General features: G+C 40.8%; 3 protein-coding genes and 1 long non-coding RNA gene across 6 annotated transcripts; 1 reads left to right on the forward strand and 3 right to left on the reverse strand.

Moving 5' to 3' along the window:
* Positions 1 to 8,444: 8,444 nt before the first annotated feature.
* Positions 8,445 to 12,758, reverse strand: LOC118240360 (uncharacterized). The gene is made up of 3 exons (XR_004775364.2): positions 12,629 to 12,758; positions 10,344 to 10,493; positions 8,445 to 9,012 (listed from the first exon to the last, which is right to left on the reverse strand). It is a non-coding gene; the product is annotated as an uncharacterized LOC118240360 (long non-coding RNA).
* Positions 12,759 to 12,779: 21 nt separating this feature from the next.
* mapkapk2a (MAPK activated protein kinase 2a) lies at positions 12,780 to 41,330 on the forward strand. 3 transcript variants are annotated; one of them, XM_081705171.1, is made up of 11 exons: positions 13,326 to 13,464; positions 28,377 to 28,518; positions 32,006 to 32,145; positions 37,229 to 37,293; positions 37,422 to 37,501; positions 37,583 to 37,709; positions 37,831 to 37,906; positions 38,109 to 38,233; positions 38,383 to 38,468; positions 38,580 to 38,660; positions 39,160 to 41,330. In XM_081705171.1, exons 2-11 carry the CDS (start codon positions 28,471 to 28,473, stop codon positions 39,304 to 39,306), a joined length of 975 nt encoding a protein of 324 aa, XP_081561297.1. In that variant the 5' UTR covers positions 13,326 to 13,464; positions 28,377 to 28,470; the 3' UTR covers positions 39,307 to 41,330. The 3 variants fall into 3 exon arrangements, with proteins under 3 accessions (XP_035376221.1, XP_081561297.1, XP_081561298.1); XM_035520328.2 differs by lacking the exon at positions 28,377 to 28,518 and having other exon boundaries at positions 12,780 to 13,464; XM_081705172.1 differs by lacking the exons at positions 13,326 to 13,464; positions 28,377 to 28,518 and adding an exon at positions 24,471 to 24,664.
* Positions 41,331 to 41,467: 137 nt separating this feature from the next.
* On the reverse strand, positions 41,468 to 50,784 carry il10 (interleukin 10). Its single transcript, XM_027012909.3, has 6 exons — positions 50,696 to 50,784; positions 47,969 to 50,405; positions 47,618 to 47,677; positions 47,182 to 47,337; positions 46,684 to 46,746; positions 41,468 to 46,578 (listed from the first exon to the last, which is right to left on the reverse strand). Exons 2-6 carry the CDS (start codon positions 48,134 to 48,136, stop codon positions 46,483 to 46,485), a joined length of 543 nt encoding a protein of 180 aa, XP_026868710.1. The 5' UTR covers positions 48,137 to 50,405; positions 50,696 to 50,784; the 3' UTR covers positions 41,468 to 46,482.
* A 6,195-nt stretch (positions 50,785 to 56,979) lies between these two features.
* Positions 56,980 to 59,150, reverse strand: il19l (interleukin 19 like). Its single transcript, XM_027012935.3, has 5 exons — positions 58,922 to 59,150; positions 58,241 to 58,303; positions 58,001 to 58,153; positions 57,753 to 57,827; positions 56,980 to 57,588 (listed from the first exon to the last, which is right to left on the reverse strand). Exons 1-5 carry the CDS (start codon positions 59,078 to 59,080, stop codon positions 57,508 to 57,510), a joined length of 531 nt encoding a protein of 176 aa, XP_026868736.1. The 5' UTR covers positions 59,081 to 59,150; the 3' UTR covers positions 56,980 to 57,507.
* Positions 59,151 to 60,948: the final 1,798 nt, after the last annotated feature.

Genomic DNA, 60,948 nt, shown 5'->3' on the forward strand with positions numbered 1-60,948 from the left:
AGTAAATTCTTCTAAAACGCATTTACATGGAGAACGGGTTGGTTTAGATCAACCTGAGGGAAGAGGTTCATCACAAACTTGTCCTACCACTGTCCGAGTGGGATCGCAGGTTGATTTATGAACACCAGACTTAGTCCTCATAAATTGGCTTAAAGAGAACCTTATATGAGAGTAAATCATGTATTTTATTTTATTTATATTAGTGGGTTCAATATTCGTGTGATCCAACATGTGAAGGTGAGCTACAAATTGGTGTTAAAATAATGGAAAAATTGATGGGAAAACGTTCAGTTCTGAGAGAGGGAGCAGAGTGAGCAAGCTTTTTTGGTAATTGAACTCTGAATCATTTTGTTATTTCAAAATAAGGTGATGGTAACATATGTACATGTATTTGTGTACCAGGTCTCTGGCACATGAGAGGAGTAGGTATGGTAGGTACAGAAGCCTAGCAGGGACACTCTTACCCAGTACCTCATTAGTCACTGTATCTAAGCAAGCTCTGAAAAGCAGTCTGTGAAGGTGCTGCCCTGTACCATCTAACCTCATTCAATTCTCTGGTATAGGGCGCTGTGTTCATAAGAGAACCCTCTTAAAGGTGAGCGGATTAAGGTAATCCCATTATGGGTCCAGCACACTGAATGCACAGTCCATATGGGCTGCTTCATGACCAAGCACAGCTTGTAGAGGTCCTGGGCTGTCCACTCCTCCTTACCCAACCCCCTTGCAGCCTGAGGGTTTTTACTAACACTTACTCTTGAGGCCATATGGACCCTTCAGCTGGGATTGTGGGCCACCCATTGTGATCTTTGTGTGTTATATGAGCGACCGCTCGTCAAGCATATGATAAGGAGATGACGAGGATGCCAAAAAGCAAGCGATTGAGTGTGACTTATTCCGAAATGCCAAGTGGCTACCATTTACTTATGTTCGCAGACTCGAAAAATGGCACAGAAATTCAGTGGAAGAGCTCATCTATTCTGAATCATTAGTAGGCGGTGCAATTTTGTGCTAAAACATGTCTTCTATGTTAAAAACAAATGTTTGTAATTTATATGTAACGAAGCCTTCTTAGTGCAGATTTTAAATGTCGTATGTTGTGCAGTGACTGTGGACGCCCTTGCTGTGCTAGGGAACACGACACATTGTTTCCTGACACTTCAGAGTTGAAGAACAAGGATCTGCTATAGATTTGGAGAAAAGCAAGAAAGAAGGCCAGACGCAAAACAACACGTGGGAGTTGCTCTGCAGTGCCAGTTTTGCTTCGGTTTGTATTTTTATGTTTATGCAATGCATTTCTGATGTTATTAGCTATAGTAAGGCATGTTTAATGTCAACTCTCGATGTGTTCTGTCTGCCTAATGATGGGGAACGAGAGTGTGTTAATGGGATTGGTTTTAGATATTTAGATATTAGACATTTACTCCCATCCAAATAAATAAAGGTTAACGTTCCGGTAACTCAAAGATGTATGTGCGTAACTTTACTTTGAAAAGTGCCAGGGACATGAATGCAGCCCGGGTGTTGCATTCAGCTCAGCTGCCCCTCAAATTTACTTTCCTTTTAAGAAATCTGGTCCTATGTCACATGGGTTTACTGGGAAAAACCTCCCAAAAAACAAAAAACTCTGGGCCTGAGGGAAAGAGGAAAACAAACGGTCTTATGGCTGCATTTTCAAGCCTGTTGGCACTGAATAACACAATAGCACTATGATTGTACTAAAATACATATTAGTACAATTGCTTTCTATTTACTTTGATTAAAAACAATTTGTTCCGTTTCACGCAACGTCAGTTGTGCCGCGTTTATCTTGCCACAGAGTGACAAAATAAGTACGAACATTTTATGATTCTTTCATTGGGAAAGTATGTTCCGTGTTGTTGACTAAAACAGGAATATTATTACTCTAACTATTATTGCATAAATGCAGCAAACACAGCTTGTAGAGGAAACACTACCCACATGAAACAGGTGCAAATCTAGTTCTCCTACTGTAGTACACTTTCAAAAATGAGCCATTTAATTGGAATGTCCCATGACAGTGTGGCTGCCATACGCGTGTGTGTGGCTGGAACACATTTTTAAGTAGCTTGTTGCCTGGAGGAGAGCAGTGTCTCGTATCTGCTGCCGCTTTTCAGGACATCAGGTCCATTGCAAATTGCTATTGTTTATTTTTCCTGCATTGGTGTGCGTGTGGTGAGTCTAGACTTACAGCAACTATTGTGGCATGTGCATAATATTATAGGAAGAACTGTAGAGATCAAAGATAATTTTGCTCTTGTATGTAACAGCTAAATGATGACTGATTTCACATTAAGGTTACTGATCTAGGATCAGGTTTTGGTTTTTTGGGGGGTTTTTTTGCCTCATGCATCCTAATGAATACACTTCAATAAAGAAGACCTGATCCTAATCATGAATTGTACTCAACAGAAACTGACATTCATTTAGCATCGTCAGTGCAAAAGCAGAAGTTCCCATATAGTCAAGCGTAGTTTTATCTCAATGTTGGTGATGCTTTGGGGATTTTTCACGGGGTGAGGGCATTCCTTTTAACTCCAACGCCTCACCCAACCCTGTAAAGGCCTTTCCGCACCAAACAAGCATGCACACGCACAAGCAGCGGGAATGGCATCAAGTAGGCATCTGCTGCACGGAGATGCACAGGACTGTGTCCAAACATCTTTGGGAGGCGAGGTCGCATTTTCTACAGCTTTGTCCCACCAGCCCTCGCATTCCAAATTCCAGGGTGACGCCCAGAGTCCTGAGTGGCAGCAGAGGCCTGGAGTCTGCAGGCAGCTCCTCAGACGAGACGGACACACACAGACTGCAGATAAGCACTCGAGTGTCATCACAGTCTCAGCCAGCTATAGAAAACTTTCCCAGCCCTAACGACAGATAATTTGTTCTTTAAAAAAACACAAACCCCCCACCTCTTCTCACTTTCCTCATTTTCTTTTTTTTTGTTTCTGTGGTATGTTTATTCCTGAGTTTCACGTGTCTCACACAGCTCTGAAATAACACGTGACTGCTCTGTTTCGCCAGACAGCAAGAGAATGAGCACATGCTCCATTCTGGCCATTGGAAGGTCTGTCTAGGAAAGTTCCAGGCAACAGCGTCTTGGACAAAAGAATGTTTTTAGCCCTGTGTTTTTCTGGTGGTAGCCTCACATCCTGTTTGTGGAAATTCATTTTTTTTTTAAATTAATTTTTTTTTTTTTTTTATTGTTAGTTTCTGCAATGATCCTCATAAATAATTGTACTAATGATATACTTTTGCATTTTCTTTGGGGATCTTCATAAATAAATCCTACAATCTGCTGGTATCTTTTGCTCTTAATGGTTCTATGACGTATTCCCCCACGCCCAACCAAATAAAGAAAAGGACATGTGGCCCTGCTACATGTCGAAACTCAACCGCAGTGGAGAAGCCAGAATGAAGGGAAAATGGAAAAGGTCTTCAATTCTGGCTCCCTGGAGAGCACTCTGTGAAGAGGAATGGATTCTGTTTCCCCTTGTTTTATTTCTTTTTTTTTGTCATGAGTGGCAGAATGCAGAACTGCATGTGTAAATAAATTGGGCTTTTCCTCCCGTGCAAAAACAGGCACAAGTTTTCCTTTTCTCTTCTTTTATTTTGTTTATGGTCAAGCTGACCCTGCGCCATGTCTGTTAGCACAACCGTGTGTAAGGTTATGAACGAATAATACAAAACCTTTCGGATGTTGGCTATGTTAAAACAGTAAGACTGGAAACTTTGTGTCAGTGCAAGGTTGTCTTCCTATGGCATCATACCTTGTAGCCATGGAAACAGTTTAGTATGACCAGTCTGAGCTGTTGTAACAGATGTCTGTCATGTCCCATTGCACAATGCTCATATTCTCACATGCTGAGTCACCACTTTCTCTGCAGACATCTTATACATTTTAACATCTCATAAGCTTGGGAAATATAGGAACAATGTTTCATTTAGGCTGGTGAGAAGGGGATTTTAGATCAGTGGGCTAATAAGACAAATCGCAGCATGCTTTCTTGGTGACAGAGAACAGATCGGAATGAAGTAGCAACACAGACACGGAGAAGGAGGAATGACTGACTTGATCACGCCCCGAAGCCAGAGCAAGGGTCGGCTGAAGCCCTTTGTACAGAAGTGCTTCCATCGGGAGCTGCATGCTTTTATTTGTCTTCTTCAGTAATTCAGTTGAACAGAAGCAGCACCTCTGAGCCATTTTAAGATAATAGCGTCACTACTAATGTCATTTAGGCCAAATGGTTTTATATGACACACTCACTGCAGTATAAATGTATTACTGTATGAGATATTTCAGTGCACATTCCCCTTCTTTCACATGTATTACTCAAATATTCAAAGTGGGGAGTGACTCTAAGAGTCAGAAGCTATCACCGTATATTTGAGGGATGAGGCCAAATAGATGCTCTTTTAAGTTCTGCTTCAACTCGAAGCTACCATAAGCTCAACCAGTCAAGCCACTAAAAAAAATCCTGGAAAAAAATCCTAGAATCCCTGCACTGGAATTCCTGCTTGATACTGCACTCAAGATATTGAGTTTGACATTAGCCCAAGAATTACTCTCTTCTGAATGACACATGGTAAATGACTTTTCATTTCAAGTTCTACCAGTGGAAACTGTGCTGTAAATTGTGTGGTGTTTTTACAATGATATACCCATAGTTTTACTCAAAGGCACACAAAGGCATATTGAGGTACCCCTGTGCTTTACCTAGAGGGGCTTTTTTTTTCTCAGAGATTGCACTATTAGTCACTGGGCAAAGGGGCATCACTGTTGCTAGGTAAACAGGTTATTTCTGGCTTGTGTCAAGTTTCGCTAGGGAAGCAATGCAAGAAAACCATCCTGGACCAGATTACAGGTGACGTTGTGCCCTGCTCATCTCCAGAGAAATCTACTTTTCTCTCTCTCTCTCTCTCTCTCTGTCTCTCTCTCTCTCTCTCTCTCTCTCTCTCAGAGGTATGACCTGTTCTGAAGCACCACTATCAACATGTTATAAACCCAAACACAGACTTTATTTCTGCTGTCAACACAACAGTTTAGAACTATATGGTGTTTGTTTAGTAAAGAAGTGATTGAAGATGTTCCCAATTAAGGCTTATGACCTTTTTAATCATCTGACTGGGCTTTCTGGCTTACTGCTTGCACTATGTTTTAGTTGGGTGATCCAATTACTTACATTAGAAAGTAACACGTTAACTAGCACTTTGGATGCTGTTCCCTAATTTTACTGTCGTTACTGATCTAAAAAACAAAACAAAACATGTAAAGTGCAATCAATAGGGTTTATGTGAATGATGCATACTGGTTCATCAGAACATGATCTTGACCCTTTCAGTAGTAGAGGGAAAGTGTCCAGAAGACCTCTTCAGGTTAAAAATACACAAGACACCTATCTGAAAAGTTGCTTACCAAACCACTTTGGTCTATCAGGGGAATGTATGTGTGTATATCTACATGTATTCTGCAGCTTTCTTTAAAGTTTGTGTGTGTGTGTGTGTGTGTGTGTGTGTGTGTGTGTGTGTGTGTGTGTGTGTGTGTGTGTGTGTGTGTGTGTGTGTGTGTGTGTGTGTGTGTGATAGGCTGGGAGACAGGTGGGCCACAGAGAGAGCCAGGCCTCCTCTTGAGCAGCTAAGGCCTACGGTGGATCCTGTCTCAGCTTTGTTCTCTTCCCTCACTGACCACGGAGTACTTTTCTATGTCAGATGGAGCAGCAGACCCTGAGAGCCCTGCATGCATCTACACATGACAGGGAGTGCTGAGAGATTCTGCCCTATGCATTTTATGTACATTTTTAATTTTTTAATTTTATTTTAATTTTAATATTATATATTTAATATAACATAATATAATATAATATAATATAATATAATATAATATATTTAATAATTAATATAATATTATGTTTAATATTATATTATAAACAATTGTGTGTGGTGTGTTTGGATTATCTCCACAGTTAGATGTTACCAAATCCCACGTATGGGATAATCTCACCTATCCTACGCCACCAAAAAATCTGAATAAATGCAAACTCATGCTTCCTTCAGCACATGCGAAACCAGCCACCATTTCTTCTGAGCTGCCACTCACACAGCACTGTATGTGCGCAGGACACGCTCGGAGGGGAGTGCTCATGGCCCAGCTCTGTGTGCATGAGCTGGCAGATGTCCCGGTTTGGGAAGCACTACTGAAGTTTGAAGGAGAGCCGTGCAAACAGTTTTCTCAAAGTCCCACTCATGAACGGCTATGGCTCTTCAGAGCACGTCTCTGCAATTAGGACCCAAACTGCTTAGTGCCTCACCTTTCAGCAGACCCCCCCGCATAGCATTTCTCTGCGGGGAAACTGATCCTAGAACAGGTCAAATGGGCACCAGGCTACAGTGAATGTGTGTGCCCTACTAAACTCTTGCCTGTGGTAGGGCAGCCACAGACACCTGATCAGGGATTAAACACCCATCAGAAGAGGATTAGCATGAAATGAAACACCAAGCAGCCATGACTCAGAACCTGGAACAAAATCACGGAAATCAGTCTTGGATCAAACATAACTTTGATATTACACTCATATACATTTCAGTACATTTGCTTATATAAGAGTGGAAATTCAGTCATAAATCTGTCTCACCCTGAAAAACATCCTACAAGCATTTGTGTGTATATATAGAGCCCATAAAAATGATGAGAGGTTGTTTTTACTATGCTTTTGGTTGATTTAAGTAAAAGTGGATCTAAGGACACAGCTGAGTCAACTCAATTTGATGGTCAGTGTTTCTCTACAATGTGAAAATTTAAAAAACACGTAAAAAGACTGCAATACAACAGAACGAGACAGGCCCTGAGCTCTGTCCATCTATAGTCTAGTAGTTGGTATTCAAACAAACAGCTATGTTGTTGTTTTTTAATTCTTTATTTATTCACTTGTTTGTTTGTTTTATACAGCACTGAGTGCATTCTGATATAAGCTTAGACTAAACTAAGGGTGGACTGTCCCCAAAATGAGGTTTGGGAAGGCTTGGGAAACATCTGCACATGCTACTTCAGATTAACTCTAATTAGTCAAGAGGTCTTGATAGGGCAATTCAGCTAATTATATTAGACACTGACGCGTACGCCGGACACGTGGGGAACAATATCAGAAAGCAACGGCGATGCTTTACTTTCTCTCCTCTGGAAAGGCAGGAAGAATAATTGTCCTTGTCTCTCCACGTCCCGCACACCGCTCCACAACGGAGATGGCAGGGGAACGGGCCAGATGGCCTTTGGGGCAGATGTCCCAACATGGTCAGGGACGAGCGCAAAGCTTGCGAGGGGAGCTACGTGCGTCTAGCGAGCGAAGCTGGTGGGGGGGGGGGGCGCCGGGAAACCTGTGTCAGCTGGATGGGCTAAAAATAGCTCTGGAGGCAGACCGTGCAAAATGCACTTGCTTAAAAAAAATCGTCCACATCAAAGCTAGAATTCCCCTGCCGAAGGGCCTGCGTTTGGATCGTACGCAGCTCCACCGTTAACAGCGGCTAATGCGCTTTTGGATTTGCGCTCCTTATTAGACCAGATTAGCGTCGAGCTCACGCTGTGAATAAAAATGCACGTTGTTGTCAGTTTGAAGACGTGTGCGTGCTCAAAATGCGCTTCTTGCGTTATGGGTCATCAGGCTATGTTGTGTCAGCGACTTGGATCAGACAGTTCAATGAATTAGCGATGTAGCCTCTTGGTACACAGACCTACCGTGCGTAATATCTGACCTAAAGTTAATGCTGACCTAAAACCCTCTTCCACTACCTAACCCATGGTCAAAACAATTAACCGATCGTAGATCAGCACATTTCTTTACTTCTCCTATACAAGATCGGCCATATCCATGCCCGGGTTGAATCCAACATGGCTTAACCCACCAGAGCAATATGAAAGTGACTTATGTTTCCTGGTTAAGATTCTTCACAAAGTGGTCTTTTCACCTCCACTAATCTGAATGCAAGATCAGAGGGTTTATGGGGACTTAACGTCTGTGCCCAGACGCCCAGAGGCCGATCGCGGAGACGGTCACAGAGCAAGCAGCTCATGAAGGCTTCCCCCGCACCTGGCCAGACCCAGGGGGTGGGAGAAAAACATCAGCAGGCATGCGGGTCTGCAGCATGTCTGTCCTGAGACATCACTCACCATGCAGACAGGAGGCAGTGCCAACAAGCCTGCTAGTTACATATAGAGTTGCCTTCGTTAGAACTCCTGGACGACACGCATGACAGTCATCAGATAGAGGCATCTCTCATGAGCTCAATGTATTTTACCGTTTGAGCCCAATAACTTCTATAACTGCTCAGTGACCAGACACAAGTCTGATCTTGTTTGTATAGCCGGGGCCTGTTTTGCAGTTGCCGGAATTGTTGCTGCCCGTCTGGAGTGTTGGGTTGCAGGATGTGTGTACGTGTGTGTGTGTGTGTGGGGGTTGAGAGCTGGAGACGGTCCATTGGGAGGCAGAGTTTACACCGGTTCCCAAAATCGCTCATAATCAGTCGTATATGACAACTGAGGCGTTCCAGCTATGTGGTCGGTGTGCTACTGCATGCCTCAGCTGTGCCTGTCTGAAGCAGAAAGACTTTTCCACCTCAAGCGGGACCCAGCGAGACCTGGCACAGAGAAGCAGGCTGTACCACCATCCCGCCGACGTCCCGCCATGAAGCTCTTCATTGTTTATGGGAACGGCTGAGCAGATGGATTGCAGGAATATCCACGTGACTCAAATGTGCAATTGCTATTGCCTCGAGAGCCATGCCAGCATGGCCCTGCTAACCTTGCTGTTCTCCAGAGTGGTTTGTCACCATGTACACTGTATCCTGGCAGACGCTCTGTGGAACACAGGCTTGCCCACCACGAACCCAGTAGAAATCACTGGTTCCTTCACTGCTGTGGGCAGGGATGTTATACTGACAAACTCATAACAGCAGTAAAATGTAACTTGTTTTGATCATAAAGGACACCACGTTATCTCAGATCTGGAGGGAGAAACAGATAAGCAAACGTTAGCTTTGGTATTTCTAAGAGTCATAAAATCACAATCCAGACCTTGTTGCTTCTGACTCATTTATGTGAGTGGAATCATCAGATTCTTTAATTAACTAAAATACTTATCTTTAGTATACTAATCAAATTACCTGCACTTGCATATTTTTTTAAATAAAAATGAGTGTGTCCATCCTAATATAGTACATTTGATTTATAGGAACTTCTGGTCCTGCGTTGTTCCTTAGTATTATAAGCTAATAAAAGCGGTTCAAAGCTATGTCACTGGAGGAAATAAAAATGATAGCGCACATGACTGCACCTGCACGATTTATTTATTTGTACACAATGCCTTTCTTCTTCCTCAACAACCAGAAATACTGCTGCCCTGGGAAATTCCAGTGATACATGACTAACCAGATTGGCAGTTTTATGGATAAAGAACCTCCAGAGAATTTCCTTATTGCGATGTTAGTATCGTTCGTGTAGCACTGTCATTGATCAATGCTTCCAAAGGCACACAAACAGAACTCTTTCTACCCTGACGATGACATTGTATGACACTGGTTTTGCACTGGGAGTCAACCCAGTGCTTTTAAAAGATAGGCTCCAGTGGAAACACACAAAACAATACCTGACCTTTCAGAAAAAAGCAAGCGCAAAATGAATAAGTGATTGCAGAGAGCTGCTTTGCACTTTCCATGCAGCCAATGCATCGCCAATGAAACCTTCAGATGGCAGATGAGACAGCGTCTCATGCAGCTGCAGAGAAATGGGGCTGTTGTATATCATGCGCATTTTACATGGTTTGGACATTTTGTTCTGTTTATTGCTGGCAATGATATAAAGGTTTTATGACTTCGATGCTGCTTTTGTTGATTTATTCCCTTTCCCGCCCTATCAGCTTGTCTTTACTGTTAACATAACTGTCTCTGGAAAAACTAAAACATGCTTACCCTGCTTCTGCACCGGGGGAGCCTCTGTTGACTCTAATAATTCCAACAACTAATAACTCAAAAATAAGGCCGTCTCCTGCACTACCTATAGGTGGAGCCGGCGTGGCTGAGGCATGCAGACAGGCAACCTTGCTGCACAAACAAGGCCAGCCATGCTGCAGTGCATAAATAATCACCATGGATATAGACAAAGCATCTATATAAGTCTTACTTCAATAAATCATTGATCCCTTTTTGCCCTGGAGCAGCCTCGAGAGGGGATATCGTATTGTCGCGCTTGGGTGACTGGGTGCAATGGGTTCACAATGGTCTCCTCACACAAGTAAGTCTGCTCCCAGCATAGACTACACATGAAATCAGAGCCTCACCTCGGTATAGAAGCATGCGCCGGCCAAGGATGTTTTGAGCGTTTGGGAGGCAAACAGGACTGGCGGAGCTCACCACAAATAGATACTGTGGAATTGGCTGGGAGAGCAAAGGACACAGGAGAGTTCCTCACACGTGCCAAGGGACTATATCTGAGAAACAGACAGAGCATGGCACTCTTAGAAGCCTTTGTCTTCGAAGAAACTGTTAATGTTTCTGGCACATGTCAAAATGGCATGTGTCCAGCACAGATGACACTGCCTCGTTGTGTGGTGTTGAGGGTCCTGTAGATAAATGGAAACTAGCACATTGGTATTAAGCTAAGTTAGAGAAGGTATTAGTATTAGTTCCAAATTAATAGGCTTTCATTTAATTACAAAATTATGAGTTGCATTAAAATTGTAATTAATTTTCTGCAATTTCATTTGCTGAAGACATTTTCAGAGAACACAGGATTTGATGCTATGGGAAAAATACATCAGTCATAAAAGAACAATTTCCAATGACAATGTCTTGTAGCTGTCCCATGAAAGTATTCTTGCAAAAAATATCGAAAACTTCTTAAAATATCTCCAGTAAAACCAGGGATTATAAGCAAGTTGATGGTCTTATTCTCAACTCAAGTAAAATATACATTTGTAATTTACTAAGTAGAAATAATATTGCATTACATTTTTTGCTGGTTGATGAGGAGGAAATAACTGAAATTTGGCATCAGTTAACAGTAAAATAAATAAATAATAATTTTAAAAATACATCTGGAAAACCTGAACTCGACTTATATAAAAATGTACTCCAGTCATTAAAATGCATCTGCATACTGGCTTTTAAATCTACATATCACAGAGCACACCTACACTAAGTTAGAGATGAAGTATTTTTGTGAAATATAGAAAATTGTACCTATAATCTTATTAGATGAAAATGTAAAGCATTCTAAGATAACTTGCCCACCTGCCAAAGTACAAGCCACTTCCTGTATCAATTAATTGTTATGTCAGTGCATAGAGTGATCCTGAATAAGGGGAATATCCATTTTTATATCAATTTAATCGAGCCAAAAGAGGGTACACAGTGATGTTATTGATTTCAGTGGATTCAGCTAAATCACCCTAAGTTGGAATTAAACATAATAATAATAATAATAATAATAATAATAATAATAATAATAATAAATGTGAAATTGTTTTAGCCTTTTAAATTAGTTATTTTGCACTATAGACAACTCGAAATACACATTTGATTGTTTACTAATTGATAGTTGCAATGAACAGTTTCTCATCTGATGTAGCATTAGTTAAAACTAAATCTTATAGGCTGTTCTGTTTAAGGTAGTTGATTGGGGTTTAAAAATATTTAGAATGCTCCTCCTTCTTGGACCTACGCTTCTCCTCCTCTGATCTAAGCTCCTCCTCTTTTGACCTAAGATGATTCCTTTCTCATGTCAGACTTTTCAGAAACACAGAGGGACATAAATTGCATACCAAACCAAACATTGACTTGGACAATACTAAGAAATGTTCTGAAACAGATGAAGTAACACTTTTCAGTGTTTTGTCAATACACAACAAAAACCCATTTGACCACGCAAACATCTATTCTGATTGGCTTTAAGATGCACACAATACAATGTTAACCTGCACCCTGATTCTGGCTGTCTGATAACATAAGTGTAAAAATACAATTTAAACAGGTTAAAAAGTCTTAAAGGTGCACTCAGTTCCTAATCACGTAAGGCTAAGATAAGGTTAAATGCGCCCTCTTGTGTCTGACAATGGGAATGCGTAGCACTTGAGAGAATCACACATCCCAGAAATTTACATTAGTCCAGATCTTTTTACTAAGTAAGCATCTAAAAATATCTCCGAGATTTAAAAAATAATTTATGTAAAACTTGATTTGACTGTGAATTCATGGCAGAGAGCAAATTATTTTACAATATAATGTTTTATGGTATATTGTTATTGTGTTATCGTGTTATGGAGAGTATTACTGTACTATATTTCACAGCCTAACAAGCGAAAGAATTAATTAAAAATATTTAAAACCTGACAGCCTCGATTGAATTGGAGGAATACATATGGTGCGAAGATAAATATTTGCAGGTAGTGCCATCGTGTGAGTTAATCGCTTTCCTGCAGTCATGGTCACAGAAAATAAGATCACCTGTTGAAATACGCTGTTAACCAACTAGATTTAAATACACATATTTAAACTTACAAGCACGCAAAATTGATTTAACGTCTACATTTTCATATTTGAAAAAGCAGAATATATAGTGGCAAACCTTGTTTTTCTCTTTTAATGAGTTATTGTTTGTTGGAAGAAGACACGGGATCAGTTTCGCGCGCGTCGCGTCACCTTTAAGACTCCACTAGAGTGACGTCACGAGTCCGGCCGAGGCCACGAGACGCTGGTAGCTTGCGACGTCGGGGCAGTGCGTGCGCTTGAGAGCGAGTTAGCTGGCTAGGCTAGGCTAGGCTAGGCCAAGCTAGCTACCGTTCGCCATTGTCGTCCTGTTAACGCTAGAGCGTGTTTAATGCGGTTCAGCTGTTGTTTTGAACGCAGGGTCGGGCCTCGGTGATACCGAGCTACAAATATTTCGTGCTGTTTGTTAGTTATTTTTCCCCCAAGCGGGAATTGGCGGGCTGAGTTTGGACATGGATTTTAGATAGCCATTTAGCTGTTAGCTGACAAGCTAACCCACCTAAAGTCAAGTTGGCCAAAGTAACCGAAGAGTCTGTTTCAGCGCTCGGTGCTTTTCAAACTTCTGTGTGAGGGTTACGAGGCGCCACAGAGTCGGGTTTCTTCTTGCTCTTTCTTTTTGGCCTCCGCCTGGACTAAACTTGAGGAAGACGCGCTAGCCTCGGAACCGTGTCCTCCTCCGTCTCTCTGGACACGATGTTGTCCAACTCCCAGACCCAGCCGCTGTTCCCCAACCAGCCGCCTCAGCAGCAGCAGAACCCAGCGCAGTTCCCCCAGTTCTCCAAGCCCACGCTTCAAATCAAGAAGAATGCCATAACGGACGACTACAAGATCACCGGGCAGGTCCTCGGGCTGGGTATCAACGGGAAGGTGTTGGAGATCTATGAGAAGAAGCACGGGGCGAAGTACGCGCTGAAGGTAAGAGGAGGGGGAATCCTGGGTCCTGACCAAACCACAAACTTAAAGATTACTACTACATTAACACGCGTTTAATATCGGACCTTGTCGGGTGTTATTTGTAATGTCCATAGTGAAAGGCGTGTTTGGTTATTTCGTTTTCCGTTAAGGTTTATAATGTGGTGTTTAACAGGTAAACAACTTGACGACGTTTTTAGGTTTCCCCTCTCATGTTGTCTTTATTAAAGGTCGTTTACACAGTCTGGGTTAATCAGTCATTTAAAGATTACTACCTCCATTCTGAAGCCTAAACCCAGTACCCATGTCCAGTCACCAGTTTGCCACGCAGTAGACTGCAATACGTAGTGTTCCGTGAGAGAGACGCTTGTTTGTTTTAATATTGACGCAAATGTACTTAGTTACGCAATTGGAAAATAAATCTTTTTACTGGCACACTGACCAAAGGTAAATTTTGGCAGCGGGGCCAGTCTGAGATTACAATATTTTAAGATAGTGCATACATAAACCTACAAAGCATGAATGAGGTGCTTAGACGAACGCAGTGTAGTTTATTTTGCGGTCCAGCCACTTTGCATGCCTTTCAGATGTGTGCTTTAGAAATCTGATCACTCCATGGAATAGACACTCATTAATCATGCATAGAATTAAACATAGTAGCAGTCTTTGGGAGTATAACCTGGTGCTTCCACCTGTGGGTGTTTTTAATGAATCAGATCAGTTAACAGGATTGCGAGCACACATTGTTTATTTGTCCCAAAGGTCAAAGCACTTGCACCTTTGCGGTTTCCCTCCACCCACTTGCTGTCTGACGCAGAGGGAAGACGCATTTATACATTCACTCCTTTGCTACTGAATGACATGCACTGTTGGCTGCTCACTTATGTGTAGTGTCTTATGGCAGCAGGAAAGGCATGTTTAATCTAAAGATGTACAACTCAAAGCATCAGGTGCGACTGTGGCTATTACAGGGCCCAAAATAGACACTTAATTGAGTTTCTCTCCATCAACAGATGTTTGAATGCTGAATTCGGTATTCCTGGTGTAATGTTTGGCAATTTAACAAGCTCCAATTGTGATCAAATCAGTTGGGAAGTACATTTAGTCCAAAACTGGCCCTTGCTGCTCTTTGGCAGGGCATCCTGTACTGTCACTAAAGCTGTAACAGTAATGGTGATGTCAGTGCCCTGGCTTGGTTTCCATCACTGTGTTGGAGCTCTGCACTCCCTGGTGTCAAATCGCACACCACTTCGCATTCATCACCTCCTCTTGGCCTGACTGATTTTTAGCTGCAGACGAGCATTGCATGCGTGTGTGTCTGTGTGCATGTCTGTGTGAGAGCAAGCGAAAGAAATATTAGCAGGATAATGGTGAGAGAAGCTCACAGACAGCGGGGCTCTTGGAGAACACATGATCGATCACAGTCAAGGAGGAAGATTTAGCTTTCCCATTCCAAAATGAGTCAGTAATTCTTTGATCAATACATTAGGGGAAACATGAATCACCACTGACCTGCCTCATCCATTAAGGAAATTTGTTTGTTTATTAGTCTACTATACACATGAATGAGCAAGATATTATTCTGCCTTTTCTCATTTTATTTGTTTTGAGTAAGAGTGCAGTAATGATTTAGCCAATATGGAGATTTAAATTCTTGTGCAATGTACCAGAATCATAGGCAGATAGTTTCTTAGTTTCTGTGATCTACAGGAGGGCAGTTTATGTAAACTCCATCTGTAGATGGATTTATCTTGACTTCTACATACTGTGGTGGGGGGGGACAATGCTATGGGGAAAGGACACTGCATTGATTATCATCTTTGGACTTCGCTTCATTATTCTCTGGCAAAAAATTTAAAAAGTCAATTGTCCTCTTTGCTTTGAAATGTTTGAATGGATTCTTTATCAGCAGGTAATTTGCAATTGTTAGATTTTTGATTTCATATTGAAATCGAATTATATTTTATGTCCATTTTTGTAGGTACTACATGGGAATTTAAAACCTGGTCTGTCCTAGATGTTGTAGTCACTGGTAGTTACTGGTCCAATTACTGTTACTTGATGAACTGGGATCACTGAACTAGGCAATGCGGTTACAGTGAATTAATATGATGCATCAGGCATTCGACTCCAGTAATCATGCTTATTATTTAAATATGAAAATGTTAAACTGCGTGTAATACTGTAGTGCTCATACCCAAATTTCAGCTAGGCTAAGAAACCGATATCTGGACATCTGCGAAGCAATGCAAGGCTGTTTCTGTGGTATCCTTCTGATCCTGCTTGTGTATTTGTTCTTTCCTGGTGTACCTCCATTGTTGGGGACCTGGCCCTGGCTGGGAGCATGACAGTCTGGTCCCATGCACTGATGCAGCTCTGTCTCAGCTAGGCAGAACCCGCCTTCCTGTAATAATCGAACCATTAAAATTATGCAGTCAAAATGGGGTCTTTAATAAGGACGAGGGAGGAAAAATATCGCAAAAAAGGTGAAGCCCCAGTCAGTTGCAAAAAAAAAGATTTAAGTTGCAAATAAAACTGAAGAAGTGTTTTAAAACTTGCAGCAGTTTTGCCAACTTTGAGTTTAAAATTCTTTGCTTACAACTTTTTTTGCTGTGCTACTTTTTTACCATTTGCACTTCTCTTTTAAAAAAAAAAAATTGCACTGCTGTTTTGACCCCTTTTTGCTGTAGTGGCCAGGAAAGAGGGGTGAGGTGTGGTGAGTGCGGAAGGCATGTTGCATTAGCAAGTCATCAGTGGCCTTATTTTTATTTAAAGAACATATGTATATTTTTAGGGCTTTATCACAATGGTAATAGCCGCCTTCCATCCTACACACTTAAGGAGTGGCCAAACTGAAGCTAATGTTACAGAGAGAGTGACGAGTAAGCTCTGCAGATGTTTAGAATAAAAAACTCGACGGACTTGAATATAATTGCTGTGTGTAAACTCACCTCTGAGCTTGTCATCTTGTAAACTCCAGTTTAGGTTGTGGCTCATGGGTATACCGCACTGGATAAAATGTCTTGTTTTGGAAGGTGCAAGTGTCTTGCAAAAGGTTGAATGGCAATAAGTTTGGCATGCTTGCAGATATCCTACTCCCATGCACAGCTCCTGTCTGGTTAAGTCTTTAATCCTTTTTTTGATCTTCCCTGTTATTTCCATTGTAATATATACTGATACTGAGCACTTCATGAGCCGGGTCATGAGTCCTGCTCCTTTGGACGTTTGGACCACCGGGCTGGGAAGATGAGTGAAAAGCTGCTCTGATGCTCTGGGTGTTCACTGTCCTGAACTTTGATCCAAGATCAGCCTGTATGCTGTCTTCTGGAAATCTGCTTTGCAACAGTGTGTGCTGTAAAAAGATGGCAGGCAAACAGAAGTGAGCAATCGGTTCAGTATGACAGCAGTGGAAAGGTTTTGAGCTAGGTTAGAAAGTATCGCAGCCCTTTAACTTGATGAGAAACGTGTTTACAAAGCACCTCTGTTTTTTGGTTAAGGTGATCTAATAATACCTGAGTCCATTTGTTTTGTCCATTTGTTTGGTTTTGTCAAGTTACGTTCAGGCTTCTGCTTAGTCATAGTTGCTCCAACAGCCCTGTATGGTCATGACACTGTAGCATCCTTCATCGCTCACTCTGGCGAAGGTTCCCCACCTATGTGAGCCTGTTGTGTTGCTGGCTGCTTCCGGTTTAACCGCAAGTCTTTCAAATTTAGGTTAACTCAAAAGATGCACTCAAGTTTTGTGAATATTGTTTTCACCACAATACTAACACCTCTTGCACAGGTTTTTGATTCACAGATGAAGAACTTTGTATTCGGTATTTCTCTCCCCAAAATCATAATTGTTATGATCGTAATAAACGAGAGAGTGTTCAGCGTAGTGCTCGCTCTACTGTTTTTAAAATTACCTTTGTGTTTCAAACCCAGCCCAGAATTCTCCTCCACCTGGTTGAACATGTGATCAACAGTCCAAATGTGGGCAATATCTGCTTGCAAGTTGACTTCATCTTAAGGAAATCATTATTGTGATCATTGTAGAGGGCTTTGGGTACAGGAGTGCCCTTGGCTATTGGCAGTTCTCCTTTGATAGTTTCTGTTGACTATACTCTTAATTCTTCAAACTGAAAGCAGCATGCTAAACATGTTTTCTGGCTTGGCAATAATAACAATGGTTTTTATTTCAGAAGCCCTGTCCAGAAACCACCCTTTATTAAATTTGTACTTAGGATTTGACCGAATGTTAACCATGCAGTCATATAAGTGCTGATTGAAAGGAAACATCAATTACCATCATGTCTTCTTGCTAAGAGCGTTTTTGGTTTTTTTGTTTTTAAAAGAATATCGCGTTGGCACAATACTGATATGCTAGATGCTTTCTTTTACATAGTTTAAGTAAAAGCCCTGTCATGGTCTGACTAACTTTTCTATATAATGTAACTGCTATTTCTCACCCATTGATGACTAGGAAATGTAGACCAGTGCTGTGAAGAGTCAATCTTTGACCTTTTTATAGCATTAATTTTTGTATTCATTCCAATACAAAGTATGCAGCTGACTTTGCTCCTAGTTGCTGATAATGTGTTGGTTCTCACAATCCTAAAAGGTAGAGAAATGGGGAAAATGGTACATGATTTGATGAATCTCATTCCTTCCTTACATACTTGTCATATCTGTCCCAGCTGTATCTCTGCATCAGGCCAGCCAATTCATAAGTGCTCCTTGTTGTGGATTCCACAGGTTCTTGTTTTAAGAATTTTGCACCACATAATCCATGGGCAAGATTTGAGAGTGTAACTGGCTTTGGGTGGACAGTCAATAAGATTATAATTTCATACAAGTTGTTAACTGTGGGTATTTAACAGGGTAACTCCAATTTCTCTACTTTTTGTGCAGAATTGTTCATGGTGAGGGTAATTTTTTTACACCAGCATTTGACATTTATCATGTTTCAAAGTGGGCAAATTGGAGACTAATGACCACAACACTTTGATTTAGAGCTCTTTTGTAGACTTGGTCATTTCTGATTGAGGATGATCACAAGATCCCAGTACGTTTTAAATGAGTCTTCATGGACTGTGTAGTGTCTTATGGCATATATAGTATCTTGAGTGTCATAGCAAGATGTCCATGGTGGGTGTTGAATGTATTAGTGATACTTAATGTCACTGCAATGAATGACCTGCTCATATATGTCGAATTAGTGTGCAATTAGGAAAAGAAACCTTGTGGTAAAGGCCATTGTGTGCAGCACAGGAAAGTGCACCCAAAATGTTTACCCATATAATATCAACAGAGCCACCACGATTTCATCACTTTTTAACATATTGCAAAGCTTATTACTGTAGAAATATAATTTCAATACATCATCTTTCTCCTCATTGTGCAGCCATCCTTTCTACCTGTGGTTCCTTGATTTGCATGGTGTTCAAATGGAGTATATGCAGTGAAAGCAGCCTGTAGGTTTCTGTACCCTCACCATTCTTCCTGTTAAAATAACATAGTGGTTTTCTGGGCCAACGTTTAGGATGTTAAGTTTGTGGGTGCCAGTTGGAGATTAGAGTGCATTTTCTGTTCCATCACAGTTAACCAATCACAGCTACAGTTTTAGGCTGACCTGCTACGTCCGAATGACTTTGATCATACTACTTTTAATCTGTAATTTTGTCTGTTTTGTTGTTTTGGCAAGTGACCAAAAATATTTTTATAGATTTTGCAAATGAGACTGTAACTAGACACAGAAATGTTAGAAAAAACTTGGAACTAAATTAAATATCTTTTCATTTGTCTAATGCTATGAGGCAGGGTTTCACATGAATCACATGGGGTTTCTATTTATGGCTTGTGTTATGGAACCTGTCACACAAATGAGTGAAGTAAGCATGATCCCATGTTGTACATGCATCAAAACATGGTCTGACTTTTTAATATGTACACCAGAGGGTTTTTGTTTTGTTTTTAAAGGGGAACTGTTTCCTTTTTTTCAGTGCTGAGACAAATGGATAAGAGAAGCAATTCCTCTTTTTGGGTCAAGTTTGTGTGTGTGTGTGTTTATCTGAGTTGCAATGAAACCTCTTTTTGTGTTTGTGACTGTTTTTTGTGAATGGCTGGCTTTTAAAACACACTTTGGAAGCATTATGAAAACGTACACAATCTGGCTTTGACCATTCTGGAAAAACCCTTCATGTAGGGTAAGGGTCAGTGTAAAGGCCTGAATTGCAAGGAGTTTTCCATGTGTGGTCATTTACTTGGTTTATTACTTGGTAAAAAAAAAGGAAAATGGCTGACTTCATAAGCATACTGTGAAGTCCCTGCCAGTGAATGGGTGACACTTTTTATCCAAAGTGACTTCAAGTTGTATTCAGTCATAATTGTAGCAATTGAGGGTTAAGGGCCTTGCTCAGGGGCCAGACAGTGGCAACTTCAGTGATGGGGCTTGAACAGGTGACCTTCCGATTACAAGGCAAATACCTTAACCACTGAGCTACACATCTCATAATTGAAATAAAATGCTTGACCTACTTCTCCTTACTTAAAATCACAGGTGACTGTTGCCTATAAATGTAAATATTTCACTGTAGCACCAAGCTTTCACTATAATATGAGAATAGAAAGGAGAACTGCCAGCATCTGCTGCATTAACTGAGAGGAACCGCCACTTGTAATGGAACTGTAGGCTATAGTCCAACCTCACTTTATTAGCCTTTATTGAAACTGGGCTAAGAAATATGTTGCTTATTAATTATCACAGTATTAGCCTTTGCAGTATTGCTGAGGAGTGCAGTATGCAGCCCTCTAATAAAGCTGTGTGTGTGTGTGTGTGTGTGTGTGTGTGTGTGTGTGTGTGTGTGTGTGTGTGTGTGTGTGTGTGTGTGTGTGTGTGTGTGTGTCGTTGCATTGCCCTGATCCCTTTGATCAACATTATGCATTGCAATATGTATAAAACATGGCTATGAACCCTTGGTGTGGCATTGATTAACATTGTTGCTTGGCCTGCATATCATGGTTGGTCAATAAACATAAACGTCTATGTATATGCCATATGGTATGTTTTTCCCAAAGCAGCTCAGTGCTTTTGAGGTGGCTGCTTCTGACATGGACAGTACATGTCCTTGCTCACACCACTGCTCTCCATCCATCTCAATCTCTTCCTTTTCTTTTAAAAGTGAACTGTCTCACCAATTGTGCCTGCAGAGAGAGAGAGAGAGAGAGAGAATTGAGCCCGCTGCCTACCCCTGATGACGGGGCATGCATGTCGAATGAATCACCCAGGCACGGCTTTGGATCAGCCGAAGTCCGGATAATGGTTATCGAAATCAGATCTGGTAGATTGCCCATAGCCCTCGTGACCAAGCCATTTGCAGCGGGCCAGTATAGGCCCATCCGTTAGGCAGCTTCCCGTTGCTTCACCTCAGAGGCAGGTGGAAAACCCCAAGAGAAATCAGATGACTCAGCCAGCGAGGAACAGCATTTGTTGTAATGCTGACTTCCTTTTGGCCATTTGGTGTCATCGGATTATTTTTGATTTGTGGGATGGGTGAAATACACATTTTAATATTTGCACTCTATAAAGGAAGGTGTTGCATCAGTTAAGAGCAGTGGAAAAAACTGTGGGGAGCTGGTCTTTGCAGAGTACTTTTTGTGGTTCAGTAGAAACCTTTCACAGCCTATTTTCAGTATGTCTGTTCTCTTTTGTGTTGAAGGACATCTGGTGGATATATTTATATTGCCTCTAGGACTGCGTCAGCCACTTTCATAATCATCCATTATGTGCAATATTCAGATCTTCTGCCTCGTGTGTACTTTTAACAAATGGCCATTTGACTGTTTTAGTTTGTTTCAATAATGGAGATGCATTAATCAAGTATTCTGCACGTGGCTTTCCATTACTAAAGTAAATGTATTTGAATTGAATTCAAATGCTCAGAACAAATGCTATTCCTAGCCTACATAGACTGCTTTTATTTTAACACCCTTTTACAAGTTAAGAGGTCAGCTTAGTAGTCACTTGTCCACCCCTTTTCTTTCCAGTTTGTGAGACTGCATGACTGATCCAAGTACTTAAGTGTCATATAGGTAAGCTACTTCAACTTTATTTTAAGATGATATTTGTTGTTGATAATCAGGTTTTGTTTATATATGCCACTGACACCCAAGAACGCAAAGGATATTACAAAAAAAGGAGGCTTTTTTTTAATAATGGTTTGAAAGTTGAAATAAAGGGGCAGTTATAGAGAGTTTGGGGTAAAGCAGCTCTAAGTTTATGACCCTGAAAGACGTGCCAGTTGATGGTGGTGGTGGTGGTGGTGGTGGTCTGCTGGCCAACGACCTACAGCAAGATGTGTGGCTTTGAATGCTATGGGTAGTTTTAAGGTAAATACAGGGAGAGACCTGTAACAGATCATTTATAAAGGATGAGATGTGTGCTGATTGCGTAGTATGTATGTGAGTTTTGGATATTAAAACTCTAACACACACATGCAAATGTAAACAGTAAAAAGACTCCTGTTTTGTCTATTACTACCTTTTAAAAAGCATTCAAGAGTATTTTCCTCACTCTGCATCGTCTGCTCATCTTGAAGCCTGTAAAGGTGTTTCAGGGGCACAGGTCACCCTGCTCTGGTAGAAACTCTCATCTCTCGAACTGATCTTGCTTTCCTGACCTGGATCTCTTCTAAGTCCATGTACTGCGTATGAACGTGTGGGTGAAGCAGAGCTGACACACTTATCAATTCCTCAAACCCAGGGTCTTCAAACTTGCTGTTCAAGCATCTCAAGGCAGCAGCTGCGCATGTTCCATTCACTTTTAAGGTAATGCATGGTGTTCTGGTTAAGCTGTAGTAGTTTGAAGACAGTGAGACTGCAACTGTACCACAGAATTCTTCGTATATGTCTGGGAGTGCTGAATTTGAAAAATATTGCCTATTTAGTGATAGGTCTATGGCACAGCTTTTTAATAAGATGTTCGAAGGCTTCCTTCTTAATGTTTTGGATTGACATCACATCTTTTTCTTGCTTTTTCTTTGCTATGCAGTACACCTTGATTGTCATGCTATGCTGAACTAATTTAGCCATATTTCAGCCATGCTTGTTAGGCATGTTGCGTATATCATACTGTGCATAACTCGATGACATTATGATGGAATGGCCATGTATGACTGTAAAAAGATTAAGGTTGTTTAAATCTGAGAAATCTGAAAAACTTGGAATCTCCTGGGAAATTCTTATATGGAAGTGTTAACTCTGCTGACTGAATAATGAGTGGAAATGTCTCTCAAGTGTTTGAAATTGTGAAATGCCTTCCAGGTTTCAAAAGACCTCATGAACATTTGTATAGCTCCCTGCACTCACCTTGAGTTTATTCAAGTGTGATGTACTGTCTGTCAAGAACACAAGTTTCTCAAGCCTCGTGATGTTCTCCAGCTCTGGGTAATGCTGGTCCTTCTCAACAAAAAGGCCTTGATTGCATCAATGCAGTTCACAAAATTTTCAAGCACTTTTCCAGTACTTGGCCACCTGACACTAGATATCTTGTATGTTCTTTTTCTTCCAGCAGTGCTTGAAATGGCCTTAGTCAAAGTGGAGTCACATTGCATGAAATGCATGATTTTTCATAACTGTTGCTATCACAATATTAAGATCACAATTTGACATCTTTGCACAGAGTTTTTCCTGGTGTACAATGCATTGGAATGGGTACAAAGGTGCCCAGTTGTCATTTATACTGGAGAATCCTTTTTTGCGTTCCTGCCATTGCAGGTGTGCCATCAGTAGTGATTGCAAAGGTTTTTCCACTTAAACGGCAATGCTTTCAAAAATGTGCATTAAAGGTTTAAGCAAAGTCCTCACATTGTGTGGTGCCATAGATTGGGTTTTAAAAGCACAATTCCTCTCCTACTGCAATAGAATCACAAAATCTGGCTGCAACTTACAAATGAGTGAAATTATTGTTGCCCATACTTCCATCAAGCACAGTATTAAACACAGCTCAGTCTCTCACTTGCTGTTCCCTGATGTTATTTGCCATATTTGTGATGCCAAACACTTTTAGCTGGAATGGGCATGTCTTTAATCTTGGTGATGAAAGACTGACCTTTTAAGCAGTTTCTATAAAGTAGTTTATAAATGTAGAGATGATGGGTCCTTGTTTGGTAAATCATCAAAGCACAAATCACCTGCTATACAAAATGTTTCTTTGAAGGGATTTCCATGTTTAGCAATGCACTGAGCTATCTTGTAACTTCCAAGTGTGGCATAACTTACTATGGCTTAGATTCTGAAGTACTTCTCTGATTCTTGTACCTGGACATTGTTTGATTCTGTTTTGTCATCATCTGTAAATGAGGATTGAATCTTTGTCTGAAAATGGCAGTACACGTTTTGGTCCGATGAGCAATGGTTTCACAGCGCACAGCCCAGTCCTTTTTTTTTTTTTTTTTTTTTTTTTTTTTTTTTTTTTTTTTGTGTTGAATAAATCCTGTCCAGTCTTGTTGATTTATGAAGGAATGCCCTTTTAGCTGCCGTATTATACTAAACTCGAGCGAACTCCCAACGCGGATTACCCTACTTTAACTAGCATAAATTACTCCACCCTAACATAACTGGCCAGACACTGTAAGGAAGGATCCAACCAAGAAGGCAAAGTCCTAAGATTCAAAAGCCTTTTTTCCCCTCATTCATCAATCAGCATGCCAGGCAAACATTCCCCACGTTCTGGCCGAACCTGTTCCGATGGATCACAATCAGCTATTTTAAGTCTGATCCATATCTGAAACTTGTTAGTTATTTTTGTCTTTGCGTCATTTATGCAACTGATGTACAAGTGATTCCCACAACTTGCAGCAGTTCCAATGGAATTTTTCTGTGCGACAGCAAACTAGTGATGAGCTGATGAGCCCCTCCCCAAACGAGCCTAAAACCGGTCCTCAGGTATTCAGGACAAGTGTGAAAGTGCCCTTACATTACAGAACTCTTCAAAATATCACGAGAAATGGCACGCTGGCAAAACAGAGACTCATACCAATAAGAAGCTTGGATTAGTTCAACTTTTGCGTAGAAATGAATCCTATAGTAGCCAAGAAAATGTAAAGCGGCCTATATGAATAGGTTTTGTTTTTTGTTTTGTTTTGTTTTATGAAATGGTTCTTTTTTTCTCTCTCCACCTTTTGTTATACCTTCTCTGAAGGGTTAGAAGGGCCGACTGCACGTGAGTGAGTGGGTGTCGTGGTGGTGTTTTTGTTTTTGTTTTTTGTTTTTTCCGCTTCAGTGCAAAATAATAACACTCCAATCATTATGCTTGTCTGCCTTCCACTCAGTCTCATTCTTCTAATTAGTGTCTGGATCCCCTTTGGAACTAGTGCTCTTTCTAACCTTTAAAATGTATGTACTTCTCTTTGTGTTATGCCAGCGCTTAATACCGACTCAAGCCTTTCATATGACATGCGGACTGATTGGTATAGTTTGCGTCATTTCACAAGCTTTTCATTGTGCTCGGAATTCCCTGGACAGGGCAGTGTTCAAATTCTGCTAACCCAGTAAGTCGTATCACTAATGCACCACTAGAAGTGTGTCTGTAATGCGCAGTAAGAGTATCCACTGCAAGCACGTCTGTGTCTGTGACTAAAGAAATATGATTAGAGTTCTTGGCTTCTCTTGTCTGATCTTTGACTTCATCCACGGTAAATTCTATGAATTTGGCACATGCTGCTATCATTTGTACGTCTTTAACATGTGTAGTCAGTTTGTAGGCTATGCAGAAAATTCCTGCATGGGACACTGTATAGGTTAATGGATGTTCCTTTGGAGCATGCAATAGTAATGCAGTTGTTGTGATTTTTTTTTTAAATAGTCGTCTTTAAAAAAAAAAAAAAAGCTCATTCCTTTTATGAAATGTTTTCTGATATCTTTGCCTGCCTTCCAGCAAACAGCAGTGTACTGACTTATCACACCTGAGCCAGGCCTCATCCTCAAGACACAAAGAAATGCCTTCCTATGCTTGTATACTTCCATGACCTGCTTCAAGGGGAGGCTTGTTGACGTATCCTTGAACAGGTCTTCCTCTAGTTCACTCATGCCAGCTAATTCACATTGGGCTTTAGCAGGTAATTCATTAGATCCTGTGCCATATATTGTAGGAGAAAACAACTGATATTTATCACTTTATTTTGCTATCTGAACATTTGAAACTGTTGAAATCCTGAGTGTGCAGAAGTGTTTTTAGATATTTGCATGTGAACACTATAGTTTGTGTATAGGCTTAATTGCAACCTTTTTGGACCCATGATTAAGGAAAGTGTTAGACTAACTGGATTGTTTTTACTAATTTAAACATTCTCGAAGTGTGTAAACATGTTATCTATGAAAATACAAGTATTGGATTAGAATCTGTGTTGGCGTCTACTCACTATTGAAGTATTTGGATCAGCACTGGGGTCAAAAAAAGGACTGGGGCCTCCATAAAGTCATTTCATACTTTAAATAGTTCATGTCTGTGATTTGAAAGAATTGGTACCCTAGTAGCATTATCACAAATATCATAGTTTGATTATTAACATAAACTGTCTCTTGTCATCAATAGCTAGACGATGACTGGTAGATGTCAAGATGTTGAGCCAGCATCGCTGCTCTTGTACTTTGATCATCTTTATTTGGTTGGAGTGTTTCTGTGGAAAAGATAAGATCATGGGGTCAAGTAAAGGCAGAGCAGTGAACTTCTCACATCGCTGCCTCATCATACCTGGACAAACCACTTTTCGGCTCCTTGCCCTTTTAACATTCTTGCATAATGGGGTGACTTTGTAGCGTCATTGAGGTGACAGATGGCCACTGCAACGAGAGAGGTCAGTCTTGTCCTGCATGCACTCAGTAGAGTAGCCATAGGAAGCCCGAAGCTGCTCTGTTGGAGAGCATAACGCATTCTGTAAACTTGCTAAAGTTCCTGTCTAGAAAGTGCCCTCACATCACAGGAGTCCAACACTGTTCTCACTGTGTGCTTTCCAGTTTGTTTCATGAGATTTCTGAGTGGGATGAGGGGGGAGGAGCTCTCATCATACCAAATCGGCTGAAGAGGCGGAAGTTGGTAGAATGTCGCTGCTTGGCTAGATTCCCCATTGTTGGAGGTGGGTTTGTCATGTTGTCAGTGGGCTTTACAGTTTCCTGAGCTATTGCAATGGACTGAAGTATTTTATCCAATGTCCTATGCATTTGTGAAGAGGAAGATATGAATCGCTTAGCCGTCATTGGGATTGCGGTCCCTGGTTAATGACCCGTCTTGTTGCCAGTTGTTGGTTAAACAGGTTTTCCTGCTGTCAGATATTTTCAGTCAGATCAAGTCCCTTGCACAGACATGTTCTGACCAAAGTGCAGTAAAATGCATGTGCGCACACATGCTGGTGAGACATCAGGAGGCTCTTTAACACCCAGTTCTATAGAATTGGGATTGGAAGCTGTGCCTGTTGTCTCGAGGCTCTCTAAACAGAAGCAGGTGTGAGATACTGAGGCCACCCCCCCCACCGCCCCTTTGTGCCCAGAGGGCCTCCATTGTGCCAGTGCTCTGGAAGCACCCACTCTCCCCCACTGAGCAGAGGGCAGCAGATGGGGGACACGATTGCCTCAACATCCGTTTGTGACTAAGGAATGGACATTGCCTTTTTAGGCTTCTGCTTCTTTCACATAGATGGGAGATGTGTATCTGTGGTGGGTGGGGCCTTGTTTTGTCCCTATAGTTTACCTTTCACCTATATGATTAACTGGCTTCACAGATGCTTCCTGTCACTTTCAATTTGTTATTTGCTGTTCATCCAGTTTCTATTTTCAGCACTGGAATGACAATTTTCACAATTAGTTGTGGTCACTTAGGTTTTTTTAAGTGGGTCAGTGATTTTGTGTGTGTAATAATATGGAGACTTTTTTGGGGGGCACTTTATGGACAGTGAGGAAGCAGAGTGCAAACCAACACATACTTGGGTGACTTGGTGAACACACAGTTTAGTCACAGAGATTAAATGCAGAAACACAGTCAGCAAATCTTTAAGATTTCATTTATTATGTTTAAATGTGACAACCTAAACTGCCTGTGTGTTTTGGAAATGTCTTCGTGTCTCCGTCATGTGATTATACATACTGGTGAGAAGAAGGGAGATCCATATCTAAACCTTGCTTGGGACATTGGCATGATTTCAGAGATGCGTTAGTTTTGTGTGGGGAAAGTGGAAAGGTGTCCAGACTGTCGCGTGTTTTAATAGGTGATGGCTCCACGCTGTCCACACACCCCTCAAACTCCTCAGCATGTGACCCTGTCGTCACCCCTCCCCAAACCTCCTCAGCGACACGTGACCCTCCCACCCTAAATACTATTCAGCACACGTGACCCTGCCACCCCCACCCTCCCCTTCGGACACAACTCACTCATGCCACATGTCTTCTGCACTTTCCTCGACATTAATAAGAAGCCATGGCAGTTTTATTAGATGCTCTTGGTGCATCAAGTGGGATTTTGCAGCCACTCATGGCAGCCCTACCTAGCTCCAAACTTCTTGCGCAAGTACACCCGTCACTCTGAGATCTGTGATGCCACGGTTTGAACTGCAGCCTGGTGTGGTTCGGACTGGCGAGCCTGGCATTGGCCCTCCACGTCACGGGGCAGCCAGGACAGCACCAGACGGTGTCTTATGGGCAAAGTGGAAATGGGCTATTGTGTGTTGTACTGCATTTTTCACGCCAATACTGCAAATCATTACCCTTTAACAAATGTGCTTGTGTGTGTTTTTTTTTGTTTTTGTTTTTTTTCCCCCGTTTCCGCCTCGCTCTTGGCAGAACTTAAACATGACACGCCGTGTTGGAGATGGCCTGTTCATAGCTGATTTCCAGGTGGAACAGTTTCAAGGACCTTGTCCTTTTGTCCTCCCTGACGAATGCAGGTCTGTGACGGGTGTCGTCTGGAGCCAGCTCCTCGCCGAGCTCGTTGACTTGGCAACCTGCTTTTCGTTTGCAGTCTCGGTGTATAATTACAGCATGGCTTATACAATAGGAGAATATCACCTTACCAGACGTACCAGGCCTGTAAGTTCTGTTCTTGTTTTTTCCATATTCTGGACCCGGCGTAAGAGCCAGGTCTTGCTGTCTTTAGTTTGCAGTTGTTTTGTTTGATTGTCCAACTATCGTGTGTGTGTGTGTGTGTGTGTGTGTGTGTTTCTTTCTTTTCTCTTGAGGCATGACTTTGTATTGCTAGAAGAGTTAAATTTTTAGGTTGGACTGTTAGTGTACATCATTGGGCAGTACCCTGTTTGGAAGTTAATCCGTGGATCTTGTTTAACCTTGGTGGCCTGTGGAGTGGACAGTGCTGTGGCTTATGGATGCTGTGAAATGGGACACAACAAATGGCAGACAGACGAGCCTTTTGTTCTACGGTCCGCCCAATCCGTAGGCTAAACCCCGCAAAGCATTTACGTTACCAAAATGTCACCTTTTGAAATGTGACTTGCAGTTTCTAGATGACGGGGGAGACCGCGAGAGGAGGAGGGGGGAGAAGGACTTTGTGACTGGTAGTGCCTGTCACACACCATCACTGCTGACAGATATGTAATTTGAGGTGTTGTACATTTATGCATATGTATAGACTAGAGATTACTGGCATATAAACTGCTTTAGGAGCCCTGTTTATCACTGCTTTTCTGCATCAAGTACTCTTTTAAAGCAAAAGGATTGATTGATTTATTTATTTATTTATTTACCAATACCATTTACCATTGTGTTTTAAACAATTATTATTAATAATGCTATTAACCATCCTGAATAGTTTTGGTTCTAGAGCGTCACTGACTTCTTTACCTGAAGATTTCATTTGCTATAAGTAGATGCTTTGTGTGACCAAGACATGAGCTCCCCCTACAGGTTGGATTGGGAACTCTACCAGGGCTCCAACATGGGCAGTGGTAGGCAGAGCAAGGATTCCCAAATCCTGCAAGGACACTGTCATTAATTAAATTCTTTCCACCGGCTGTCATGCATATCTGTGTGGTGCTGTATAGCATGCCTTTTTCTTTCTCTCTCTCTCTGTCTCTCTCTGTCTCTCTCTCTCTCTGTCTCTCTCTCTCTCTCTGTGTGTGTGTGTGCACACCCAAGCTTGCACACACATGCCTTTATGGGTACGAGATGCCCCATCCCCCACCCTTAACGCATTACATTTTCCTGCCTTGAGCCTTTCAGATTCAACTGTGGAAGATGTAGCTTTAAAACTGTTCTTCTGTTTTATTCCTATGAGAACATTGTGTACTACTCTGCAAATTGTAATACTGTGCTTTTGCATATATGATGATAAAGTTGAATTAAGGTGAATTGAATTAGGGCTAAATGATGACAGACACCCTTTGTAATATCTTCTTACATGAACTTATTAATGGTGATGCAGTAAAGTGCTCATTTGCATATGGCAGCTTTTTGTGACATAATTACTACAGAGGTAGGTATTGCAATATTGAATAACAAACAATATATTGTGATATCTGCTTGCTCAGTGCCAGTGGTTCTTGGAAATCCTTTTATATTGGACTAATTAGACATGTTAAAGAAAGTTGGACATTTAAATCTGAATGTCTCTTGTGTGAGACTGCACCATGTCTCTCCTTGTGGGAAAGTGATTTTTGTGGAAATGCCTTTCAGACATGCTCTAGGAGGCTGCTCTCCTTTTAGCCTGAGCATGGTGTCCACTCGTAACCTGCCCCTCTGAGTGAGGTCAGTACCCCATAACGGCCCTTTCGCCATGTGCTTCATGGAGTCATATCTTCTGCAACATGGATCTTATGTTGGCTTACATTTTACTCGCCCCTGAACAGTTCACAGGGGGAGCACACTTGTTCTGAGAACAGCAAGGGGAAAAAGGGTCAACTTGGCTCTGTGGTGTTGACTCTCAGTATTAGAAAACCAGCCCAGTTGTGGAAGTCCTCATTTATCTTGAACGAGCTCACAGCGTGATGAGGAGCAGTGAAGTAAGCACCATGGAGCAGGCTGTCAAATTGTACAGCTCACTCAGAATCGCCTCTTTTAAGCGGCTGACCATGCATTAATGCAGCACTACAAATGGAGTCCAGACACACAGCCATCTCCTAGTGTGTGGTAAGAGATGAATATGGGTCTATTGATGTGACCCCTGGCCTGTTGCTCCGCGGTCAGAAAAATTCTGTGATGGGATGACTGCTCTTTTGCAGTGGGTGTTGCTGAAAATCCGTGTCACTCCCTTTGTGTATTTGAAATTCTCTTAATGACTTCTAGCTGGTGGTGATAGTTTATTATATTTCATTGAGAATTGAGTGGTTGTCTACACTTTTCCTTTTTTCTGCTCTTCTCATAGAAAATGTGGTAGAGTTAAGAAAGATGCATATATAGAATGTAGTGCAATTGAAAATGACCTTCAGAACGACGTGACTCATTTAAAAAGCTTATACAGCCTGATGCCTACAGATTTACGTTTAGAGTGTATAACTTGGAAATCTGAAACACCTTAACATAATACGCAAGTTTTGTTATAACCTTTTTGGTGTAGAGTGACCAGAACACGTTGGGACTCCATACTAGCTGTTAGTGCCCTCATGTAAATCCAGTTGGGCATGGCATGACGTGAAGAGGTGCTGCAGAGCACGTGGCAAGTTAAATTTGTCCCTAGAGGACATACCCAGCATCTGCTGTTAATCTCTAGAGTAAACAGAGTTTGCCATGCTAGTAGCCTTTGCACAGACCCTGCAGCTGTTGTGCCTCATTGGTGCTCTTCATGAGCTTCTCTGGTTTGCTAAATTAATTATGGTGGACAACTAATCAAGGAAAAGGGGCCACATCTTGACGCACAGGGTACGTCATTGGTTTAGGCCTCGGAGAGGGCAAATCGGTGTATTGAAGCAGTGCTACCTACAGGGGGAGCCAAAACTCCAATATGGGCTTCTCACCTCAACAGCTAGTGGCTGGAAGTTTGTCTTTTATGTGTGAAGGATCAGCTGTTCATGAGTCAACACTATAATGAGATCTTGTTCTTGATGGTAAGTGTCACAAAGTTTGTCAAAACATCACTGCATAAAGTGATGAACAACTGTTTACCAATGAATCATAAAATCACTAATAGACCTTTTGGGTGTTCTGGTACCTAGGAGCCATGCATTTCCCATGGTCCAAGCATACAACTTGATGCAAATGATCAAACAAATCTGTACAAACAGACAGCTTTGCACATCCAGACGGTAAACTGAAAAATAATTGCCACCCAAAAGGGTTAAACTTGCTGCTTTATTGCAGACACTGAGAATCCCAGTGAGGTGAATTTAAATTGCATTTGTCTTTTACACCACTTAAACATTTGTTCTTGGATATTTTACAAATTCTCTCATGTACTACAAGGTCTCCTACATGCCCTGTGTGTTCTCTCAGTTATGATTCTCTTGATGTAATGTTCACACTGATGTAACCGCTTTTATTAGCTGCCATTAATGGAAATGAATCAGTCATCCAATTAATTAATTGATGCTGTTAATGAACTTTTTGAGCTGTTGCACTCTTGCCATAGATGCTGCAAGACTGCCCAAAAGCCAGACGAGAGGTGGACCTCCACTGGCGAGCGTCACCCTGCACCCACATCGTCTGCATCGTTGACGTGTACGAGAACCTCTACCAGGGCCGGAAATGCTTACTCATCATAATGGAATGGTGAGTCACTTGTCTCCTGGCCCCTGGGCCTCATGTGCTCTCTGCCTTTGTCGCACTGAGTGTCTGTATTGACACAGTGCATTTCCCCTCCAAACATGTCTTCACACAGCACTCGCAGTAGTGACATTTAAATGAATGATACATGTAGCCCTGCATACCCTGTGAACCGATGCATTCTATTCATATCTGTACGGTAGGCAACACCTGAGAGCTACTTCTGACCCTTGTTGCAAGGGCTTGATGTCATTTTTGAGATATTTGAATCATTCAGGTACCTGGTTGTCATTCCCGAGTACACTCATGTCTGCTGTTGCAATGTCATCTGGAGGTGTCTTATCGTACCTTTTTGCGTGAAATAAGTACTAGCAGATGCCTGGAACAGTGTGGTAATCGCATGCCCAGGCGATGCTATACACGAGTGCTCAGGAAGGTTCCCAAAAGCTTAGGCATATAGACGTACATGCTTCTGGAGGTGCTGGCATCTCCTCCATATAATGCACATGCTTAGCAAGATTGTTCACCAACGCCTGTTTTATACTATGGTTACAGAACGTAGTGGGTTAATGGCAACCCTCTATGTGCTGTTTATTTGGTACTTAAGAATTAGTTATTTATTTCTTTGCTATTTTAAGCATTAGTAGTTTTTCTTTGGTGGTTAAGCATTAGTAGTTTTTTTAGGTAAGCATGGCACATGACTAAAGGATTGAAGAAAAATGGTCTTTAAAAAATGCATAGCTTTAGTTAACAATATTAAGTGTGTTATGATTAGACTGAAGAGAGCTTTTTAAACTTTTTTTTTTTTTTTTTTTTTTAATTTCCCCTGTTGGGATGAAATAAGATGCCTGCAATTTGTCGTTACCAAAGCATTGTTAGGGTGTGTGACTTAGAGGCTGCAGGCGCCCTCCTTGTCACAATAAAGCAACCAGCGCTCGAATAGGTATGGAGGAGTATGACCTTTTGTAATAAATAATTCAAAAATCTTTTGACCATGCATATCCTGCAGTGTCTCATGGTACTTTCAGATAAAATCCAGCTTCGATGCCCTGTGCCAAGCCCTTCAAAGGCCTCTGCTTAATGCTTAAGAAAAATGAGCTGGAATGTGTTCTCAGGCGTCGCTAGTTCTAAATGCTTAAAATTCACACTTGCCCAAGACCGTATCCCCGTCTCGTGTATTTTATCAAGATGCCAGGCTGCTTGCCTTTCGACGTTTCACACCTTCACACGCGGGCATGTGTTATGCTCTTTCGGTATTGCCTTACTTTGCTCAACACCATTGACATGTGAAAATCAGATATCGCGCATCACTATTTCATCTGCTTACTTTCTAAAATGTGCCTGTGACGAATGTTTTTTCACAGTTCTTATGGTGTTTGGTCACGTAAACCGCCCCGGTTGAAAGCTTGCATCGGTCGTTTTTGGAAACCAAAACCTGGTTCACGCCCGCTAAGCATAGCCGCCGTTGGGACGTGGCTTTTCACACTTTGTTGGTTTGCCGAGAGATGTGCGACTAAGCAGGGCTACAGAACTCGAATCAAAGCCAGGCGCTGACAAACAGAAAAGGCAGACATCAGTCTGTGTAGCCCGTATATGTTCCATCAGGCTTCAAGCCACAGGCTAATGCTCCTGATTCAGATCATCAGGTAGTGAATAAACCGTTCATGCACTGTGCTGAGAGGTTTAGAGGAGAAAGTTTCTATTTCCTATTCTATTTCTATTGCCATTCATATCAACAGTCACTTAACGTCGCTACACAAGCTTCATCACATCTTGAAAAACACATGAAAAATAAGGTGAAATAATGTGAAACGCATGGACACCTATATTAAAAATTATTGGAAATTAATAATTTTTTAATTTGCTTGTCTTTGCATTTCAGAAAATGTTTTATTTAAAGACCAGTATGTAATGTAATTTAAATACACAAAATTTGGTTTATTTTTAGCAGTTATTTTAGTAATAAAATCATTTTTTTCTAAAATAGAAACCAGGTGGTAGTTGTTAATTTTGAGTCTTGTATTCTCTTTTGTATATTTACTGTTGCTCTTTTACTTTTTTTAAGTATATTGATATCCACTTATTTGATTAATCAATGGTGGAATTGCTAGAATACTTTATTGCTAAAATAATCGAACACTGCAGCCCTAAGTGTGTGTGTGCGCTGCATGGATTTGTTACACTCTGGATGTTTTCTGCCATTTAGTCTTTTTAAACTGTTGACAGTTGCATTGCATCAAAATTGCTCGTTTTGGGTTTTCACCGTTAAGGGTTGCGCTGCTTTGGCCCTCAAGGAGCAGTGTAAGTACTTGGTGTTTGGCCACCAATTTTTAGGTGATTTTACATGAATAGTTGCAGTAATCAATGCAAATTCTGTCTGACTCGGATTTATGAATGTTCCTCTAACGTGTCCTACTTGGGTGCTTTGGGGAAGCTTTGCCGCCTTAGTTCCTAACCGAAGTTTCATCATCTCAGCCACAGACTATATCAGAGCTTCCCCTACTCCCCCTCCAGTCGAGGGATGCCCTTCCCCAGAGCAGGGAGCACAAGCTGCCGTGCGAAGGGCTGACCGTAAACCGATGCTGGGGGAGAGCTGAGAGACTGCAGGTCCTCCCTTGTGTGGGTGTCTTGTGGTTATCCCAGTGCATTTTTAAAGCTAACTATATATCTGAGTCATCATAACTTGGAGATAAACTGCTAGTCAGGAGAAAAAGCAGAATCGGAAACCCCAGGACTATGAAGTGTTCACGTGAGGGTTCTGCTTCCCTTTTTAGGCTGCATTGGGGATGTAAGAATTGCCAGATTCTACAATTGAATGGATCCTTTCCCTACCAGTGCCCCAAGCTTTGAGCTCTAGATGGGTTGTAACAAAATGGTCAATAAAACAAAAATGTTATCAGAGTGACCAGTTGATCCTGGGGCTTTTAACAACTACTGAGTAGTTTTTTCCCCCCCATAGAGATTGATCTGTCATCTGTGGCATATATGTCTTGAAAATCAGTTAAGACATTTAGGTGTCATGGTAGTAATTATGGAGATAAGAAAACGAGTGATTGGTTAATTTTCAGTGGTTAACAGGTAATTTCTCACATGCTTCCAGTGCAGGTTCAAGAAAGATTACAAGAAATTTAACCCAAATCAAGCACTCAGCACTTGAGCTGTGACAGGAAACAGTGCTGGGGGCCATATGAATGAGCCCAGCAGATCACAGGTAGAAATGGAAACTGCTAACATCTGCTTTTGAAATGTGCTTTAAAGTACATTTCCCCTGTGAGCAAAAAGAAAAAAAAGAAAAGAAAAATATTGTGCCCATGGTGGGTGGAAATTTGCTTAAAATGTGTTATTTGAGTGAAACCCATGGAACTAGTGGAATTTATGATGACCTAAAAACATTCATTTGCCTCATAAGAGCTGTCATTAATCCTTGAGCTCTGACACAGGCTAAATACATATGCCTTGTTTTTGCTTGCAAAGGCTTTCATTCATTCAGACTCGTTACATATCTTGAAATGAAATGGCAGACTATATATATTTATTCTGCTCTGTAGTGAAGTAAGATTCAATTTGGTGGAAGTTTATAAAGCCTCTCTAGGACAGTGTTACACAGACAACCACTGCATGCATTGCTCTGAGTTAAGGTCAGGATGAGAGAACCTCTCATTCTGGACCTCTTGGATGGTTTCGTTTTGAATTGGAAGTCACTGCATTGTAGCCAAGCTTGCTTCATGCATGGGGACATGCTGCCCTGATCAGCAATTCCCCTGGAAACAGGTTTTCCTGGGGAAATAAGCTTTGACTCCTTTTGACTTGGCTTCTGACTCCTTCACCATTAGTCGTGTAAGGACAGCCATCACCCATCCTGTAGGATTTAACTTTGATGCCGTAGTTAATCCAGATCTGCGACTGAGGCTAATGAAAGGACTTTCTTTAAGCTTTCTGGTATGTGAGATTTCAGAACCTTATCGATTATATTAATATCACAGTAACTGCGTACTTTTTTCCATTGCATATTGTTGCAATGAAAGGATACCCCCCCCCCCCCCATTTTGTCTTTTGTCTTTGTCTATTGGAGTTATAGATTATAACAGGTTTAGTTCTTTTTGTTATAGTTTTTGTCTGGCAAGTTAATCAGACAGGATTCATCACCTCGATTCATTCACTATTACCCAAATGAAGGACGGCAGATTTGTGCAGTGTTGCCAATCTTTGTCTTGCTCATCTCAAGTATTTGGATGGTTCAGCTATTTATGGGGATGCCAAAAAGTTGTCGGAAGGCAAGCCAGCCCAAAATAAGGAAATCTTCACCAAACAATAGTCACCGTCATGATGGCACGGATCCAAAACTACACCTTGACTGACGTTATTTTATTTATACATTTGGCAACACTGTCATATTGCACTCTCTCTCGCTTGCTCATCCTCACTCTTGCTCTCTCTCATTCTCTTACACATCACACACTCATACTGTCAATGGGCTTTCTAAGTTTGACCTATTTTTCAGTTCTTTTTAAGTGGCAGGATTCCAAGCAGGGCAGCCCACCCCTGCCTTCACACCTCTGCATCGTTTATGAAAACCGCACTAATAAGGGGGGGTGGGGGGAGATGGGGATAGTATGTGATTCTTCATGTGGTTTGCATTTTGTGTATGGTTGCCTTACTGAGAACTTTTGACTCCAAAAATGGTTTATACTGTAGTGCAACTAGATCTCTTCCCCCCCCCCCCCACCCATTAACAGTAAAGGGCAGGCCTATGGCTGTTGCTAGCTTTGAACATCTCAATTACTGTCCTCAAAAATGGCGCGCACACGCCAAGAACTTCAGATTCTTATAAACAGCAGTGTATTTCTTTGAAAGGCAAAGGTTCCTTGTACTTTAGTGCAAGACATGCTGACGAAGGCTAAACGTGTTAAAATGACCTATAATGAATAAATTCATAGCCCTCTTCTAACCTTAGTGGTGGAATTCCAAAATTGCATTTTGATGTGAAACTCATTTCTTTTCTTGATTAAAAATCAACTCGGTTTCGGTCCATTTGGTGTTCTGTGTATTTTCTGTAAGTATTCCACTTTGTGTTGTTCTTCTCTTGCAGCATGGATGGCGGTGAGTTGTTCAGCCGGATTCAGGACCGTGGGGACCAGGCATTCACAGAAAGAGGTACGTGTTTGTTGGTCCTTGCATGTCTCCCTGAGGCATGTGTTCATGCTGGTCCATAAGTGTCTCCCTTGACTTTCACCGACGGTGCATGCCTGACAGCTCCCTCTCTCTCGCTTCCTCCACTCTAGAGGCCTCTGACATCATGAAGAGTATAGGAGAAGCCATCCTTTTCCTTCATGCCAGCAACATTGCTCACAGAGATGTCAAGGTGAGAGCCCTTCTGCCCTTTGTTAAGCCCAGAGAGAGTTAAATCTTCTTATCCTTATGGTTGGTTACCTTCATCTTTCAGCCAGAGAACCTCTTATACACCTCGAAACGGCCCAATGCAACCCTCAAACTGACAGACTTTGGCTTTGCCAAGGAGACGACCACACACAATTCGCTGAATACTCCATGCTACACGCCTTATTACGTCGGTAAGGTGTTCTCCAGCAGTGCAAGGACTTTCCCGTTCGTTGTGCTTGTTTGGAGTATTTGCACCCAGCGATGCATCTTTTCTCGCTTTTTAAGTGCAACTGCTCTGTTTTCATGTTGTAGCCCCTGAAGTTCTTGGTCCAGAAAAATATGACAAGTCCTGTGACATGTGGTCTTTGGGTGTCATCATGTACATTCTGTAAGTGACTCTGTCTCGTACGCTGTCTTCCATGAACGTTTTCATGTCTTTGAATTGTAAGAGGTCATTCCTTCTGGACTAGGAATGAGGGCTGGCGAGTTCACTGGTCAGAGGGCCTGTTCGGGTTTTTTTTTTTTTTTTTTTTTTTCCCCTTCCCCTCGCTGTTTTTTTATTTAATTATTTTGCTGCTTTTGTGTTGTAGGCTCTGTGGCTACCCACCTTTTTATTCCAACCATGGGCTTGCCATTTCTCCCGGGATGAAGACGAGAATCCGTATGGGGCAGTATGAATTTCCTAATCCCGAATGGTCCGAGGTCTCAGAAGAAGGTGTGTGCATGTGTGCCTGCCTGCATGTGTGTTTCACACTCATTTTCATCTCAAAAGTAGGATCACGGAGGCTGTGAACTCACCCCACTCCCAGTCTTGCTAGTTTACATTGAATAGAGGTTAACTGGCTCTGATTTATTCCTTCTCAGCCAAGCAGCTTATCAGAATGCTGCTGAAGACGGAACCCACGCTAAGGATGACCATCACGGAGTTCATGAACCATCCCTGGATCAACGTAAGGACAGGCCCTTGCCCACTCATCTCCATACACACACAACCAGCGCAACCGTTTGCTGTGCAGTGCTCTTTGTAAACAGCTGTTTATATCCCACAATGCCCTATGTAGCAATCGATGGAAGTGCCCCAGACACCCCTCCACACCAGCCGTGTGCTGAAGGAAGAGAAGGACACCTGGGAGGACGTAAAGGTGACCGACTTCTCCCTGATACCGTACCGCTGTATACAATACCATAGACATCACTGACAGTAAAATGCAGCAAAAGCCCTAATACAGTAGTGCTCAAGGGCATTTTTGCAGTGCAATATATGCATAATATTTACTTTTTAATGATGTTTCCCAATATGCTACATCAGGTGTTTAAATAAATAAGACTGCAACACACACGAGCGCTACACTAATGCTACAACATTTGTTTGCTGTTTACCAACATATTACTGAACAAGAAACGATTCAAATAAGACACATTGGATCTGCATCCAAGTTCTTGTGAGGAAATAAAGACCGCATGTAGTCGAGGCCTTCAAGTTTAGCTGCGAGGATTTTTTTGCGTGCTTTTCCTTCAACCAGCCCTTATTTTTGCAATTGCTAAGGAACTGAATGCTAATGTACACTGACGGAAAAGGTCTCAAGTCTCATCATACCTCCTGCCGATGTTTAACTGCTGGTGTGTTTGTGCCCAACACAGGAGGAGATGACTAGTGCCCTGGCAACAATGAGAGTAGATTATGAGCAGATCAAAATCAAAACCATTGAGGACTCCACCAATCCTTTGCTGATAAAGAGGAGGAAGAAAGCCAACATGGCTACTAAGAATCAAACCCCAGCCTGCTGAGTGTTGGTCTCCAGCTCTCCATGTGTACACACACACACACCTTCAAAAAGTCAAATGCATACTTTCAAAAGGTTTAAAAAGGAAGCAATAATTCATGAAAATGGGTAAAAAGTGTGAGCGAATGGTAATTCCTTAAAACTATTTTTTTATCCTAATCTTTTTCTCTTTTAATGTTTGTTTGTTTTTAATGAATCATTTTATTACTCAAACATTGTAACTAATCAGCCACTCTGCACCCTGACATCAGGTTAGAACATCTGGAGAGCAAAAAGATTATGAATTTAAAGAGTTAATGTCTGTATAATCTCCCATTATTATGGCATCATAATTACTGTTTTCCTCACATGGTGAATTGGGTTATTAGAATACTTAAGAAACGTTAGAGCGCTCTGTATTCTAAATCAACACCTTTTGGTTCATTTGTCACGCACACTTGTTACTGCAGTTTAATTTCATACTACTCTTTTATGTTATGTGGATTTACAAAGAGTTGCACTGTATATCTATAGGACACCCAGTTTGTGGATGTATAACTCAGGCTCTCATGACAGGCCAGCTCGAGGAACTTGAGCCATATGCAAGCTTCCTCACCGAGCACGTTTAGCCCTTTCTCACACACACACACACCCCTTCTCAGAAACACCCCTGCAATTGTATTGTTTGCTAATTCCAAATAATGTGATGCGCTGTAGGTGCCAACGTGTGGATGGGGCAGGCGCGTTTCTGAAACGACTTGTGGAATGTAGACGATATCTGTGACGCGTTAGACGCGACACTCTTGTACTCCCGTCCGAGCAACATCCACTCTCAGCGCTCAGACTTTTCAGACCTGCAGGTTTTGAGTGGCCTCTCTTGTTGAGGTTTGTCCATTTGATTTGAAAGTAATGGGACCTCCTCCGTCTCCTTTGCGGAGTCTTGCCTAATTATTGAGGAAACTCCCTTTCCAACATTTTATTCCTGCTTTACCTTCTCCATGCTTGACTCTGGGTTCAGTATACTGAGTCACCTTGTCAATGCTATGCATAAAATTTCCCTAACTACTCTCTTCTCCCTTAGTCTTTTTAAAGAATGTTGGTCAGTGTTTTGTTAAAAAAAAATATGTAGAGTGGCTGTACATTTAATGCAAAGTTTACACTGTTTTTAACCTTTACCAGTAAACAGCAAAGCCCTTTCTGAGTTGATCAGAATACTGAGAGATCAGTGTGGGGGGTTACGCTCCTCTGTGGGTGTGAATGGATACTGCTGGATGGACAGTTTCTGTTGGGGAATAACTGGGCTTTCATAAAATCAACGTGTTTTTGTACTTTTTATGCCTTTTTCCTCCCTCAAACATCCAGCCTCAGTACCCAGTAAACATGTCAGAACAAACCATTTGAGAAGAGCTATATTTTGACCCCTCTGACTTCAAGCCCCAACTGCTATGCTGGTTTTCTCTGTTTCTCCTATATGCGGTTGTATTGCAGGAATCCTATTTTAATTGATGCAAGCCCAGTTGATGCAGAGTAGTAGCAGGTTTAATGGTAGAACGTGTCTTGCTTTATGGGGAAAGAAGTGTACAGGAGATCTTCCAGCTTGACTGGCTTTGCACTGATGGTATGTCTGGCTGTGTTGTAAAAAAAAAAAAAAAATTGAGTCCATATGCTCAAATTTGAATACAGTTTGTGTTGAAAGTACGCATGTTGACTAACACAAGATCACCCAAAGTGACCCAGATTTCTGCGCCGACTTCTGATGTGCTTGTTGTTGTTCAATCTGCGATTTGGAAGAATTTTCTTTGCATTTCTTTGATCCTTTTGTTCTAATTATTCTTATTCATTTGTAAGCCATTGTTACACTTTTTTTTTTTTTTTCTCCCAATTTCACAAAGATGGCTTTTTGCCTGGAAAAAGACATATAGAATGTAGAATTGTTGCCCAAGTCCGAGGATAACCTGCAGGGGAGTCAAAGGAAATGTTTTCCATGTTCAACTGCTGTACCTAGGTCTTGGTCTGTTTCAAATTTGGATTAAAACACATGAAAACAAACCTGCATTTGAGTCATGTTTATATACTGGCCTAAAATGATGCAGTGCTTTACAATATACTAGAATGATTTGTGACTTTTTCCCCTTATAAGTTTATTTGTACATGAGTAAGTTATTTTAGGGTAAATGTCATTGTAGTTGACTTGTTTCCTCTGTATAGTACTGTCAATGTAGGCAAAACATGGTTGTTAATGTGAGCCATTCTCCTCTTCATGGACAGTAATGGTTGTTGAGGTCATGTAATAACCTTGGGTTACCCTCATGAGAGAGCTGAGCTGAGGTTTTGGGGTTTGGCATTTTTGTAACTCATCTTGAGATGTTGGCAGTTTGTCAAAGTGCAACTTGGTTTTGATCGGATGAGGCTTGAACACCTGTTTTGAAGGAAAGTCTACCACTACTGGTAGTTTGATGCTACTTGTGAGCTCTCCAGAACACTTCAGAGATTTCTGAAGCGGTTATAAAAGGAGCTAATCATTATTATTATTATTGTCATTATTATTATTATATTGTGCATTCTACTCTGCTTTAAGTTGGAAAAGCTCTGTCCAAGGATTTTGAGTCACCATTTTTCTTTTTCTTAGAATAAGGAAGAAGGATGGGAGTGGTGGTCTTGGTTTCATTGAACCCAGCTTTAGCAGCAATGGATGCTGGGTGCGATGGTAATTAAGTAGTAGTGGTCTGAACCTTTGATTGCACAGTGCTTGTGAGGCCAGGACCGCCCACCACATTTCTCAACAAAGGGCCCCCTTCCTTTCAGAATTCTAGGACACCCTCATTCTTGCTTCCATGTCTGCATCTTCAGCTGTTGATTTTATGTTTGCCACTAAAAAGCACAGCTGATCAGTGTTCCAAGTCAGCTTGAGACCTTGAAGTGCTTATTCGTGCTAGAGTATAAAATACTGGTTTTAATTTGAAGTGGTCTACCAGCTAATACCCATCGCAGATTTAGTGGTGAGAGGCTGCTGTTGTACTGTTCGCTGATGGGAGAGAAGGAAATTCCCAAGAAGCCACTTAAACTCTACAGCTGTGAAATGTACAAAAGGTTTTCTCTCATCAGGAAACTTGTAATGTAAGGTAATATGATTGGAGACTTTCTCGTCCTCCAAGAGGATAAAGTTTGAACAATGCCTGTAAGTATGAACATTGCTTTTTCTCTTAGCCTCTAACTGGAAGAGAACTGCCTCCAGAATTTGTTATTCAGAATCGGACTAAACATACTTTCATTGTTGGTAAACAACTAGGTGATCAATGCCAGGCAAACCTGTACCACCAATTCAAGGAAGACAGCTGTCAATCCGTGAAATAGAAGTTCACAAGCAGCAAAAACTTATCTTGTGTCGAAGATCTTTTCACACATTAGAATGCAACTGAAAAATGGTTTAGTCGTAGTTGCTTGATGCAATGTGCATTGCTTTGCTTAGTAAACTAAAAAAACCACAGCAGTGAAAATTGTTGCTGGTCCTTCATGTAATGAAGAGAAAGAACAGCAAGCTCAACATGCTCATTCAACACATACACCATTTGACTTGTCTTTCAGTAACACATCATTTAGGCCAGTGCTTAAGGTACTTGACTAGACTAGTAATCAGAAGGTTGCCAGTTCAAATATCACCATAGCCAGGCTGCTGCTGTTGAGTCCCTGAGCAAGACCCTTAACTTTCGTTTGCTCAAGTTGTGTTCAGTCAGAATTGTAACTTAGTCATTTAGCTGGCGCTTTTATCCAATATGAAAATGTAACGTCATTCAATGATGTGTGCCTCCTTTATCATGCATTATTCAATAATTGTTCATAATTCAATAATGTGTACTTGTCCCACCTATTCTGAATCAATGGCTGGCAAAGTGCAAACGAATAATTTTGCAATACTAAAATGTGTAAATCCAACAACTGATTCTGTGAACCATTCACATGTAGGAAATTCACAGTAACAGGATCTCAGTAACGTGTGCTTATTCATTCACAAAAGTGTTCCTCCTACTGAGAAAGATGACACTCCTGATCTGACACACTGACTTGTGTGTACTTTCTCAATTCCTTTTTGCCCCGCTGGTTTCTCCGAATGCGCACTCTACATACGGCTGCGGCGTGAACTGCAGACACAGCTGAAGTACCGATCTAGAGTACTTCATTTTAGAGGTTAAGGGTTTTGATATGCAAATCAATTATGTAAAAAACGAAGTACTTTGTAGTGATGAGATTCTAATCAAATAATTTTTTAAAAACTTTACCAAGCAAGTAATTAAGAACGTATTTACAATGTTGGCCTGCCAACCCGCAGTAGCCGCTTGAGGGAAGGAAATTACACAAAGGGATAAAAATAATCGTCCAATAGAATGTGCATAATTTAGCATGCATCATTTAAAAACACGCCCATCCTTCACCATGTGTCATTCAGTAGCATACAGCATGTACTTTTAGTTCTTTTGGTGGGCAGGGGTAGATTTAATGTGCAGTGGCTACAATTACAATGCTGTCACAATTACATACAAATTCCCGCACATCAACATATATCGATACATCATTTGCCATATCTGATACAAAACCTCATTTAAAAACCATTTAGCACCTTGGGTTTATAGATCTGATAATTATATATTGCTTCCATGTCCAAGGGAAGCTCAACTCTTTCATTGTTATTTATTTGTTTAAGTATTTTTTTTATTTACTAATGTTCACTTTATTATAGCCAGGTCCTATCCCTGCTATTATGGGATGGCTACCACCCTAGAAGGGTAAGGATTTGCGGGTGTTTCCTCTGAGAGATATTACATTCCCAGTCTAAATCGCCACCCTTTCCTGGTTTCCCAGTTTAAGTCCCAATCCTATCCTGGTCTGCAAGAAGGTCTGTTTCTGCCGTTCATCTAGTCCACAGATGGGGTCAACCAGGCATTTTTGCAAACTTACAAAGAAGCCACTTGGGATGCAGGCTTCAACTGACTTTCTTTGTGGAATTCACCCTCAGCTTACAGCAAAATAGATGTGATGACATACGAAAAGGTAGAATATTGAAAAAGCAAATATTGAGGGGGAAAATTGGAAGGTCTTTCAATGACACAAATGCAAGACTGAGTGAGTGTACGTAACCATTGCATGTTACAGGCACAATAGAACTCCTGCTTCTAGTTAATCAGGGATTACAAAAAGTAAGTGTGATCATATAGTATGAAGTGCTCAACAGCATTTGCAGGCAGTGTAAGATTGGACAGCATACATTATAATGCAGTATACAACCATGTGGAGTATGAAAAGAGAGTTAACACTGTGTTCAAGCGCTTGTGTGTCTAAATATCAAGCATGCATAGATTCTATGGCTAGACACCTATTGTTGAATCTATTGGTAAACGTATACACGTACTTCTTCCCTGGTGGTAAAGCAGTGGAAAAATCGTACTGCGCTTCTGTATTTATTTTCAGATATTGGTTGATCACTTGTTGTGTTAATTTCCATTTTAAATGTCTTTAGCTAGTTATGTTTATTGCTATTATACGCTTGCAGATTTTACGTACTGTCATTGAATCTGAAGTCCACAAGATCAAAGTCCAGCAGATTAGATTGGCCTCATAAATCCAGTTATGGCATCTGCTCACAAGGGCTCATGGCTAAAATAAATGGTGCATGGAAAACAGATGAGCTATAGATTCATGGTACATTCAAAGTATTTAGAAGTGTTTGTTCAATGTATATGTTTAAATACCTTTATGCCACTGGTTTTGCATGTCTGCATGTGTGTGCTAATGCTATGAAACACCTCTGCTTAAGACAAATTTCTGTTCAATGAGGCAAGTCCATTTTTTCTTTCAGTCTATTGAGCAAGATTCCCAGACTGGCATAGTTTGAAAAGTGGGCTCATTAGTCTGTCAGTGCTGTGTTTGTTCCTTGTGGTGATGTGGACAATATGCTGTTAGGGGCTTGAGGAAGCATGTGGAGAATAAGTGCTTCCTATAAGACACACAGAGGCCAGACCTGGTAGAGGCAACTGGTCTTAATTCTGGTGCTAATTCCAGCAGTAGCTTTGCTCTCTTTCTTGGAAGAGCTTCTGAAGACGTCCAGCAGCTCTAAGTCCCAGTCACAGATATCACATACACTGATCACAGTGTGAACTAGAGGGATGGATCCAACGTGGTGCAACTCGAATGTAATTGCGCTTTATTTTTATGTAAAGTGCTTTCGATTTCCGAAACAACAAAGACACCTCAAAGCTTTACTCAGCACTGCCTGAACTGAAACTATTTTTTTCTCTTCTTTTTCTTTTTGCTGACACCAGGCTGCTCTCACTCTAACCAGCATGCTGGAGTTGCATGGCCGTTAGACGTTTGCTTTTCTTATACAGTTTGTGAAGCGGGGTGTGCTGTATGAATTTACTGTAAAGACATGACTTGCTGGAAATTGCCCTATATAGGTCAGTTCTGAGGTTAGAGATCTCATTCTTCAACAATGTCTTTACTCAGTTTATGGCACACCCTAATGTCACAAATCCACACTGAGATTGTATCATTTAATGTTTTCAGTATTTTTTGAACCCCAAACACTCAAGCTGTATGACTTGCAGTACCACTGCAGAACTCAATAAAAATAACATGAGACAAAATGTAGCACTTTTACAGTTTGTTTAATCCAAATATAACGCATCATAAACATTTGATACTTTAGCAGATACTGATACATTCAACATTTGGAGATGTAATTTACACAACATAATAATAAATTAGAGATTGAAGTGAGATCAGTGTTAATAAATATTATTATACTATACTATTATATCATTTATATTGAATTTTATCCTAGATTAAAAACCTAATTGCAGAAAGCAACTATGTAGAATAAGAATAACCTTGGTCAATGTGACTTATAAAACAAAAATTCATAAACTTACTTCTTTTAAGAACATCCTTATTGCGAACGTTTCAAGAGTTAACACTCTAGAAAACACCAGTGCAAACAAACGTGGCGGAAGTAGTGTTGCAGCAAACCAGAGAGGCACCTGGAGTTATTCAAGTAGCGGCCAGATCATGGCAACAGCATCAATGTTCATACACAGAGACTTTTATAGCGTATCCAGTGCAATGTCTTTTTCCTTAGCCATTCTTGTTCCCAGCCTATGGGAATAGTCGTCACTTATTCACAGGTTATCCGCCGTGCCCTTATTTGCGTTTAGGCTTTTTGTCTTTTTGATGCTAGATAATTTTCAATGTAGTTGAACAACAGATCCAGCTCTCCCATGGCTTTGTACAGACCTTTACCCGCCATCTACAAGCAGATTAACCCATGAGCCACAGTTGACATTCATAACCATCATTACATGCCTTTCTCATATATGACTGATTTGTTGTTTGCAGACTTATTAACACTTACTTGGTTATATGAATCTTTGATGGTTGAAATTTCAAAAGGTTTTTCGCATGCGAAGTAATTCCTCTGTAACAAAAATATGTATGTCATTTTAGGACTCTAGTATTGGTGCGCATCCGTACGCACACACCTGTCATTGACGCATGTGAAAGACCTGCGCTGTACTAATGGACCAGTTTAAGCGTTAAAAAAAGGAACGTAAGCCATCGAGCCTTCGAAGAAAACATTCACGCCAACTCAACCTGAGGATTTCTCTGCGTCGCTAACAGCAGACTTGTGATGTGGAAGAGCTGCGCTCATGACTGACGGCGTTTTACTGCGAACGATGATTCATTTGCAAGCGTAACGCTACAGTTCCCAACGTGCGCCCGTCGGCATGTTTATGACAACGCACAAAGGTACGACGGGGCTTGTCATTAATATGTGGCTGCTTGCCTCTTTACATGGCTGTAATGAACTGCAAATCCGTTATTTTAGTGAGGAAAACACCCGGACACTTACGCATTTGGCAAGCTCCCTCTTCAACTCCAGGAAAATGTTTCCAATGGCGTCTATTGGCTTTTTGTAGAGGCTTTTTACTTCTAAGGCAGCGGTAGGTAAAACAGTTTCCAAGTAAAAATACAAAATTTCTTTCATTACATGGCATCCGTAGGGGCTCTGTAAGTGAAATGAGACATCAAATATCAGGTCTGGTTGTAGTCAACCACTTTTCAAAAGTAGTCACAGTGGCTTTGTGACAGTTTAGATTCATGTTACTCTTCACTTTCGTTATGACTATTGTGTTGTTATTGCTAAGCAGATATGAAATGGTGGGAAAGAACCTGCAGTGAAGTTTAAAATAAAAATCTAACTGTAAATAAAATTAATTTAAACATTGCAGTATTATTAGTGATGCAACACCAGTTGAGAGAAGTGTGTGTTTGTGTCTGACGCTTACTTTAACATTTTCAAGCACTGTCCTGTTTAATAGTGCAGTCTCAAGATCATCATTTTCTTCCTGAACAGACAGAAATAAACCCACCAAATTAAGAATCATGAATCCAGTCTTATACCTGCCACAACACCTCTCCATGATAAGTATTGCATTGCAACTTTATTTACTCTCGAGGAAAACTACTATAAACATCTGTGTAGACTTTCACTTTTTTCCCCCCAAGTTTTCCATGCTGTGATATCTTTTTGTTTTGACACAAATGCAATGCCTCTTCTCTCCTGAGCTGAACCGTTAATCTTTGCATCAGTACCACTCTAGGCAACTAATGTGGGTTAAGAAGAAAACAGTACTCACATAGTAGTCTTGTATCTGAGAGTATGAGGAACGCAGATGTTTCAGTCTGACTGGGAATCCCTCCACAAACTCACAGCATTTGTCCTTGCAGTTGATTCTTTTGCTCCGAGCGTACTCAAACAGCAGTGCTGTCAGAAGAGAAAGCAGGAGGGCCCTTGAGAAGAGCATTCTTGAAGCAGGTGTCCTGTTTCACTGGCTGTTAACCCTTTCGTAAGAGTTGGCTGGACCCCAAAGGGTGGCAATGTGCTGAAGGACTTGGAGGTGTCTGTTTTATACCCTATTTTGAAAAAATTCCTACCTGTTTCCTGTGGGGCTATAGATGCATTTACTGGTAGTACATAACCCCCTCTTAGCCTATGTCATCACATACACACACACTCACTCTCTCTCTCTCTCTCTCTCTCTCTCTCCCTCTCTCCCCCATTCAGTTTTCTTATGTTGCATAAATGGAATTTCTTTTTAATGAATGACATCTTAGATTTATTTTCCATTAGAGTCAGTTATCCATGATGGTAATAAAACAGAATACTATTGATCAACTTTTTTTAAGAGACTCATCCAACAGTGCATATGATGACATGATACACTTTCTACCAGCTTTATTTCCATGTAAGTTGTTCATCATGGTAGACAAGGGCATTTCAAATTTTCATCCTAAATTGTGCTTTGGATGGCCATGTTTGACAGATATGCTGTGGTACATGTTTTAAAATGATAATTTCAGAATGAATGTGGGACTGTATTTAATGAGATTATTCTGCTTATTACATTTTGATCATCAGGCTAAAACAGGCATTAGTACAATCACAGTCAATAAATATTCTCACAGTACAGTGACAACTTATATTGCTTAAGGTAAATAATGGGAATTCACACATATATTTTGTCATGTGTGAAATATGCGTATTTTGAAAACTTGTTAGTTTTCGTCTCTTTTGTCCATTATTACAGACATAAAGGAAGCCCAGTCCACCTAGATCAGTCAAGTTTACTTTAAACATAATGTGTGGCCAATAGTAGCATTTCCATGCATTTATATGCAATATAATGCAATTTAATGCAATATATTTCAAATCTATCCCCATCTCAAATGATCATTTTTAGACTGGGGGGAATATGTAGTGCATTTAATGAGTTCCTATGTCACATGAAATTATGGTTTATCAAATCATTTGTCAGGTTTTAACATTTCTTGAGTATGACCCATTAAAACTGGCACTTGCACACAACTTTCTGTTTTTATTCAGTCTAGGCAGTTCAAAGGAAAAGGATTGAGTTTATTTTCTAGGTAAACAGAGTGAGTGTGAATGGCGTGTTGTTTCATGATTGATCAATAAAGCAGACCCGTTTTAGGTTAACCCAGATGGTGCTTGTGGCAAGACCAACCCATGATGCAAAAGCTTGTTCCCTCAGCCCGAGATGAGAGGTGAGAAACCTGCTCTGCTTAGGCTTCAGGGCTTTGGTTTTGATTACTGTAAGCCAATGAACATTAACATAATCATTTGCATGTGAATGATGTCTTGAAGTTGAGGGTTTAAAAAGGTTTCTGACACAGGGATGCTTTTGGAATTTGCATAAGTTCTTCTCTTTAATCATCTTGTTCTCCAGTTGCAGCTATAGCTATTATTGGTTTTTGGTTTTTTTTTTGTTTTTTGGGGGGTGGGGTGTGTGTGTGTGTGTGTGTGTGTGTGTGTGTGTGTGTGTGTGTGTGTGTGTGTGTGTGTGTTTTAGGTCATTCCCAGTTTGGCTAGCAGCTGCAGGGCAAAAAGATTTATGCATGTCTTTCTTCTATACCTGTCTGATGTTCTAGCTTTTGAGAATAGCACGTAGCACTGCAAAGCATCTCCACATGCCTGCAGACTGGCATTAACTGACCAGTGGATTCTTCTGTACTGGGCATGCTTCAGAAACAACACAGTCAGAAGAGAAGGCCCCAAACAGGTGCCTTCTTGTTGCCAGAGCCCTCTCTGGCCAGCTGGTAGTGCTTGTGTAAGAGTTGGCTGAACTCCCAAGAAAGGAGCTGTGATGAAGGGCTTGGAGGGATCTTTTTAATAGCCCGTTTTGAAAAATGTCCTCTCGCTCCCATTTAGTTACATATATTGCATAGATTCTCATTAAGTTTCATAGGTTTACTTGCATTAATTTCATAAGTTCATTGATGTTTTATTAATGAATGACGGTCATCTTAGATTGTCTTTCCATTTTCTTTCCTTAAAGGTAATACATTGGAATAGAATCAGATTTTTGTGAAGATCTGTTTATTTTACAATACATATGATGATTTAACAGTTTTTCTTTTGCTCTCAGGTAAATTTAAGTAATATTAGTGATGCAACACCAGTTGAGAAAGAAGTCTGTGTTTGTGTCTGACGCTTACTTTAACATTTTCAAACACTGTCCTGTTTAATAGTGCAGTATCGAGCTCATCATTTTCTTCCTGAACAGACAGAAATAAACCACCAAATTAAGAATCATGAATCCAGTCTTATACCTGCCACAACACCTCTCTATGATAAGTATTGCATTGCAACTTTATTTACTCTCGAGGAAAACTACTATAAACATCTGTGTAGACTTTCACTTTTTTCCCCCCAAGTTCTCCATGCTGTGATATCTTTTTGTTTTGACACAAATGCAATGCCTCTTCTCTCCTGAGCTGAACTGTTAATCTTTGCATCAGTACCACTCTAGGTAACTAATGTGGGCTAAGAAGAAAACAGTACTCACATAGTAGTCTTGTATCTGAGAGTACGAGGAACGCAGATGTTTCAGTCTGACTGGGAATCCCTCCACAAACTCACAGCATTTGTCCTTGCAGTTGATTCTTTTGCTCCGAGCGTACTCAAACAGCAGTGCTGTCAGAAAGCAGGAGGGCCCTTGAGAAGAGCATTCTTGAAGCAGGTGTCTTGTCTCACTGGCTGTTAATCCTTTCGTAAGAGTTGGCTGGACCCCAAAGGGTGGCGATGAGCTGCAGGACTTCCTGTTTCCTTATTGGCTGGAGATGCAGTTTAGTAGTAATACATACCCCCTCTTAGCCTATGCCATCACACACACACACACACACACTCCCTCTCTCTCTCTTTCTCTCGCTCTCCCATTCAGTTACATAAGTTTTTTATGTTGCATAAAAAATAATTTTTAAAGAATAAGAGTCATCTTAGATTTTTTTTTCTTTTATAGTCATTTATCCATGATTTGTAATACATTAGAATCAGATGTTTTTAAAGAAGCTTATCTAACCGTGCATATGATGATGTAATCAACCATGTTCTCCTCTTACTCTCCTACTCAATTACGTAGGTTTTTGAAGTTGCATATATTAAATCAGTTATCCATGACTATAACACACTCTATTTAATTAATTGGACTTCTTGTGTTGTCATTCCAACACTGCCTGTCTCTTGTTCCTTTTCTTAGGCGCATAGGGTTACATTACTTCTGTCACAAACTGATAAGAACAGCAGGTAAGCATTTAATCAGAGGGTTGCCAGTTCAAGCTCCACTACTGCCAAGTTAGCACTGTTGGACCCCTGAGCAAGGCCCTTAACCCTCAATTACTCAGATTGTACCCAATCATAATTGTAAGTTGTTCTGTATAAAGTCATCACAAATGCAAGTCTGGATAACCATAGAGTACAACCTGTTACTGACTTATTGCTATAAAATCTGTAGATCTGTAATAATTAAAAGCATTAAGAACTCCATGCACACCATTAGGGATCGTTAGGGATTGCTAATTGACCAACATTTATTACCACGATTATTCTAGTTGATCCAAAGCAGCTGTTCAAAAGACTCTCTCAAATTCTTGAAAATGACACAAATAAAGTAAGATACTCATAATACCACACCTTTCCACATTGGCTTTAGCAAACTCACAGAATACTGGAAGACGTAAACAATTCAGATACTAATTTAGACCTATGTAGTTCATGAGGTCATCGATCAATCACCCATTCCTGTCAGATGACAACATGAATAGGTCGTGAATCTTTACCTCATGAATGGGCTGCCTAAAAAGGATGGATTCCTTCTTGAGTTTTGGTCCTCTCAAGATTTCTTCCTTAATTTCACCCAGGGACATTTTCTTTGCCACTGTTTTAAAAAGTGCTTGTGTTGTAAGATGAGTGATATAAATAAATTCGACTTGCTCTTAGTCAGCTTGCCTGATGAGGTTTCATTCCTCAGATTTCATGCAAAGCCTGAAGAGTTATTAAGCAGAATGGCTTACAGACATGCAGTGAATCAGACGATTCACAGGAGCAAGGTGTTCATGTATTTCTGGTACACAAACAATTTCAGGCTCATTTTTTACGAGTCGCCTGCCTTGAGAGGTCATTTCTACCTGCCTGATACATTCTAAGAAAGGTGCAAAGTAATTGTGAATATGAAATGTTATTCATTTATAGCTGCTACAGCAGCACAGTAAATGTCAGGACAGCAGGTAGGTGGGGGCAGCAGTAGAGAGCTTTTGTTTTTAACAGCCGCCGGAGTCGTCACAGACATCGCAGTCATGCTCCGGGTGTGGTTGCTGTGGTCACAAATGTCTTGTGATAGCAAATTCTTGAAAATTGGTGTTAAGCAAATAGAATTGGTTACTGCTTTCGGGTGTCACAATCACTGCGAATTTCAAGGATTTTTCCCAACATACATTAGAGGGACGGATGGAAGGAAATGCTGTAATGTGACCTTGAGTATGAAAAAGGTGCTATATAAATTTAAATTCTTCTTGTTGTTTTTTCTGTTTCAGCTGCATATTAAAAGATTTGAACCAAATTAATATAAATTGTGCTCTCATGTTGGTCTGAGGCAGATTTACAAAACACATCATCAAAAAGATTGTTATTATTTTGCCTTCTTTGTCTTTGTGAGTCCCTTGACTCAAAGTGGGTATTCAGAACATGAAATAAACGTATGTTTATGCTTTCCATAATTTTCCAGTTGTTGAAAATCTTAATTATCATTATTAATATATCTGATTTAACTCCAGAAATATGATTTTCCTCAGGTCCTTAGCATAACACCTCAGTCCAATTTTGGGAGTTAGGTTCACTGGAAAAGCTGTACTAATCATGTGTTAATCAAGGTATCTTAAGTATTATTATCTGATGTATTATTGTCCAGTGCTTAGCTGTAAGTCATTTTCATATGCAAGATTTTACGTTTCCTCAAATGTTAAAATGACAATCTGACCGTTATTCAATGTTCAGGGCTGAGCTTACAGGTTAAAGGCTGTTCTTGGTGCAAAGAGCTTCTTGTACACCACCAGCCTTCATTCAGTACTGCTGGTGTGAGCAGAGGAAAATGTAAATTGTATTAAAGGAGTGTCAACTTTATCTCCAAAATTTGTGATTGTTACGTTTTCATTTGTTTTTTCTTAATTATGTATTTTAAACAAAAACGTTACAGGTTATTATTATTTTTCCTATCTCAACATGAATAAATTATGAGAAGATTGCTTTTTAGGAACCTACTGGATTTTATCATAGGCATGGATTTCATCACTTATGTATGATTAAACTAAGATTTGTATTGTAACATCTGTAGCATCTGTAACATCTGTAATATAACATCTGGAATATACATCTTACCACTCATCTCATGTAAAAAAACTGAAGCTCTTGAGCTCAGATTTGCTGAGCCTACAGGAATTGCATAAAGACATATTTTATTTCTGGGTCATCAACTTGAGTGAAGTTCCATATTTCACATAAAGAGGAGGCAAGTTTCTGTTAAGCAATAGAAAGTATCATTTCGGGCTGATGTTTAACGTAAATGTGCCTTACTCATGCTTTTTACCTGTGAATCAGCTGAGTAGACTATGTGTTGCTTTGTAATGTGGAAAAGATATATTGTGTTGGTGAGTTCTCCCACAGCTACTGGTAGCAAATGTGGAGGCCTAAAAGGTATAACACCGGGCCCCTCCCTACCACGTCCTTAACCCCAATTTGGGAGGGTGACCCACGCTGCACAGGTTATGTTTTGTGACTCAGTTTATCATGTGACTGTCACACCCTCCATGTGATAAGCTGCCTGCCTCGTCATCTGTGTGAGAGTCACAGCAATGAGGATCAGTCAGTGAGTAAGGGGAAAATACAGGACTATATTTCAAAAACCTCTGAGCTGTAACTTGAGCGAAACCGGATCACTAAGGTTCATGTCCACTGCTGACATAGTCTGTAGTTTTATACTTATCTTTTGCCTGACAAATGCAATGAATGCACACCTACATTCATGCAACACTCAAAGCGGCAATACCCTATAGTGCGCAAAAGTGTGTGCCATTCCTCTGCAATCCAGTAGATGTCAGCAGATAGTAGCTCCAGCATGAAAATTGGTGACTGTGTAAAAACATGGTTTTAAAAGGTGATTTGGTTGGGTTAGTCTTCATTACAGTCAGCCAATCATCAAACACAAACCATTTTGAAGACTTGTTTATATTTTTTATAGGCACCATGGCTTCATGGGGAAACAGACAGCAGAATGCCAATTAGACTTCAGGTTATAAATGGTTTATTTTTTACTGGATTAAAACGGAGGCAGTGTGGAAAGGCCAATCTTTTGTCATCTTTAAAGGAAATCAATTTGTCAAACAGTAGCATACCACATCATTCTTTGTGGTTGTGTTAGTTTCTCAGGTTTCTTTTTTTCTTCTTCTTTATATGGCTATGCCGCAGTCTTTCGCAAGTGACGCAGAAGAAACATTTTAACGGACGTGTTAGGGTGTGCACAGCAGAAACCGGGTCTGACCATGCCTGTGCGGGGGAGGTCATCGCACACATGACTGCTACACCAGCTCTGTCTGCAAAAATGGAAACTAAAGCAAGGATTGGGGGGGGGGGGGGCATGAGCTTTATATCCATTACATACATGTTTTGCAGCTTGCACACCTGCATGTATGTTTCTGTGATGTCTTTGCAAGCCTTCACTTCCTGTCTCTGGAACACTATGTTCGCACTATTTTCTAACATGATCGTCATCTGATGCAAATTTTTGCCACCATGAGGTTGGCCTGTGACCAGTAAGCTTACCCGTGGAATACACGTGTGGTCATGTACCAGCTTCCCTCTTGCCCTGCCCCCTGTGGAGGGTTTCACGAATTAAACCGAGCTGATATGTTTACCACTGATTGCCACTTATGTACACGTTTGATGTCTGGAGAGACCTTCTGAGCTTTCAGACTATTAAACATGTATCAAAACAAAGAGTGGGGGGTGTGTGTGTGTGTGGATGCCAACAGGAAAAAGCAACAAAGAGTCATGTCATATGGGGCAACAAACCATACACACACTGTCATACAGCAACACTTGGCTTCAGTGCTCTATAGTAGCCCTAAGTAATGTGACATTACTGTACACTTCAGTACAAGGAGTCAGTGTACAGTATCTAGTGCACTAGAGTGTGATATTATGTTAAATCAGTGGCTTTTTATCCTGATACAGCAGTTTCAAAGGAAGCCAGGTCAGTACTATGCAATGATAGGCGTCACAAAAACTGCAAACCCATGTTTTTCCATCTACTTCCTTTCAGTTCTGATCTAATGAAAGAACTGCTGAGAAATATCTCTCCTCACTTGGCAATATTCAGCCCAACACCGCTAGCACCTCTGTACCGTAGTCTCAAATTTCCACTTTGCAAAAGTAAATTCACATGCAAATGGGAAAACTTGAGTCATACAGTGAATAATAAAATCCTTGCATGGCCAGCTGAGGTGGACTTTTTCCCTCCATTCTTAACCCCTAAACTGGTTTGGCCTGGGTTGAGTAAGCCAAGACTTTACCACAGGCGTGCTAACAACACTTACAGGAGGCCTATAAATCAATATTACAATGTTGACATGAGCAGTTCCTATGATATTTCTTTTCTACAGAGGTTAGAACATGTTACTTATAGTCTAAGTCTAAGTCTAGGCCTTTAAAGGTTTTTAGAAACTTGCTTTGGTCAGTAAGACTAGGTCTAATCAGGATGTTTGGATGACTGTTTCACAGAACTGATTCAGAGTTGTTCCCATGGGCCCCTTTTGAGAGATGTTTGAAAGACATCTGAAGTATTGAACTTCTGCGAAGTTCATATAAGCACACAAAACTGAATTCAATTATTCCTTTTTAAAGGTATAATACCCCATATTATAAGCATCACAACCACTGTTCCCTAAACCTGCCCATTTAATCACTGCAATTATTATTATTATTATTATTATTATTATTATTTAAATTATATGATTGACATACTCTCAGATTTGCGTATATGCATAGTTTACTTTTGTAAATCGCTTTTGTAAATATACAACAGAAATGTATTTATATTGACATGTAGTCAAGCTCATACTCTCTTTAGCCACCAGAGGCCAGTAGAGATATGCGTTTATGACCTCTCGACTCGATTACTGCAATTCCGTTTCCATAGGACTGCCCTCTAAAACCTGTGCTAGATTTACAGTACATTCAAAACTCAACGGCTGGAGTATTGACACATGCCAGACAAAGCACTCCTGTCACCCCTGACTTCTATATCTTATACTGGCTACCAGTTATGGCTCACATTCAACAAAAACACTTCTCTTAACATTGAAATCTTTACATCAACCTACTCTATATTATTTTCCTGGGATACTCCGCTTTGACCTGTCCATCTCATTCTGTTGCTGTATACTGTATGCTCGTTATATTGTTGTCTTATATTCTATATTAAGTGCACTCTACATGTCCACTATTGCACTACTGCACTATTGTCTGTTCCAGTCTTTGTTTTATCATATGTACATGTTCCTTAATCTGATCTGTAAAGCCACCTTGAGCTAGTCAAAGGCACTGTGTAAATAAAACAGGTTGTTGTTTTTTTTCTCTCTCTTAGACATTATGTCCTAGGTAAAAGTGTTTTTGAGATGCAAGCAAGTTTTTGTATTCAGGATATGTCCAGTGCCGTGGCTCTTTGCTTCCACAGAGCTCTAATCATACAAACATACCAGACACAATAACTGATGATAGTGAACATATATTTATTTACTTTTCTATTGTCATTTAATAACTCAACCCATAACAAACTGACCTTATAGGTCTACTCTCCAGCATGACTCTTTTGCGTCATGCATATCAACATAAATTAAATGTATTACTATGCTATAATAATTATACATTAGACAACTAATAAACCAGACTTAAATAAATAAGTACTAGTTACACCATTGGTGCATATTATAGCTTACTGGTGCACAGTAGAATTGTTTGTACAATAAATCTCGCACAATTAGTGGGGATTCTTCCTCGCTGTTGAAAACAGCACAGTTTCTTGTCACAATAATGCATAATCAGCTTTATCCTAGTTCACCTTTACTCTTGTGGTGATTATATGAAAAAAACCCTTCTTATTTCAGTCAGATATGATATTTTTCACCTCCAATTTTTCTGCACATTTTATAAATGCCATTTATCTAAAGGTCTTCATGTGGCTCATTAAATGAACCATCACTGTATAAATAAGAGAGCAGCACAGGGATGCTGGTGTGGGTCAGCAGCCTGAAGCCCTGCGTGGCGTGGAAGTCAGTCGTGGAAGCTTTCCAGCCACTCCAGCAGAGAGTCCAGCTCTCCTATGGCCTTTACAGAAGCTGCTCCTATCTCCAGCTGTGTGAAAACACAAGAAAAGTGAGCAAACCTGCCAGAGCTGGGATCAGGTACCCCTCTCCCAGGTGGGTGTCTTCATTTAACTATGTGAGGCAAAAACTGATCCCAGATCATCAGCATAACATTCAGTGTTGGCTACAGTGGAGCTGTGGGCTGCTAATTACCTTATCATAGTTGACTTGAATTGCATGGAATTTCTCATTGGCCTCCTTGCTGCACTGACAGTGCATCTGAGCATGCTTTAAAAAAGAAGAGCTCATTATTATTATGATGTAAGAACGAAAGGGAAAAGCTTAGCTTATACCAGCAGCTGTGCTCAGCATGTCAGTATTCCAACTAAGTTAGATGCTAATAATCCTATTTGGATGGACATGTGTGCAGTGCAATAGTATTGCAAGGGAATGGTACATACACATGCTCTCAGGTCCTTGGTGATGCTGTGGAAAGAGTTGGCCAGCACACTGGTGGTTCTTCGATGGAGGGACTGACTGCTGCTGTAGTTGCTGAAGACCTTCTCCATGTAGAATTGCAAGACATGCCTGAGGAAGCAGCAGCTGTCCATGGCCTGGAAAAAGAACAGCAGGTCAGGAGCACTGTTCACATGGCCAGCAATTACCTGCACATACACCCAGCCTGTTTAAGAGTGTCTCACCTGGAGGTTTTTCATTACATCCCCTCTTAGTAGCTTCACACCTTTGTGTGTGTCTTCTGAGATCTGTAGGTAACAAGAGATGGTATCATGAGTGTAGATTTCAGACATGCTTGGCCACAAAACCTCTGTTGTCAAACTGGTCAAAGGTAAAGTAAGAAGCTGAACTGTCTCTGGAATTTTTGGCTCTGGTTCAAGCACAGTGATGAAGTCATGAGTGATTAGGTTCTGCAAGAGAGACATTCTTTCTGTTTATCTTTGGCTTGTAAATTGCTACTTCAGGGAAGATATTTTTCTGTTATTTTACCAAAGACGACACAAGAATTTCCCAGCAAGCTTTTGTGACAAGTCTCTAGACTTACAATGAGCTCAACAATAATGGTGAATAATAACAAAAACATTCTGTTATGCATTCTTCCAAAACTGAATTGTTATGGGATTCTGTCCTAGTCAGGTGTGAACATTGTTATCAGAAATTCTGTAGCTGTTGTCTTTGCTAGAATGAACTTACATCATAAGAGCAAAGAAACAAATCTTCTAACAGGATACCTCTCATAGATATCACATTACAGTAAATCAGCATTACAAGTCAGACATCATTACTGCTTGCATTACACTGCTACTGGTCCTGCTATGAGAGAGATAATGCTGGGCTTTTGGAGCCCAGAGCCTCCATTTTCTCACCATGCTCTTGCGAATGTGTTGGAAGTGGTGCCTGAGCTCACGAGTGTGTACGGTCAGGGAACAGAGACCCAGATGAAGCTTGTGCCCCAGGGCTGTGCCCCACAGGCTAGCCAGCAAGGTGCACCCAATTAGGCCACAAATCAGCAGGGAGGTCTTCATTGCAAGTTTGACTGTCTGACCTGGACAACAAACTCATATTTATTTCGTGCCAACTCTGTCCTTTAAATCACAGTTTCTCCACCCAGTCCTTGGAACCTACCAGACATCCCTTATGTTTTCTCCAACCCAGCTCCTGGTACACCTGTACCAGGTATTCAGTGTTCCCAAGGGTTTGGGTGAGGTGGGCTGAGAGCAAGTCAGAGCAAAAATGTGGAGCTTCTGCTGGGCCCTGAGTTAAGACTAGGTTGAGACTGATTTGAGACTGGGTTGAGACTGATTTGAGACTGGGTTGAGAAACTGTGCTTTAAACAGTCTTGCATCATGCTGCAGTTGCTTTGTCATCCTTAATGACAAAGTTAGTTTGTATAATATCAGCATAAAGATATTATTGTATTAAGACTAGCTCTAAGATATTAATCATAATCACCAATTATAAATCTCCAAAACATATATACCATTAGGACCATACAACATACATCTTGATTACAGAATACAATATGTAGGCAGTTTAGCTTCAATTGCAGGTAAACCATCTGCATATCTGCAACAATAATTTTACTTAGTGTGGGAAGAATACATTCAACACAGATATGTTACAAAAATCTCTGGTAATTAGTCTTAGAGAGGCTTGTCTTGAGTAAGTCAAATAATGTCCATCATACGTTACCTGGTGATGCCTGTTGGATGCTTGTGTTCAGAGTGGTGTGCGTTTCCATGCTGATTTCAGCAGCCCTTATATTGCGAGGGAAGAGGAAGTCATCAGGCTTTCCTTGGCTTTTACTTACCTTTACTGTAAGAGGAAGTTGCAGCCATGAGTGCCATCACTACGTTAATGCTTGGGGTGGAGACCAACAGTGCAAGAGTACTGCTGTGTAGTAGCATTTTTACATATTTTACCTAATTGTCTACACTTTGGTAAATTTGAACTTTTGTTACTTTCATTTTATTTAGACCGGATAGTGGCCTGTTATTGATGTGAGATCATAAGCTCTATATATGTAAAGTTTTAACTGACTGCAATTGCACAGTGAGATTTTTATTCAAGATTTTTGCTGAAAAATTATATTCATATTCAAAATATATTATATTTATATAAATATAAATTATATTTGCTCAGGTCTTCTACCAGAGTAGTATTTTAGCTGTTTCCAGGACTGCACACTTCTGGATGTTGTTCCTGGGATCTGTTGGAGCCATTCTTCCAGTTTGTGGGTCACTGCCCCTAATGCTTCAGTTACAATAGGAACCACAGTTGGCTACACCCTCCACATCTTTTCTAGCTCTTCCTTCAGCCCTTGATATTTTTCAAGCTTCTCTTGTTCCTTTTTCCTGATGTTGTTATTACTACATCCCTCTTCTGCTGTTTGTGCCCCACTACTATGTCTGGTTGGTTAGCCATTTCCATCTTGTCTGTCTGTATCTGGAAGTCCCACAGGGTCTTAGTGTGGTCATTTTCCACCACCTTTGGGGGTATATCCTACTTGGACCTTGGAATGTCCAGTCTGTACTCAGCACAGATGTTTTGTGTATGCTATGCTAGCCACATGGTCCATGTTCAGCCTGCCTGCTAGCATCTAGCATCCCCCTGTTATGTGCTGGATTGTCTCAGGGGTATCTGAGTACACTGCCTATGTCTGGGGTCCTGCCTGGTGTGGTAGATCTTAGCCTCTATTAACCTTGTGTTCAGTGCTTGTTCCTGTGTTACCATGATTAGTGCCTTTGTGCTGTCTTTCAATCCAGCCTTTTCCAGCTATTCGTAGGATTTCTCCATATCAGCCACTTCCATGATCTGCCAGTGGTACATATCACACGGGGTTTTTGCCTCCCATCATGGACCCTGCTCCTTCTCATTTCCTTCACTTGAGGCC

This window comes from Electrophorus electricus, chromosome 22 (genome assembly GCF_041902795.1).
Source record: "Electrophorus electricus isolate QZ-2024a chromosome 22, ASM4190279v1, whole genome shotgun sequence".
In the NCBI taxonomy this organism is placed as follows: Eukaryota; Metazoa; Chordata; class Actinopteri; order Gymnotiformes; family Gymnotidae; genus Electrophorus; species Electrophorus electricus.

Excerpts from the sequence above, each read along its gene's own strand:
- mapkapk2a (XM_035520328.2), top strand. The coding sequence starts at position 13,243 with ATGTTGTCCAACTCCCAGACCCAGCCGCTGTTCCCCAACCAGCCGCCT. Across the intron at positions 37,502-37,582 it reads TTGCTCACAGAGATGTCAAG|CCAGAGAACCTCTTATACAC; the intron begins GTGAGAGCCCTT and ends TTCATCTTTCAG. Across the intron at positions 38,234-38,382 it reads GTCCGAGGTCTCAGAAGAAG|CCAAGCAGCTTATCAGAATG; the intron begins GTGTGTGCATGT and ends ATTCCTTCTCAG.
- il10 (XM_027012909.3), bottom strand. The coding sequence starts at position 48,136 with ATGCTCTTCTCAAGGGCCCTCCTGCTTTCTCTTCTGACAGCACTGCTG. Across the intron at positions 47,338-47,617 it reads CAGTGCTTGAAAATGTTAAA|AGCCCCTACGGATGCCATGT; the intron begins GTAAGCGTCAGA and ends TTTCACTTACAG. Across the intron at positions 46,747-47,181 it reads AGAGGGAGCTTGCCAAATGC|AGGAATTACTTCGCATGCGA; the intron begins GTAAGTGTCCGG and ends TTTTTGTTACAG.
- il19l (XM_027012935.3), bottom strand. The coding sequence starts at position 59,080 with ATGAAGACCTCCCTGCTGATTTGTGGCCTAATTGGGTGCACCTTGCTG. Across the intron at positions 58,154-58,240 it reads ATGTAATGAAAAACCTCCAG|GCCATGGACAGCTGCTGCTT; the intron begins GTGAGACACTCT and ends TTCTTTTTCCAG. Across the intron at positions 57,828-58,000 it reads CCAAGGACCTGAGAGCATGT|CATGCTCAGATGCACTGTCA; the intron begins GTATGTACCATT and ends TCTTTTTTAAAG.